Source organism: Heptranchias perlo, chromosome 9 (genome assembly GCF_035084215.1).
Source record: "Heptranchias perlo isolate sHepPer1 chromosome 9, sHepPer1.hap1, whole genome shotgun sequence".
NCBI classification, from domain to species: domain Eukaryota; kingdom Metazoa; phylum Chordata; class Chondrichthyes; order Hexanchiformes; family Hexanchidae; genus Heptranchias; species Heptranchias perlo.
In genome coordinates, this window is record NC_090333.1 from 7988450 (window position 1) to 8060538 (window position 72089).

Consider the following 72089-nt stretch of genomic DNA (forward strand, 5'->3'; position numbering starts at 1 on the left):
GTCCCACAAACAGCAAGTTGCATGAATGAACAGTTAATGTGTTTCTGCTGATGTTGGTTGAGAGAAAAGTGTTGGCCAGGACACCAAGAGAACTCCCTGCTCTTCAATATTGCCAGCGGTCTATTAGATCCACTTTAACATCTCATCCAAAAGACAACCCCTCCAACAATGCAGCACTCTCTCATTATTGCACAAAAGTGCCAGCTGAGATGATGCATGTTTGATAGTCTCAGTCCAAAGCAAAGGGCCCAAATCACAAAACTGTGATGAACTAAACTGCAGCACTAAATAGGCAGTCTCATTTGAGAACACAGGATGGTTGGTGTGGGAAATGGAAAAATGTCACACTGGTGCAGTGTGGGCTGTTTCTCTTTATAGGGAATTATATTCTGATCTCGTCTTGCTGGTCTCATGGTAGAAATGCTTGATTTGACACCAGGTACCTTGAATGGAAAATTTTTTAAACTGTAACTCCAAAGTCCCTTGTAAAATGCATTTATTGAGTTTAAGTTGTCCTTTTGAAGTGTATTGAGCACCAACACTTGGAATGGAGTATTGGGATGTGAGCTCCTTTTCCTCATGTTGTTCAGTTCCTCTCACCTGCACTATTGTCGAGATGGAAGTTCTGAGAGGTTGTTCCTCTTTAGCATATTCTTTTTTTCTGGTGGCTGCGTTTAGATCGACAATGGTGGCCACCTGAGAATCAGTTCACCAGCCGTTCCTTACCCGACAACCTGGGGAAATGATAATGGGCCAAATTTTGCTCTAACAGGGCATCTAACGGTGCTTGCCGTTACTTGGACCTGCCCTTGCACGTTTTTGAGTGGCAAGTTGCTGAAAGTGCGAACTGATAACGGGGCAGTGAGTGAAACAGGGCATTTGGGAGCTGAGTGAACAGGACAAGCAACAGGGTATCTCCTTAACCAATGAGATTGAAGGTAGTGAAATTAACAGCGCAAGGATTGAGAAGGAAGTGTAAATTAGAGTGGGCGAATTCAATGTCAAATCAGGTACAGAAAGAGAAATAAAGAGAGGAAAAGAAAGATTGGATTAAAAGAGGGGAAAAAAAGCGAGTGAAAGGGGAAGAAAAAAAAGTTTTAATTTTAAAATTGCCATTTTTAAAAGCTCCAACAACAATTAAATCCTGAAGGAATGAGACTCCACTCTTGTAATAGTTAATTTTCAGTGCCAGAGATCTTGATTGCCGATAATGAACACATTCACCGTCGTTAAAAAGGTACTTAGACTGGAGTGGAAAAGACGTAACTTTCCATGGCGAGTTCAGTTTGAATCTCCTGCGCAAATACATGAACTTTACGTCGTTCAATGCATTTTAAGGTTGAGCAAGATAGCTGGATGCTGTTTTCGTGAAGCTAACAGCGGAGCAGCCCAACTCGGTCAGCAACTTGTGGATGTTTGAGTTTAACTGCGTATCTGCCCCTCGCCTGAAGTTGCTGTACCATTTACACATAAATAAAACGAGCCCCATTCGCCTCACCGTTATTTTGTCAACAAAATCTGGGCCATTGATTGTGAAAATATATATTTTTAAATGGCAGTTTTCTGCCCTTCATTACTGCAATTGACTGCTTTATTTTGTACTAGGTCTTTGTCTTTGATGTTGGAGGAAAGGATTGGAAGTATTATGACTGGTCTAAGGTCACGACTATTGCAGCCTTTGGACCTTACGATCCTGAGCTTTTGTGTTATGCTCATGCGAATCAAGTTCGAGTTGTCCTGAGAGGTAAGTAATTTTATCACAGAAAAAACAAATGTCCTTCTGTCTTCTAATGCAAGCTGTATTATTGAGAACCACATAAAAGGACATTCAGTGCACAGCCTTGAATTGCGACCTTACAGTGCTGAAATTCCTCTACAGCTCCTGCACAACTCGAGCTAATAATTCCACATTCCATCTATAATATATTAAAATCTTACATCCACACGCACACCTCCTGTCTACAAAACCTTACTTTCTGTAGTCAAGTTTTTCACACTTTTGTTGCAACTTTTTCCATTTATAAATTCCTCTGTCCACATTTATAATGGGAACTGTCTCCGTAAACTTGATGCACTGTAATTACATCCTCCCCACCAGTGGTGGCACTGTAGCACCTCTGTTTTGCATCTTTCAGCTCAAATTGCTATTAAAATAAAAATTACAATTGATCAAAGTATTATATTAAAAATTAGGACAAAATTTATGATTTCACAATGGGGACTGAGTTACATCTGAACACCCTGGTTGAATTATCCCCCACACTCCAATCCTGCTTCGTCTGAATACTACACAAGTCTGGACTCTCTTTGTCCATTGCCATGGGAGATTGACTGGTGATGTATTTTTATTCTACTTTTCACCTCCCAAACTTGCTGGGTTCGTGAGCACTGAGCGGGAGTCTTCTGATCTAGGAGTAGGGGAGGGGGAGAATTCTGAGGAGGGAGATTGTGGGATCCAGCAAGGACTCAGGAGATGGTCAGGGATTGCTGGGATCTGGCAGTATTGGGGAGATCGGGGAATGGAGGGTCTAACATGTCTTGTTGGGGAGGAGGGTGGTCTAATGGAATGTGACCCAAACTGTTATTGACATCTTTGGAAGCATCAGTCCCTCACCCCTCACATGTTCCTGCAAGTTAGGTGCCCGAACCACCGCTTCCCTCATCGTCGCCCTATTCCGATCTTCTGTACTTGCCTTGAGCATTTGAGCAGAAATGCTTGGTTAAGAAAGCCTTAAAAAGCGCAAACAAATCACTGGGGTTCATTTCTAGAGGAAAATAATTCACAGCAGAGAAGTTATGTTAATCTTGTATAGGTCCTTGGTTAGAAAACACTGAGAGGACTGTGCACAGTTCTGGACTCCATACTACAAAAATATACAGAAGTATTGGAGAAAGTGCAAAAAGGATTTACAAGGATGATATCAGAACTGAGAGAGCATGATTATCAGGAAAGACTGAACAGGCTGGGGCTCTTTTCTCTAGAAAAGAGAAGGCTGAGAGGTGATCTGATAAAGGTATTTAAAATTATGAATGGTTTCGATCGGGCACGTGGAGTTCCTCAGGGCAGTGTCCTCGGCCCAACCATCTTCAGCTGCTTCATCAATGACCTTCCCTCCATCATAAGGTCAGAAATGGGGATGTTCACTGATGACTGCACAGTGTTCACTTCCATTCGCAACCCCTCAGATAATGAAGCAGTCCGAGCCTGCATGCAGCAAGACCTGGACAACATCCAGGCTTGGGCTCATAAGTGGCAAGTAACATTCGCGCCAGATAAGTGCCAGGCAATCACCATCTCCAACAAGAGAGAGTCTAACCACCTCCCCTTGACATTCAACGGCATTACCATCGCCGAATCCCCCATCATCAACATCCAGGGGGTCACCATTGACCAGAAACTTAACTGGACCAGCCATCTAAATACTGTGGCTACGAGAGCAGGTCAGAGGCTGGGTATTCTGCGGCGAGTGACTCACCTCCTGATTCCCCAAAGCCTTTCCACCATCTACAAGGCACAAGTCAGGAGTGTGATGGAATACTCTCCACTTGCCTGGATGAGTGCAGCTCCAACAACACTCAAGAAGCTCGACACCATCCAAGATAAAGCAGCCCGCTTGATTGGCACCCCATCCACCACCCTAAACATTCACTCCCTTCACCACAAGCGCACTGTGGCTGCAGTGTGCACCATCCACAGGATGCACTGCAGCAACTCGCCAAGGCTTCTTCGACAGCACCTCCCAAACCCGCGACCTCTACCACCTAGAAGGACAAGGGCAGCAGGCGCATGGGAACAACACCACCTGCACGTTCCCCTCCAAGTCACACACCATCCCGACTTTCAAATATATCGCCGTTCCTTCATTGTCGCTGGGTCAAAATCCTGGAACTCCCTTCCTAACAGCACTGTGGGAGAACCGTCACCACACGGACTGCAGCGGTTCAAGAACGCGGCTCACCACCACCTTCTCGAGGGCAATTAGGGATGGGCAATAAATGCCGGCCTTGCCAGCGACGCCCACATCCCGTGAACGAATAAAAAAAAAAAAAATTGGCAAGATGTAACGAGTGCCACAGGAATCAGTGTCCTAGTACATGAATCACAAAGAGTTAGTATGCAGGTCCAGCAAGTGATAAGGAAGGCAAATGGAATATTGTCATTTATTGCAAGGGGAATGGAATATAAAAGTAGAGATGTTTTGCTACAGTTGTACAGGGCATTGGTGAGACCACATCTAGAATACTGTATGCAGTTGTGGTCTTCTTATTTAAGAAAGGACATAATTGCTTTGGAGGCAGTTCAGAGAAGGTTCACTCGACTGATTCCTCAGATGAGGGGGTTATCTTTTGAGGAAAGGTTGGATAAGTTGGGCCTGCATACACTGGAGTTTAGAAGAACGAGAGGTTATCTTATTGAAACATACAAGATCCTGAAGGGACGAGAAGGGGTAGATGATGAGAGGAGGTTTCCCTTTGTGGGAGATACTAGAACTCGGGGCCACCAGTTTAAAAATAACGGGTCTCCCATTTAAGACGGAGATGAGGAGGAATTTTTTCTCTCATAGGGTCATGAGTCTGTGGAACTCCCTTCCCAGAGAACGGTGGAGGCAGGGTCATTGTATATTTCTAAGGCTGAGTTCGACAGACTCCTGATTAACAAGGGAGTCAAAGGTTGTAGTAGGTAGACAGGTAAGTAGGGTTGAGGTCACAATCAGATCAATCATGACCTTACCAAATAGCAGAGCAGGCTCGAGGGGCTGAATGGCCTACTCCTGCTCTCGTATGTTCATATGTTTGTAATTTTCCGCTTGTGGGCGAGTCGAAAACTAGAGGTAATCCAAAACTATAAGATAGTCACAAATAAATCCAATAGGGAATTCAGGAAAAACTTCTTTCGTCAGTGAGTGGTGAGAATGTGGAACTTGCTACCACATGGAGTGGCTGATGCAAATGGCATGGATGCATTTAAGGGGAAGCTGCAGAAGTATATGAGGGAGAAGGATATGTCCAGGCTTTGGAGACAGGCTGAGGCCTTCAAATAAAAACTTCACTTGTCTTTAATGTCTTCACTTCAAGCAAAGACACTAAAAGACACAAATGAAAATTAGGTGAATAAATATAAACATGTTATTGTGAAATGTCATTTTTTCAATTTGTATTTTATTTTAGAAACTCTTATTTTATAAATTAAATATTGCAGTTACTGAGGAAAAACATGGTCCATGAAAAACAGTTTCAGCTGCAGGTTGAGAAACCTGTTCCACACCATCACTTGGTGGCCGTAGTGTGGAACTGCATCACCACAGGCCACATTATGGGCAAAATCCTATTATAAAGGTGACAGGACGGGAATCACCAGATGTGAACACAATTAAAATAGAAAAACAAAAGACACTGTTGACACAGAACTTTTGAATAAAAAGATGACAGGACACACTGTTTTTAATAACCTATAAATAGATAGGTGGAACTTTTATTCCCTGGCACAGCAGCAGTCTGCCACTGATGCCAGGATTTAGAATGAAGAATGCAGTTTAATGAAAGCTCGACCCAATTGTGTCCAGAGCCCAGCACACACGCTCCATTCTTCCGACTCTGGGCGACTGAGATTTCTCCTCTTCCTCCATCAATGGCAGAACCTTCAGCTGTTACTGCCTTGAACTCCAGATTCTTCTTCTTCAACTTCTTTGTCTTGCTATTTCTCTTCCTATCTTCGAATGCCTCATCAAAACCTACCTGTTTGACTGTGCCTTTGGTCACTTCCCTCAAGTGTCAGCTTGGCTCAGTGGCAGCACTGTGTCTCTCCTCCTGGGTCAGAAGATTTTGGGTTTACTCCAGGACGTGACACATAAGTGCAGTACTGAGGGAATGCTGCATTGCCAGAGGTGCTGTGTTTCAGATGAGACCTTAAACAAAGGCTCCACCTGCCTGTTCAGGTGGATGTAAAAGACCCCATTGGCACAATTCAAAGAACAGGGAGTTCTCCTGGTGTCCTGGACAACATTCATCCCTCAACCTACATTACCAAAACAGATTAACTGGCCATTTATCTAATTTCCTATTTGTGGGACCTTGCTGGGCACAAATTAGCGACCACATCTGCTTACAAGACAACAGTGATTACGCTTCCAAAATAATTTATTGGCTATGAAGCATTTAAGGACATCCTGAGGATGTGAAAGGCACTATGTGAATGCAAATTCTAGCTAAATCTTCCTCTACTACTTCCTACTTGATGTTGGCAGTTCTGTCCTGTAAAGTGTCTTTGGACACAATGTTCTGTGAATGATGCTCTGTAAATGCTCTGTAAATCGACCTCCATCTGAACTTGCAGCACTCCGTTCTCTCAGTTCCAACTTTGACATTGTCATTAAACCTGCTGACAAGGGCGGCTCTATTGTAGTTTGGTGAACAGACCTCTACCTCGCAGAGGCTGAATGGCAACTCTCCAACACCTCCTCCTATCTCCCCCTGGACCATGACCCCACCTCTGAACATCAAGTCATACTTTCCCAGACGATGACTAACCTCATCTCCTCTGGGGATCTTCCCCCCATGGCCTCCAACCTCATAGTCCCCCAACTCTACACAACCCGCTTCTACCTACTCCCCAAGATCCACAAACTGGACTGCCCCGGTAGACCAATTGTTTCAGCCTGTTCTTGCCACATTGAACTTATTTCTTCCTCTTCCAATGTCCTCCGTAACTTTAACAGTTTCCAGTTTCCCGGCCCTATCCATCTCCTTTTCACCCTGGGCGTCCAGTCCCTCTACACCTCCATCCCTCACCACGACGGCCTGCGGGCCCTCCGCTGCTTCCTTGAACGGAGACCCAATCAGTCCCCATCCACCACCACCCTCCTCAGCCTGGCTGAACTTGTTCTTATGTTGAACAACTTCTCCTTTGACTCCACTCACTTCCTCTAAATAAAAGGTGTTGCTATGGGAATTCATACGGGGGCGAGCTATGCCTGCCTTTTTGTCGGATATGTGGAATACTTTTGTTCCAGTCCCACTCAGGACCCCTCCCTCACCTCTTTTTCCGGTACATTGATGACTGTATCGGTGTTGTTTCCTGCTCCCGCCCTGAACTGGAATATTTGATCAACTTTGCTTCCAATTTCCAACCTCCTCCTGCCTTCACATGGTCCATCTCTTTCCCTTCCTCGACTTCTCTATCTCCATTTCTGGGGATAGGCTGTCAACCAACATCTATTATAAGCCCACTGACTCCCACAGCTACCTTGATTACCTCTCACCACACTTCCTGTAAGAACTCTATTCATTCTCCTGGTTTCTCCGTCTCTGTTGCATCTGTTCTGACGATGCCACCTTCCACATCAGTGCTTCCGATAAGTCTTCCTTTTTCCTCAACCGAGGATTCCCCTCCACTGTAGTTAATGGCCCTCGACCATGTCCATCCCATTTCCCGTACTTCTGCCCTCACCCTTTCCCCTCACTCCCAGAACCATGATAGGGTCCCCCTTGTCCTTACCTTGCACCCCTACTAGCCTCCACATTCAATGTATCATCCTCTGCCATTTCCACCACCTCCAGCGCGATCCCACCAACAAAAGCATCTTCAACTCCCCCCTGTTTCAGCATTCTGAAGGGAACATTCCCTCTGCGACACCCTGGTCCCCTCTTCCATCATCCCCAAAACCCACTCCCCTTCGTTCAAAATCCTGAAGAGTTTAGATGAAGTAAATAAGCAGAAAATGTTGCCATTGGCAAAAGGGTCAAGAACCAGAGGACACAGATTTAAGATGATTGGCAAAAGAACCGAAGGCGACATGAGGAAAAGCTTTTTTACGCAGCGAGTAGTTATGATCTGGAACGCTCTGCCTGAAAGGATGGTGGAAGCAGATTCAATCATGGCTTTCAAAAAGGAATTGGATAAATACTTGAACGGAAACTTTTGCAGGGCTACGAGAAAAAAGCAGGGAAATGGGACGAACTGGATTGCTCTTTCAATGAGCCGGCAGAGGCTCGATGGGCTGAATGGCCTCCTTCTGTGCTGTAACCATTCTATGATTCCATGATTGTATAGTGTACTGTATTTGCTGCTCACAATGCAGTCTCCTCTAAACTGGGGAGACCAAACGCATGTTGGGTGACCGCTTTGCTGAACACTTCCGCTCAGTCCGCAAACGTGACCCTGACCTTCCGGTCGCTTTCCTCTTTAATTCTCTGTCCCACTCCCACTCTGACCTCTCTGTCCTCGGCCTCTTACACTGTTCCAATGAAGTTGATAGAATGATAAGGGACAGGAGGAGGCCCTTCAGCCCATCGTGTCTTTACCTGTCCCATTCCCACCCTCCTTGACTTGCACCATCATCCCTTTTGTCATTTGATCTCTCTTGCCCTCCACCCATCACAGACCTTCCCTTTTGTTCTTTTGTCCCCTCCCCTTCCTTCCCCACCCCCCCTTTCTCTGCCTCTGCACTTGCTTAAAAACTGTTCAATCTCGAACTTCTTCCAGTTCTGAGGAAAGGTCATCGACCTGAAACATTAACTCTGTTTCTCTCTCCACAGATGTTGCCTGGATTGCTGAGTATTTTCAGCATTTTCTGTTTTTATTTCTGTATAAATGGACATTGTTTGTTCACCAGGAGTTCCAACATACAAAGACATTATGGACAGAAATCACCAAAGAAAATGGATCAATCACAGAGTCAACTCTGTAAAAAGACAATTTATGGATGGAATCAATTTGGACCTGAAGTTTTCTGCTGAAAATAATTCTGCCATCAAATTGTTGATAACTGACCTGGTTGCCGAAACCACGAAGAAATTCCACATTTTAATACCTGGGTCTCAGGTAAAGGAGCCGTTATTTATTAAATTGGGATAAGCAATTTAGTTTCTACTTAATTGTAAAGACCATTGATATTTTTCTGGATAAGTGAATTGAAATCCTGATTTTTAGCTGCTGTTTATCAGTGCATCATCTTGTTCCAAAGCTGCTTTGACCATTGCTGAGGTTAGAAATTTTAGATTGAATCAGTTTAAATGGATATACAGCAAACTTGATGCTGCACCACTTGTAGCCCAGAATGATACAAGTGACTTGAGGCCCGGCTTCCCGGACCAGCATTGTTCGAACTGTAATTTTCACATCGGTTCTTAGAATGTTACAGCACAGAAGGAGGCCATTCGGCCCATCATGCCTGTGCCAGCTCTTTGAAAGAGCGATCTAATTCGTCCCACTCCCCTGCTCTTTCTCCATTGACCTGCAATTTTTTCCCTTCAATTATTTATCCAATTCCCTTTTGAAAGTTACTATTGAATCTGCTTCCACCGCCCTTTCAGGCAGTGCATTCCAGATCATAACAATTCACTGTGTACGAGGACACCCAAGTCTCTCTGAACACCAACATTTAATAGTTTCTCACCATTTAAAAATATTCTGTTTTTCTATTCTTCCTACCAAAGTGAATAACCTTACATTTCCCCACACTGTACGCCACCTTGGATCACTATTATACTCTCTGGAGTTTAGAAGAGTGAGAGATGATCTCATTGAAACATATAAGATTATGAGGGGGCTTATGAGGTTGTTTCCCATGGCTGGAGAGTCTCAAACAAGGGGCATAGTCGCAGGATAAGGGGTCGGCCATTTCAGACTGAGATGAGTTGGAATTTTTTCATTCAGAGGGTTGTGAATCTTTGGAATTCTCTTCCCCAGAAGGCTGTGGATGCTGAGTTGTTGATTATATTCAAGGCTGAGATAAATAGATTTTTGGACTCTTGGCAGAATCAAGGGATATGGGGATTGGGCTGGAAAGTGGATTTGAGGTCAAAGATCAGCCACAATCTGTTTGAATGGCGGAGCAGGCTCAAGGTGCAATGTGGCCTACTCCTGCTTCTGTTTCTTATGTTCTTCTGTTCTTAGACCTTGTTAACTCAGATTGCAGTGATTTAATTCTTGACCTTAAGCCCTACACTCAAATAGCCTGCCAGCACTCAATGTCTGGCCTCGTGTAAACAAACTTTGGGCACTTTGACTGGGTATTGGAGTGTGGCTGGCCCTTTTGGGACTGCAGTTTGGTCACAACTTAATGCCTTTTGAAGAGGAGGAGAGAAAACTGACAGAAAATTGGAGGAAGAAGGTGAGTGAGCAGTGGGGAATTGAACCTGATTAATATTTGATAACCGAGGATCCTATTAATTCTAACTCACAATTTGCCCCAACTTTATCCTGTTCCTTTTTATACAGTCATGAACACTGTCGAACTCCTAACCTGTTAAATTCACAGCTCCCATGGAGCATGTGCGAGTGCATATAAAAACCATATAACAACTAGTGATATCCAACATAAGGTATGAGATGAAACTAACTTCTTCTTGTTACTCTTTGGCCCTTAGGTCACATTTAACGTGCCTTGGTCTCCAGACTGCATTGATGGCCGATGCTATGACTTTTTGAGAATTGCAAATTCCTGTGACTTTTTATTTGTGATGTCCTATGATATGCAGAGTCAAATGTGGGACATTTGCTTTTCAAAGCCAAATGCTCCCTATTACCAGACTTTATCAGGTATGTACAATAAGACCATCTGGTTCAGGGTCTACCTGCCCGATATCAATGTGAATCTAAGACCCTCATTATTATTTTCCCCATTTAGGTTACTCCGCTTATATCAATCTGGGTATTGATTCCAGAAAGCTCGTGCTGGGAGTTCCATGGTATGGTTATGACTATACTTGCAGGCAGTTGTTTGAGGTAAGGTGTTGTCATTATCTGGCTTTCAGATATCCTAATTATTGAGAATTAACTTTAGTAAACCGTTGTCTTGTTGCTGTGCAAACTATCCCATTGATTCCCTTTTCTGAGGAAATTAATTGTTTGCATTGCACAAGAAATGAGAGTGAAGTCATTTCACCTGAAACTCATCCCTCTGGTACATTATCTGTCCGAACAGGGCATCGAATTATATTTTGGAACAGTCCAGTATTTTTGCCTCTGTTCACTTGCTTGTAGACTATTTCAAAAACTTCTCTTTACATAAAGAAGATTTTTGATATCTGTTCTATGTTTACTTTTCACTAATTTCCACATGCATCCATTGGCTGGGCTTACCTTACCCGTGCTATTCAACATTTTATTCCACTGAGGCCTCCCCTTAATTGCATTCTTCTGAGCTACAAATCTTAAGCTTCTGCTAATCTTTTCTCAAAACTCATTCCTTTACAATTTTTTTTATTTGTTCATGGGATGTGGGCATCACTGGTAAGGCCAGCATTTTTTGCCCATCCTTCACTGCCCTTGAGAAGGTGGTGGTAAGCCACCTTCTTGAACCGCTGCAGTCCGTAGCAAAGATTGTACAACTGAGTGGCTTGCTTGGCCAATTCAGAGGGTGATTAAAAATCAACTATATTGCTGTGGGTCTGGAGTCACATATCGGCCAGAGTGGATGAATTCGTGAACAGATGAAATACAACAATCCCATAGTCTCATGGCCACCATTACTGAAAATAGTTTTTTTAAATTTCAGATTTTATTTAGTTGAAATTAAATTTCCCAGCTGCTGTAGCAGAATTTGAACTCATGATTCCAGATTATTCGTCCAGGTATCTGGTTCATTCGTCCAGTAACATAACAACAATGCTACCATACCCAGTGGGAGACATTGGAATATAGGAACAGGAGTAGTCCATTCTGCCCCTCGAGCCTGTTCCACCAATCGATCATGGCTAATCTGGATCTTAACTCCATTTACCCACCTTGGTTCTGTAACCCTTAATACCCTTACCGAACAAAAATCTCTCAGTCTCAGCTTTGAAATTTTCAATTGACCGAGCCTCAACAGCTTTTTGAGGTCCAGAGTTCCAGATTTCCACCACCCTTTGTGTGAAGAAGTGCTTCCTGACAACACCCCTGAATGGCCAAGCTCTAATTTTAAGGTTATGTCCCCTTGTTCTGGACTCTCCCACCAGAGGAAATAGTTTCTCTCTATCTACCCTATCAACTGCTTTGATCAATTCAAACACATCAATTAGATCACCCCTTAATCTTCGACATTCAGTCTTGTTGCTGTCTATTTCAAGTTACAACCTTGTCCTCATCTATAAATGTACTATTTAATTTATATATTTCTGTGAGAGACCCTCCTCTCTATATTGTAAAGCTTATGTTTCTCTAATTGTCCCTCATAGCCTTTACACTTAGAGACCAGTCATGCTGTTACTGCATTTTTGAAATGACCAAAGTAACTCTATTCACAAGTGTTATTTTTTCATCCTTTCGTACTTTTCAGGGTGGTAGGTGTGTATTGGAAAAGATTGCTTCCCGAGGTGCCCCTTGCAGTGGTGCAGCTGGACGTCAGGTCCCATACAAAGAGATCGTACAGCACGTGCACAAATCAATTACTGGCAGATATTGGGATGATGAGCAGAAAGCCCCATATTATATCTACATGGTAAGACTATCAATCAAAACACAATGGAGAGTTGTGCATTGTCCATTCTTTGCAGAATGCAAACATTGCAGTGTTTCATGATTCAATATTCTCTGTGTACAGGATTCAGCAAAGTTCAGAATGTACAGTTTCTACAGTACAAAATGTGTGTAGTTGGAGAATAGCCAAGAAAATGGGAGTTGACATACAAAGCACCAAACCAATTCCGAGCTGTGGACTTTTCAAATCGATCACTTTACACAACCCATATTGACCCTCCTGTGAAAATCATCATAGTTTAGTTCGTGAAATGTGTGCCCCTGTCTCCCATTTGATGATCAATTTAACACAAAAGATTGACGGTAGCGTGCCCTGTACATAAGAAAACTGCACAGTAGCAAATACCACACACTCTCGACCTACTGCATTCTACCTAGTCACATGTCTAATTGACATTTGCCAAATCTTGCTGAGATACTTGACGCACTGCAGTCAAAGGCTGTGATGCTTGAGCTTTCAGCAGTAACATTTAAATCATGTTTTCCACCTTTCGATTGCAATATTTTGTTACTTTGAGCAATTTGAACAGATTATTTTGAGATGATAGAATGTTCCACATTGAGTTAAATCAGACCTTGGTTTATCCTATTGTTTTAAATTGTTTTCTCTGGAGGCCAATGCTAACTCTGACTTGCAAGTCATCTATCTCTTTCTATTTTCCCCCAAATCATTTTTTTCCCCAATCGAACACCATAATCTTTTGCCTTGTTGCATCTGAATTGACATCTGGGCTGTGCATTGGATTTTTCTAAGTTGCTGTACTGAGGGAGTGCTGCACTGTCAGAGGTGCCATCTTTCAGATGACACGCTAAACTGAGGTCCCATCTGCGCTTTAAATGTGTGTCTTATGTTCATATGTTGCACAGCATCCAGATGAGTTAATTGATTTGAGTGTTAAAAATGATAGATTGGGATTTCCTTGGAGCTGCAGGGGCACAATTTCAAAATTTGCAGATGGCCCAAAACTTGGAAGTGTAATGAACAGTGAGGAGGTTAGTTATAGACTTCAAGAGGACATAGACAGGCTGGTGGAATGGGTGGACACATGGCAGCTGAAATTCAACGCAGAAAAGTGTGAAGTCACACATTTCAGTCGGAAGAAAGGTGAGGCAATGTAAACTATGGGATGCAGGAAAGGAGAGATCTGGGGGTTGATGAGCACAAATCGTTAAAGGTGGCAGGGCAGGTTGAGAAAGCATACAGGATGCTGGGCTTTATAAATAGAGGCATACATTACAAAAGCATGGAGGTTATGATGAATACTTATAAAATGCTGGTTCGGCCACAACTGGAGCATTGTGCCAGTTCTGGGCACCGCACTTTTGGAAGGATGTGAAGACCTTAGAGGGGGTGCAGAAGAGATTTATGTGAATGATTCGAGGGATGAGGGACTTCAGTTACGTGCATAGACTGGAGAAGCTGGGGTTGTTCTCCTTCGAGCAGAGAAGGTTGAGAGGAGATTTGATAGAGGTGTTCAAAATCATGAAGGGTCTGGAGAGAGTGGATAGAGAGAAACTGTTCCCATTGGTGGAGGAGTCAAGAATGAGGACATAGATTTCAGGTGATTGGCAAAAGAACCAAAGGTGATATGAGAAAAAACTTTTTTACAAAGCGAGTGGTCGTGGTCTGGAATGCACTGCCTGAAGATGTGGTGGAGCAGATTCAATAGTGGCTTTCAAAAGTGAATTCGATATAATATCGCCGTTCCTTCATCGTCGCTGGGTCAAAATCCTGGAACTCCCTACCTACAGCACTGTGGGAGAACCTTCACCACACGGACTGCAGCGTTTCAAGAAGGCGGCTCACCACCACCTTCTCAAGGGTAATTAGGGATGGACAATAAAGCTGGCCTTGCCAGCGATGCCTACATCCCATGAACGAATAAAAAAAAACTTTCAAAAGGGAATTCGATAAGTACTTGAAAGGAAAAGCTTTCCAGAGCTAAGGGGCGAGGGCGGGGGAATGGGACTAGCTGGATTGCTCTTGCAGGGAGCTGGCATGGATGTGACGGGCCGTATGGCCTCCTTCCGTGTTGTAACCATTCTATGATACTATGATTCTGCATCTTCAGCAAAGCTAATCCACTGTAATCAGAAATGTGTGCTTGAGTGTGAAGCATTGTTTCCGACATAGACTGTTGGATTTCATATTAAAAATTAAGCTGACAGTTTGGGCAATTTGGCTTGAATCTAAGACGGAGATCCTCTTTTTGATGCTTTCCTGTCAGGACACCTGTATTTAAATGTCAAGCCCATGGAGGAACTTCGGCTCATTTTCAAAGCTTCGTTGTTTGAACAGAGAGTTAGTCCACAATGACAAAACGTTGGAATTTTAAAAACAAAATCTCTACACTACAGGTAGGAAATAAAAAGCCGGTATCAGTAAAAGTTAAAGAATGGCATTTATATTGTGCTTTATCGATTGTCTCTCTGAATCGTCCCAAAGTGCTTCTCACAATAAGTTACTTTGAAGTGCAGTAACATCGTTATATCACTGACTTGAAATTAAGCTGTGGGATGTTAACGGATGAACGCTTAATTCAATCAGTGAACAGTCTCACGATATTTTAATGATGACATTAACCTATTAAATCATTTGTACTCTATCCCACGCTGTCATTTTTAGAACAACATTTTCATTGATTTTTCCAATTTTAGTAATTTAAAGAATTCAAAAAGTTGACATTTATTCAGATTCAATGTTCTGTTATCATAGTGAAGGCTCAGTGGTCAGATTCTTTCTAAAATTAGTTTCTATTTTGATTCCTAATCAGGTGTGATGTGTAAATGTACTCAGACACTTTACAGATTACTTACAGTTCATGTAATGTTACAGTGCTTTTCACAATCCGTTTCAACTAAGGTTTGGAACAATCCACCTCTTTACCTTTCTTTTCCTCAGCCCACCTGAGCTTGTCTTTTCATGCAAGCATTTTAAATCGAGCTGCTGAAGATTTTCAGCACTGTGTCTCAAACTGTGCATTGACCCAAACCCCTCGCTCCTATCTGTGTAACTCTCTTTTGTTTTCTTATGGCAGGTTAACAATACTTATCATCTGGTCTGGTATGACGATCCGCAGAGCATTTCAATTAAGTCTGCGATCATGAAGAAATTGAGACTTCGTGGCATAGGCATGTGGAATGGAAATATGCTGAACTACAGTGATGATCATTTCATAGTAAAGCAAACTGAAGACATGTGGAATGCTCTTTGCCCTTTGTGAGGAAAATGGCAACCTTGAACCATCTAACCTTAACATAATGTAATCATTTCATTTTGCAAATAAACTCAGCGAAAAGTGAGCTAGCTTCCAACATTAGAAATTAAAGATAACGCAGATCGAGGGAACAGATTTAAAATTTTATCTAGCTAACGATTTCCAATTCAATGAGAAACAAATGTACTAATGTGATTTGTACCACAAGATCTGGTCGCTTCAGGCATCTTAAGTTGCTAACAAAGTGCGCCAAACCTGTATTGACTATCATAATGCTTAATGATAGTGCAGGCTAAAACTTCTTGCCACTAAATACTTAATATTCAGGGAACAATTCAGCTTTCCCGTTGGGTAATTATGCAGTTCTGACATGCACATGTGTGCTGTCTGTTTTATGCACATTTTAATTCCTGAATGTTCATTTTTATGATTTTTTTGTCTTGGGTTCTCATTTTTAAGAAAGGAGAGAGAGGGAAACCAGGGAATTATAGACCAGTTAGCCTAACATCTGTTGTGGGGAAAATGCTGGAGTCTATAATTAAGGATAGGGTGACTGAACACCTCGAGAATTTTCAGTTAATCAGAGAGAGCCAGCATGGATTTGTGAAAGGTAGGTCGTGCCTGACAAACCTGATTGAATTTATTGAAGAGGTGACTAAAGTAGTGGACAGGGGAATGTCAATGGATGTTATTTATATGCGCTTACAGTAAGCATTTGATAAGGTCCCACATCAGAGACTGTTAGCGAAGATAGAAGACAATGGAATCGAGGGAAAAGTACGGACTTGGTTCAGAAGTTGGCTGAGCGAAAGGCGACAGAGAGTAGGGATAATGGTAAGGTACTCACATTGGCAGGATGTGACCAGTGGAGTCCCGCAGTGATCTGTCTTGGGGCCTCAATTATTCACAATATTTATCAACGACTTAGATGAAGGCATAGAAAGTCTCATATCTAAGTTTGCCGATGACACAAAGATTGGTGGCATTGTTAGCAGTGTAGATGAAAACATAAAATTACAAAGTGATATTGATAGATTCGGTGAATGGGCAAGACTGTGGCAAATGGAATTCAATGTAGACAAATGTGAGGTCATCCACTTTGGATCAAAAAAGTATAGAACAGGGTACTTTCTAAATGGTAAAAAGTTGAAAACAGTGGATGTCCAAAGGGACTTCGGGGTTCAGGTACATCGATCATTAAAGTGTCATGAACAGGTGCAGAAAATAATCAAGAAGGCAAATGGAATGCTGGCCTTTTTATCGAGAGGACTGGAGTACAAGGGGGCAGAAATTATGCTGCAGCTATACAAAACTCTGGTTAGACCGCACCTGGAGTACTGTGAGCAGTTCTGGGCTCCGCACCTTTGGAAGGACATATTGGCCTTGGAGCGAGTGCAGCGTAGGTTTACTAGAATGACACGCGGACTTCAAGGGTTAAGTTACGAGGCTCTAAGCTCTGGAATTCCCTCCCTAGACCTGTCTGCCTCTCCAACTCTCTCACCTCCTTTAAGGTGCTCCTTAAAACCTACCTCTTTGACCAAGCTATTCGTCACCTGTCCTAATATCTCCTTATGTGGCTCAGTGTCAAATTTTGTTTGATAATCGCTCCTGTGAGTACTTTGGGACTTTTTACTACATTAAAGGCACTATATAAATGCAAGTTGTTGTTGTTATTCATAGACAATGAATCACTTTTGTAGTGCAGTCGCTGTTGTAAAGATGGGAAACGCAGAAGCCAATTTGTGCACAGCAAGCTCCCGCAAACAGCAATGAAATAAATGACCAGATAATCTGGATCATGTTTAGTTGTTGGTTGAGGGATCGACGTTGACCAGGACACATTGAGAACTGGTTATTTATCTCACTTGCTGTTTGTTGGACCTCGGCTGTGCGCAAAATTGGTGGCTGCATTTTGCCTGCATAACAACAGTGACTCCACTTCAAAAAGTTATTCATTGGCTGCAAAGTGCCAAGGGCATGAAAGGTGCTATAGAAATGCAAGTTCTTTCTTGAAGGCATTTAGCTCTATTTTAACACAGGCACTAACCCCTTTTAAAATACGTGGGTGAATATCACAGTTGACTGATGGTCAGAAGAATTCGCTACAAATATGAAGCATTCGTACAATGTTATCAAATTTAATGTACACAAAAGAGAATTGCAGATGAGAGAGGCCACTCGGGCCATCCAGAAAACCCTCAAATCCCGACCCCATTATTGCATCCAGTTGCTACTCAAATGAATCCAAGGATTTTGTCCCAGCTACTGGATCTGGGAATCCATTGCCTCTGTTGATCACTCTTTGAACTCCCTGATACCAGTGCTAATCCCTTTTACTTTGCATCTCATTACGAAGGCTGCAGATATGCTGCAGCTACCAGTCTCTGCCCAGTGCGGTACAGAGTCGGCACCCCAAAGTTATATTGAGTTCAGCCGTAAAGGAGTCCTGTGCATGTCTGGATGGATGCTGGTGCAGAGCTCCACTTTCTGCCAGCTAATGTGTAATGATAGGGAGGGAGTGAATGGGAGCTCCTGCTTCTTCCTAACATTAAAAAAATTCCACAGAAAGTTTGAAAAGTTCTCCGGAGTTTTAAAAAGCTGTTTTGCATCAGGCTGAAATTGTAGAGCAGCCGGTACGAACTTAAGCTGGTGCAGGACGGTCCCCTGGACTGAGGGAGAGGGGACCGGTGGGGGTCTCACTTTACTTGCTTTAAGTACCGTTGGGAGTCAGATTGCTGGCCTGACATCTGAGTTATGCGACTACTACTGTGGATCTTGCTATCACAAGGAGTAGTTGAGGTGAATACCACAGATGCATTTAAGGGGAAGCTGGATAAACACATGAGGGAGAAAGGAATAGAAGGAAATGCTGTTAGGGTTAGTTGAGGAGGGGTGGGAGAAGGCACCTGTGGAGCATGAACAGGGGCATGGACCAGATGGGCCGAATGGCCTGTTTCGGTGCTGTACATTCTATGTATGTAATTCTATGTAATACCTTGTTGATATTCATCTGAAAGTGGTTCACATTTTAGCAAAATGGCATCAGATACTGAATCCATAGTTTACGGGTATATTTTGTATCGAGAATAATGAATGAAATGTTTGTGAAAAACTTCATTGACGGCAGCAGATAAGAGCTCGAATTATTGGCCGCTCAAGACCTTGAGCCACGTGAGTAAGTTCCTCTCGTCCCCCCTCCCCTTCACTCCCTTAGTGACCTCATCAACCATCAAACCAATAAAGAACAGTGCTCAACTCACACTGACACAACAGACTGTCAGGAACTTGACAATTTTTTTTGATATTTGAAAATAGACTTTATTTTATCAAATTTAAAGATACACACAGTTCAATGTAAAAAGACACAATTTCAAGCATTGCAGTTCGAACCAATACAGTGCAGATCGTACACACTATGATCCCATTATTAGAAAACACAGTTTTTTTTTTATTCGTTCATGGGATGCAGGCATCGCTGGCGATGCCGGCATTTATTGCCCATTCCTAATTGCCCTTGAGAAGGTGGTGGTGAGCCGCCTTCTTGAACCGCTGCAGTCCGTGTGGTGACGGTTCTCCCACAGTGCTGTTAAGAAGGGAGTTCCAGGATTTTGACCCAGCGACGATGAAGGAACGGCGATATATTTCCAAGTCGGGATGGTGTGTGACTTGGAGGGGAACGTGCAGGTGGTGTTGTTCCCATGTGCCTGCTGCTCTTGTCCTTCTAGGTGGTAGAGGTCGCGGGTTTGGGGGGTGCTGTCGAAGAAGCCTTGCCGAGTTGCTGCAGTGCATCCTGTGGATGGTAAACACTGCAGCCACTGTGCGCCGGTGGTGAAGGGAGTGAATGTTTAGGGTGGTGGATGGTGTGCCAATCAAGCGGGCTGTTTTATCTTGGATGGTGTCGAGCTTCTTGAGTGTTGTTGGAGCTGCACTCATCCAAGCAAGTGGAGAGTATTCCATCACACTCCTGACTTATGCCTTGTAGATGGTGGAAAGGCTTTGGGGAGTCAGGAGGTGAGTCACTCACCGCAGAATACCCAGCCTCTGACCTGCTCTCGTAGCCACAGTATTTATATGGCTGGCCCAGTTAAGTTTCTGGTCAATGGTGACCCCCAGGATGTTGATGGTGGGGGATTCGGTGATGGTAATGCCGTTGAATGTCAAGGGGAGGTGGTTAGACTCTCTCTTGTTGGAGATGGTCATTGCCTGGCACTTATCTGGCACGAATGTTACTTGCCACTTATGAGCCCAAGCCTGGATGTTGTCCAGGTCTTGCTGCATGCAGGGTCGGACTGCTTCATTATTTGAGGGGTTGCGAATGGAAGTGAAGACTGTGCAATCATCAGCGAACATCCCCATTGCTGACCTTATGATGGAGGGAAGGTCATTGATGAAGCAGCTGAAGATGGTTGGGCCTAGGAAACTGCCTTGAGGAACTCCTGCAGCAATGGCCTGGGGCTGAGATGATTGGCCTCCAACAACCACTACTATCTTCCTTTGTGCTAGGTATGACTCCAGCAAATGGAGATTTTTCCCCCTGATTCCCATTGACTTCAATTTTCCTCGGGCTCCTTGGTGCCACACTCGGTCAAATGCTGCCTCGATGTCAAGGGCAGTCACTCTCACCTCACCTCTGGAATTCAGCTCTTTTGTCCATGTTTGGACCAAGGCTGTAATGAGGTCTGGAGCTGAGTGGTCCTGGCGGAACCCAAACTGAGCATCGGTGAGCAGGTTATTGGTGAGTAAGTGCCGCTTGATGGCACTGTCGACGACACCTTCCATCACTTTGCTGATGATTGAGAGTAGGCTGATGGGGCGGGAATTGGCCGGATTGGATTTGTCCTGCTTTTTGTGGACAGGACATACCTGGGCAATTTTCCACATTGTCGGGTCGATGCCAGTTTTGTCGCTGTACTGGAACAGCTTGGCTAGAGGCGCAGCTCGTTCTGGAGCACAAGTCTTCAGCACGACAGCTGGGATGTTGTCGGGGCCCATAGCCTTTGCTGGATCCAGTGCACTCAGCCGTTTCTTGATATCACGTGGAGTGAATCGAATTGGCCGAAGACTGGCTTCTGTGATGGTGGGGATATCGGGAGGAGGCCGAGATGGATCATCCACTCGGCACTTCTGGCTGAAGATGGTTGCAAACGCTTCAGCCTTGTCTTTTGCACTCATGTGCTGGACTCGACCATCATTGAGGAAGGGGATGTTTGCAGAGCCTCCTCCTCCCGTTAGTTGTTTAATTGTCCACCACCATTCACGACTGGATGTGGCAGGACTGCAGAGCTTTGATCTGATCCGTTGGTTGTGGAATCGCTTCGCTCTGTCTGCAGCATGTCGCTTCCGCTGTTCAGCATGCATGTAGTCTTGAGTGGTTGCTTCACCAGGTTGGCACCTCATTTTTTGGTACGCCTGGTGCTGCTCCTGGCATGCTCTTCTACACTCCTCATTGAACCAGGGTTGATCCCCTGGCTTGTTGGTAATGGTAGAGTGAGGAATATGCCGGGCCATGAGGTTACAGATTGTGCTGGAATACAATTCTGCTGCCAGCAGATTTCATGAGGTCCAGAGTCAATGTTGAGGACTCCCAGGGCCACTCCCTCCTGACTGTGTGTCACTGTACCGCCACCTCTGGTGGGTCTGACCTGCTGGTGGGACAGGACATCCCCAGGGATGGTGATGGAAGAGTCTGGGACGTTGGCTGAAAGGTATGATTCTGTAAGTTTGGCTATGTCAGGCTGTTGCTTGACTGGTCTGTGGGACAGCTCTCCCAATTTTGGCACAAGTCCCCAGATGTTAGTCAGGAGGACCTTGCAGGGTCGACTGGGCTTGGTGTTTTTTTGCCGTTGTCGTGTCCGGTGCCGAGTGGTCCGTCCGGTTTTATTCTTGTCATGACTTTTCGTAGCGAGATTTTACAACTGAGTGGCTTGCTGGGCCATTTCAGAGGGCAATTAAGAATCAACCACATTGCTGTGGGTCTGGAGTCACATGTCGGCCAGACCGGGTAAGGACGGCAGGTTTCCTTCCCGAAAGGACATTAGTGAACCAGATGGGTTTTTAGGACAATCCGGTAGTTTCATGGCCATTATTACTGATACTCGTATTTTAATTCCAGATTTTTATTTAATTAATTAAATTTAATTAATTGAATTTAAATTCACCAGCTGCCGTGGCGGGATTTGAACTAATGATTCTGGATTTTAATCCAGGCCTCCGGATTACTAGTCCAGTAACATAACCACTATGCTACCGTACACATTGTGGTAACAAATTCCACATTCTTACCACTCACTGACTAAAGAAGTTTTTCCTGAATTCCCTATTGGATTTATTTGTGACTATCTTATAGTTTTGGATTACCTCCAGTTTGGCACTCGGCCACAAGCGGAAAATTACGAACATATGAAGATACGAGAGCTGGAGTAGGCCATTCAGCCCCTCGAGCCTGCTCTGCTATTTGGTAAGGTCATGATTGATCTGATTGTGACCTCAACCCCACTTACCTGTCTACCGACCATAACCTTTGACTCCCTTGTTAATCAGGAATCTATCTTCCTCAGCCTTAGAAATATTCAATGACCCTGCCTCCACCGCTCTCTGGCAAGGGAGTTCCACAGACTCACGACCCTCTGAGAGAAAAAATTCCTCCTCACCTCCGTCTTAAATGGGAGACCCATTATTTTTAAACTGGTGGCCACTAGTTCCAGTATCTCCCACAAAGGGAAACCTCCTCTCATCATCTACCCCTTCTAGTCCCCTCAGGACCTTGTATGTTTCAATAAGATAACCTCTCGTTCTTCTAAACTCCAGTGTATACAGGCCCAACTTATCCAACCTTTCCTCAAAAGATAACCCCCTCCTCTGAGGAATCAGTCGAGTGAACCTTCTCTGAACTACCTCCAAGCAATTATTTCCTTGCAGCATATGCTAAAGAGGAACAACCTCTCAGAACTTCCATCTCCACAATAGTGCAGGTGAGAGGAACTGAACAACATGAGGAAACGGAGCTCACATCCCAATACTCCATTCCAAGTGTTGGTGCTCAATACACTTCAAAGGACAACTTAAACTAAATAAACTCTTATTACATGCAACTTTAGAGTTACAGTTTAAAAAAATTTCCATTCAAGGTACCTGGTGTCAAATCAAGCATTTCTACCATGAGACCAGCAAGACTAGATCAGAATATAGTTCCTGAGAAAGAGAAACAGCCCATACTGCACCAGTGTGACATTTTTCCGTTTCCCACACCAACCATCCTGTGTTCTCAAATGAGACTGCCTATTTAGTGCTGCAGTTTAGTTCATCACAGTTTTGTGATTTGGGCCCTTTGAGTTGGACTGAGACTATCAAACATGCATCATCCAAGCTGACACTTTTGTGCAGTAATGAGAGAGTGCTGCATTGTTGGAGGGGTTGTCTTTTGGATGAGATGTTACAGTGGATCTAATAGAACGCTGGCAATATTGAAGATCAGGGAGTTCTCTTGGTGTCCTGGCCAACACTTTTCTCTCAACCAACATCAGCAGAAACACATTAACTGTTCATTCATGCAACTTGCTGTTTGTGGGACCTTGCTCTGCACATATCAGCAGAATTGTATTCCAGCACAATCTGTAACCTCAGAGCCCGGCATATTCCACTCTCTACCATTACCAACAAGCCAGGGGATCAACCCTGGTTCATTGAGGAGTGCAGAAGAGCTTGTCAGGAGCAGCACCAGGCGTACCTAATAATGAGGTGCCAACCGGGTGAAGCTACAACACAGGACGACATGTATGCTAAACAGCAGAAGCAACATGCTATACACAGAGCTAAGTGATTCCACAACAACCAACGGATCAGATCAAAGCTCTGCAGTCTTGCCACATCCAGTCGTGAATGGTGGTGGACAATTAAACAACTAACGGGAGGAGGAGGCTCTGTAAACATCCCCATCCTCAATAATGGCAGAGACCAGCACGTGAGTGCAAAAGACAAGGCATGAAGCGTTTGCAACCATCTTCAGCCAGAAGTGCCGAGTAGATGATCCATCTCGGCCTCCTCCTGATATCCCCACCATCACAGAAGACAGTCTTCAGCTATTTCGATTCACTCAACGTGATATCAAGAAACAGCTGAGTGCATTGGATACATCAAAGTTTATGAACCCCGACAACATTCTGACTGTAGTGCTGAAGACTCGTGCTCCAGGACTAACGACGCCTCCAGCCAAACTGTTCCAGTACAGCTACAACACTGGCAACTAACCAACAATGTGGAAAATTGCTCAGGTATGTCCTGTCCATAAAAAGCAGGACAAATCCAATCCGGCCAATTACTGCCCCATCAGTCTGCTCTCAATCATTAGCAAAGTGATTGAAGGTGTCGTCGACAATGCTCTCAAACGACATTACTCACCAAAACTTGCTCACCGATGCTCAGTTTGGTTCCCGCCAGGACTACTCAGCTCCAGACCTCATCACAGCCTTGGTCCAAACATGGACAAAAGAGCTGAATTCCAGAGGTGAGGTGAGAGTGACAGCCCTTGACATCAAGGCAGCATTTGACCGAGTGTGGCACCAAGGATCCCGAGTAAATTTGAAGTCAATGGGAATCAGGGGGAAAACTATCCAGTGGCTGGAGTCATACCTTGCACAAAGGAAGGTGATAGTGGTTGTTGGAGGCCAATCATCTGAGCCCCAAGACATTGCTGCAGGAGTTCCTCAGGGCAGTGTCCATGGCCCAGCCATCTTCAGCTGCTTCATCAATGACCTACCCTCCATCATAAGGTCAGAAATGGGGATATTCACTGTTGATTGCACAGTGTTCAGTTCCATTCGCAACCCTTCAGATAATGAAGCAGTCCTGGACAACATCCAGGTTTGGGATCATAAGTGGCAAGTAATATTTGTGCCAGATAAGTGCCAGGCAATGACCATCTCCAACAAGAGAGAGTCTAACCACCTCCCCTTGGCATTCAACTGCATTACCATCGCGAAATCCACCACCATCAGCATCCTGGGGGTCAGCATTGACCAGAAACTTAACTGGACCAGCAACATAATTTCTGTGGCTTCAAGAGCAAGTCAGAGGCTGGGTATTCTGTGGCAAGTGACTCACCTCCTGACTCCCCAAAGCCTTTCCACCATCGACCAGGCACGAGTCAGGAGTCTGATGGAATACTCTCCACTTGCCTGGATGAGTGCAGCGCCAACAACACTCAAGAACTCCACACCATCCAGGACAAAATGTTGGTGTTCAGAGGGAATTAGGTGTCCTGGTACACAAAACACAGGAAGTTAACATGCAGGTACAGAAAGCAATTGGTATGTTGGCCTTTCTTGCAAGGGGGATGGAGTCCAAGAGTAAGGAAGTCTTGCTACAATTGTAAGATTCTCAAAATTCACAGATCTCCCAAAACTCAGAGAAAAACCCTAAAGAAAAGGACTTTGGAATTTACCTTTTCCCTGAGTATGGAAAACTTTGACCATTGACTAAAATCCTAAGATGGAAGGATAGGTGAGAGGTCACCAGACGAATCCACAACACACACTGTGGAATGTGGGAGAATGACTGCTTCAGACATGTCTCTGTTTTAATGCAAAACCTACAGCAGGTGGTCAACACTCACTGCCATTGAAAGAGGCTACTGCTCCAGACATGGTGGGGACACATCTTTGTTTTAAAGCAAAACCGATCAACACCTAGGACGTTGGATACAAAAGGAAGCCTTGAGTGACAAGCTCGAAAAATAGGAATTAACAATGACCAATTGGGAGAAGCAATTGCAACATGATGAGGGAGCATCAAAAAGCCATCAAAGATTCTTAAGGACTTTGTCAGAACTGTTTAAACAGGCATGAAGTGTTTTTTTCAAAGTGACGAAGGCCGTTGTAAGAGAGGGATATAGAAGTGGAAAATCGAAACCTCTCTCTCTCTCTCTGGTTCTTGCTGGCGCTTGTGTGCTGCTTGTCTTGTTCTGGCTGTCTCTGGAAGGAAGAGCAGCTTCAGCAAACAACAAGGCGAGGGGGCAACAGGAAAGCAGTTCGACAGGGAAGGTCAGTAGCTCCAGAAGCAGGCTGACACACAAGAAGAAACCAGAGCAACAGCCCCAGTGACCATCAGACACCTCGCGGCAACAAGGGCCTTACGAAACAACCAACCGAATATTGCCACTAACCATTAACTCTGGCCCTTTAGAGTCCAACTTAGCTAGTATAGTGGGATTTGGAGGGGTGAGGTATCATTCTACTATAATTTCCCTCGTGTGTACCGAAGTGTTCCCCATTTTATTAGAGTGTTAAGATTGTTGTGTTGTATTTTCTCTCTTGAATAAAGGTCAAAGTTTCTTGCACCAAAACCAGTTGTCTGCTGCACTTTGTCACAACTAAGTCCAAGGTTGAGAACGCAGGGAGTGGGAGCGATTCGAACTGCTCAGAAGTCAGAGGCGAAGCTGACACACACCACCACCCCCTACAAATTGTACAGGGGCTTATGGAGACCACACCTGGAATACTGTGTGCAGTTTTGGACTCCTTACCTAAGGAAGGATATACTTGACCCCTGGGGACGGTGCAGCGAAGGTTCACTCCATTGATTCCTGGGATGAGAGGGTTGTCCTATGATGAGAGATTGAGTACAATGGGCCTATACTCTCTGGAGTTTAGAGGAATGAGAGATGATCTCATTGAAACATATAAGATACAGAGAGGGCTTGACAAGGTAGATGCTAAGAGGCTGCTTCCCCTGGCTGAAGAGTCAAGAGCTCGAGGGCACAATATCGGGATAAGGGGTCAGCCATTAAGGACTGAGATGAGGAGCAATTTCTTCGCTCCGAGGGTTGTGAATCTTTGGAATTCTCTACCCCAGAGGACTGTGGATGCTCAGTCGTTGAGTACATTCAAGGCTGAGATGGATAGATTTTTGAATCGAGGGGAATCAAGGGATATGGGGATCGGGCCGGAAAGTGGAGTTGAGGTCGAAGATCAGCCATGATCTTATTGAATGGCGGAGCAGGATCGAGGGGCTGCATGGCCTAGTCCTGCTCCTATTTCTTATGTTCTTATGTTCAAATAGCATAGATGCATTTAATGGGAAGCTGGATAAACGCATGGGGGAAAGCGCTAGAAGGATATACTGATAGGGTTAGATGAAGAGGGGTGGGAGGAGGCATCAATCATTTGGGCCGAATGGCCTGTTTTGGTGCTGTCCATTCTATGTGTGTAATTCTATGTAAAACCTTGTTGATATGCAACTGAAAGTGGTTCACATTGTTACAAAATGGCAACAGATACTGAATCCATCGTTTATGGGGAAATTTTGTATCGAGCATAATGAATGAAATGTTTGTGAAAAACTCCAATGACGGCAGCAGAGAAGAGCTTCACTCCCTTAGTGACCTTATCAACCATCAAACCAGTAAAGAACAGTGCTCCACTCACACTGACACAACAGACTTTAAGAAACTTGATAATTTTTTTTCTATTTCAAAATACACTTTATTTCATCATATTTAAAGATACACACAGTTCAACGTAAAAAGACACAATTTCAATCAATATAGTTCGAACCAATACAATGCAGATCGTACACACTATGATCTCATTATTACAATTCAAAACACAGTACATAGCATCGAATACATTTTGTACAATACAAAGTGGGATGGCCTTACTCGGTGGCCTTTCCCCATAGAGCCTTTGCTTGGGCTGCACTTGCTTCAGTGCATCCCGCAGCATCTACTCCTGGACCTTGGAATGTGCCTGTCAGAAACACTCGGTCGTGGACAGCTTCTTCAGCTGGAAGACCAACAGATTTCGGGCCAACCAAAGGGCCTCCTTCACCGAGTTGATAGTTTTCCAGCAGCAGTTGATATCTGTCTCGGTGTGTGTCCCTGGGAACAGGCCATAGAGCACAGCGTCCTGTATTACCCAGCTGTTGGGGATGAATCGGGACAGATACCAACGCATCTCTCTCCATACCTTCTGCGCGAAGGGGCAGTCCATCAGGAGGTTGACGACGGTCTTGTCCCCGCTGCATCCTCGAGGGCAGCTCGCGGTGGCACTGAGATTTCGTGCGTGTTGGAAGGACCGCACTCGGAGGCCCCTTCTCACCACCATCCAGGCTACATCTTGGTGCATGTTGGTCAGTTCTGGTGACAAGGGGTTCTGCCAAATGGTATCGACCATCTGGTCAGGGACTACCCGATCAGATCCACCCTCTCCTTTCCCTGCAGGACTCCCAGAAAGTTCCATGACAACCACCAATAAAGAACAGTGCTCTACTCACACTGACACAACAGACTGTAAGAAGCTCACCAATTATGGTACGGAGGCAGGACACAGGGATTCAACCTTTGTGGGACTCTACTCGTAGGAACACAGGAATGTACAGGAGAGAAAAAGCCGATTTTGGACCATCTGGTCATTTCTAGAGTTTAAAAAGGAGAATACACAGATCCCTCAATTGAATTACCCACCATCTGACCTGCTCTTGTAGCCACGGCATTTATGTGTTATTTGTGACTTTGATTAGAGCAGATTCTGTGCTGTGGCAGGAGTGGAAACCTGATTGAAGGGATTAAACCATGGAGTTGCGTGAAAGGTGAGTTGAGATTTGAGAGGCAACAACACGCTCAAGGAGTTTGGAGATCAAACAGGGGTTGGAGATGGGGTGGTAGTTTGCAAGGACGGAGGGGTCGAGGGTGAGTTTTTGAGAAGGAGGAGTGATGATGTTGGTTTTGATAGGGAGCGGGGTGGGGGCAGTAACCTGAGGAGAGGGAACCATTTCCAATGTCAGCTAGCATGGGGGCCATGAAGGAAAATTGGGTGGTCAGCAGTTTAGGGGTAAATGGAGCAGGAGGTAGGTCTCGTTGACAAGATGGGCTCAGAAAGGGCTTGAGGGAAGACAAAGGAGAAACTAGAAAAAGATCCGGGGTCATATTCAGTTGCTGACAGAATACTTTCAGTAATTGTTTATTCCTATCGACATAAATGATTCACAAACAATTTGTTGCTAAGAAATAAAAACTTGTTGGCCGATTTGAAAGAACATTTCAGAATGTTGAATTTCCTGGACAGTTAGTCCATCTTGTTATGAACACTGTAGTTCAGAATTTTCACATTATTCTAAATTCACAAATGAATATCAAGTTAATGTGTACACTCTGCATTCTCCTTCAAGACAAGGTAGCCGTGTGTCTTTCTGCTTCAGTACACCTGCACAAACAATCACTCTGGGAATCTACTGAGCGACTGAGGTCCACAGAATTCTTATTGAAGATCGTAACGTCAGGCACGGTGAAATCTGTAAATAGAAAAATATGGGATTAATGACAGAACCACGATAGAAAATGGAGATATTTTTAAAAGTGATGATTTTCCCCTCTGCATTTCAATACCATTGTTATGATTGTAACCTCAAAAGTATCTGGACAGATCTGTACATTGAGTGATGTATGGAGGAAAAAACTCAGACTCACAGATTGCAGTGATGTGTCAGCAGGTGATGACTGTCTATTATGCTGTGCTTTTAAAAAAATGTTTGTTCAGAAAACTTTCCACAGTCAAAGTGGACAGTTGTTTACTTTGGCATTGACTTGAAAGAAATGCAAGGAGAGAGGCTCAAAGACATCTGCCATGGCTCTTCCTGAATGCTTTGCGTCTGTCTTCACAAAAGAGGGGGACGATGCAGACATCGTAGTTGAGGAGGAGTGTGAAATATTGGACAGGATAAGCATAGTGAGAGAGGAAATATTAAGGGGTTTAGCATCCTTGAAAGTAGATAAATCACAAGGCCAGCATGAAATGTATCCCAGGCTGTTACGTGAAGCAAGGGAGGAAATAGCGGAGACTCTGACCATCATTTTCCAATCCTGTCTGGTTCCAGGCCTGGTGCTGGAGGATTGGAGGACTGCTAACGTTGTAACATTGTTTAAAACGGGAGAAAGGGATAGACCGAGTAATTACAGGCCAGTCAGCCTAACCTCATTTAGAAAGGCACGGATTAATCGAGGACAGTCAGCATGGATTTGTTCAGGGAAGGTCGTGTCAGACCAACTTGATCGAATTTTTTGAGGAGGTAACAAGGAGGGTCTATGAGGGTAGCATGTTTGATATCGTCTACATGGATTTTATCAAGGCTTTTGACAAGATCTCACATGGCAAACTGGTCAGAAAAGTAAAAGCCCATGGGATCCAAGGGACAGTGGCAAGTTGGATCCAGAATTGGCTTTTTTATTATTCGTTCATGGGATGTGGGCATCGCTGGCAAAGCCAGCATTTATTGCCCATCCCTAATTGCCCTTGAGAAGGTGGTGGTGAGCCACCTTCTTTAACCGCTGCAGTCCGAGGGGTGAAGTTTCTCCCACAGTGGTGTTAGGTCGGGAGTTCCAGGATTTTGACCCAGCGACGATGATGGAACGGCGATATATTTCCAAGCCGAGATGGTGTGTGACTTGGAAGGGAACGTGCAGGTGGTGTTGTTCCCATGTGCCTGCTGCCCTTGTCCTTCTCGGCAGTTGAGATCGCGGGTTTGGGAGGTGCTGTCGAAGAAGCCTTGGTGAGTTGCTGCAGTGCATCGAAGCAAAGGGTAATGGTCGACGGGTGTTTTTATGACTGGAAGGCTGTTTCCAGTGGGGTTCCGTAGGACTCAGCACTAGGACCATTGCTTTTTCTGGTATATATCAATGATTTTGACTGAAATGTAGGGGGTATGATTGAGAAGTTTGCAGATGACACAAACGTTGGCCGTGTGGTTGATGGTGAGGAAGAAAGCTGTAGACTGCAGGAAGATATCAATGGACCAGTCAGGTGGACAAAAAAGTGTCAAATGGCATTCAATCCGGAGAAGTGTGAGGTAATGCATTTGTGGAGGGCAAACAAGGCAAGGGAATACACAATAAATGGGAGGATACTGAGAAGTGTAGAGGAACAGAGGGGCCTTGGAGTGTATGTCTACAGATCCCTGAAGGTAGGTCAGGTAGATAAGGTGGTTAGAATCAGAGAATCACAGCATCATAGAAAGATTATAGCATGGAAGATGCCATTCAGCCCATTGAGTCCGTGCCGGCTCTGCATCAGAACAATCCAGTTCGTCCCTCTCCCACGCCTTATCCCCGTAGCCCTGCAAACATTTTCCTTTCAAGTACTTTTCCAATTCCCTTTCGAAGACCATAATTGAATCTGCCTCCACCACCCCCTCGGGCAGTGCATTCCCGATCCTAACCACTCGCTGTGTGAAAAAGCTTTTCCTCATGTCACCTTTGGTTCTTTTCCAATCACCTTAAATATATGTCCTCTGGTTCTTGACCCTTCTGCCAACCCTATCTACTCTGTCGAGACCCTTCATGATTTTGAATACCTCTATCAAATCTCCTCTCAACCTTCTTTGTTCCAAAGAGAACAACCCCAGCTTCTCCAGTCTATCCACGTAACTAAAGTCCCTCATCCCTGGAATCATTCCAGTAAATCTCTTCTGCACCCTCTCGAAGGCTTTCACATCTTTCCAAAAGTGCGGTGCCCAGAACTGGACACAATACTCCAGCTGTGGCCGAACCAGGGTTTTATAAAGGTTCATCATGACTTCCTTGCTTTTGTACTCCATGCCTCTATTTATAAAGCCCAGGATTCCATATGGTTTTTAACCACTTTCTCAACCTGCCCTGCCACCTTCAAAGATTTGTGTGTATACACCCCCAGATCTCTCTGTTCATGCACCCCTTTTACAAGGGTAACTAGGGAGAGAGTAGGGCCTCTTAAGGATCAACAAGGTCATCTATGTGGGGAACCACAAGAGATGGGTGAGATCCTGAATGAATATTTCACATCGGTATTTACGGTTGAGAAAGGCATGGATGTTAGGGAACTTGGGGAAATAAATAGTGATGTCTTGAGGAGTGTACATATTACAGAGAGGGAGGTGCTGGAAGTCTTAACGCGCATCAAGGTAGATAAATCTCCGGGACCTGATGAAATGTATCCCAGGACGTTATGGGAGGTTAGGGAGGAAATTGCGGGTCCCCTAGCAGAGATATTTGAATCATCCACCGCTACAGGTGAGGTGCCTGAAGATTGGAGGGTAGCAAATGTTGTGCCTTTGTTTAAGAAGGGCGGCAGGGAAAAGCCTGGGAACTACAGACCAGTGAGCCTGACATCTGTAGTGGGTAAGTTGTTAGAGGGTATTCTGAGGGACAGAATCTACAGGCATTTGGAGAGGCAGGGACCAATTAGGAACAGTCAGCATGGTTTTGTGAGAGGAAAATCATGTCTCACGAATTTGATTGAGTTTTTTGAAGGGGTAACCAAGAAGATAGATGAGGGCTGTGCAGTAGACGTGGTCTACATGGACTTCAGCAAAGCATTTGACAAGGTACCGCATGGTAGGTTGTTACATAAGATTATGGCCAGTACCTCCGCAATTTCCACCCTTACTTCCCTCAGCAACGTAGGGTGCATCCCATCCAGACCGGGTGACTTATTTACTTTAACTATAACTAGCCTCTCTGGTACCTCTTCTTCAACAATTTTTAATCCATCTGGTATCTCAACTATGTCTTCCATTACTGAGACCCTGGCAGCATCTTCTTCCTCGGTAAAGGCAGATGCACAGTATTCATTTAGTACCTCAGCCATGCCCTCTACCTCCATGAGTGGTTCTCCTTCATGGTCCTTAATGGCCCCACCCCTCCTCTTACTACCCCTTTACTGTTCACATGCCTATAGAAGACTTTTGCATTCCCATTTATGTTGGCCGCCCATCTATTCTCATATTCTCTCTTTGCCCCTCTTATTTCCTTTCTCACTTTCCCTCTGAACTTTCTATATTCAGCCTGGTTCTCGCTAAGAAGGCAAATGGGATACTTTCCTTTATTGGCCGAGGCATAGAATTTAAGAGCAAGGTGGTTATGCTTGAACTGTATAAAACACTAGTTAGGCCACAGCTGGAGTATTGCATACATTTCTGGTCATCACATTACAGGAAAGATGTAATTGCACTCGAGAGGGTACAGAGGAGATTTATGAGGATGTTGCCAGGACAGGAGAATTTTAGCTAAGAGGAAAAATTAGTTAGGCTGGGGTTGTTTTCTTTGGAACAGAGGAGGCTGAGGGAAGATTTAAATGAGGTGTATAAAATCATGAGGGGCCGAGCGAGAGTGGATAGGAAGGACCTCGTTCCCTCAGCAGAGGGATCAATGACCAGGTGGCATAGATTGAAAGTAATTGGTAGAGGGGAGTTGAAGAAAAATGTTTTCATCCAGAGGGTGGTGAGGGTCTGGAACTCACTGCCTGAAAGGGTGGTAGAGGCAGAAACCCTCATTGCATTTAAAGGGTACTTGGATATGCACTTGAAATGCCACAACCTACAGGGCTATGGACCAGGAACTGGAAAGTGGGATCAGGCGAGATGGCTCTTTATTGGTCGGCACAGACATGATGGGCCGAATGGCCTCCTTCTGTACCGTAAATTTCTATGATTCTATATTAGGGTATTCCACTGTCACATATTAACAAATTCTGAACTATATTTTGTTGCAGCAACTTTCAAAGTCTGCCTGCAGTGAGTTGCACAATAATGAATCAAGGAATATCTTGCGATGATGCCGACTGCAGCATTCCCAGCGACCTGGATATTCCCACCCTCTCCACCTCCCATCACATCAGGGAAGGCCTCCAGCAGATGCTTGGCCGCACTGCCACTGGTAATGCAACCCACCTAGCACTGCTGACCACAGAGGTCACCAGGAGAGGGGTGGTGGTTATCCCTGGGCAGCAGCTGAAGACCTGATGAAGCCTCTTTTGGAGGGTCAGGGCCCCGGTAGTGGGCAACTCTCCCTCTGCCCAGACCCCAAGAATGTACCTTGCTTAGGCCTCAGCAACCTGCCCAACCCTCGTCGACAGAGGGAAATTCGGGAAACCGTGGTGTGATATCCTTTCCTCTTTCTCAGAAGTCGGATTTTCTCAGTATTCTCACATATATATATTGCGCTATTTTCTCAAATAAATACATTTGTAGAAAAGAAATGACTCTATTTGTGCAATTCACCACTCTAAAATGATACGAACATTTATCCTAAAGTAAATAAAAGAAGAAATTCAGGATCTGAAGTCTTTATTGCTTGTTACCTGATAAGTAATGCAGAATAGGCAAGTTAACAGGTTTGCAGGAATGTGAAGAGGTTACTGAAATGTAAATCTGTCACCAATATCCCTTTAGGAGTGGAAAGGCCACTCATCACTTGGACTTGGAACTTGCTGGTTCAGAGGTCTTTCTACACCATTAACTAAGAGTCTTATTCCATTTTGGGTCGGAATTGCTTCAATGCTTTTGTTTGATAGCAAACGTACAAATCCTATTGAAAGAGCTGGAAATGCTCGAGAGCACAGGATAACGGAAACTAGAAGAAAGAAAAGATAAAGGAGAACAGAAAAGAAAAAGAGAAAAGATCGAAAAAGAAAAAAGAGGAAAGCAAAGAAAGGAAAGAACTTGCCTTATCATTCTCAAGAAAAAAAGGGAAAAGAAAAAAAGTGTCCTTTTCTCACCCAGCCCATGATTAACTTGATAAGATGAAGTAATGTTTCCAGCTCTTTCAGCTTTAATGATGCTCACGGGTCCTATTGAGCAGTGTGATATCCCTGACAGCTCTCTGCATTGTCAATTCAGTGCCTGCTCTAAACTGGTTCCTGTGCCCATTGGTACAATTGCCAGCGGGCTCCAGTCTGCTAACATGGAAAGATTAGATCAGTGGACTGATTCGCCGTCCCCCATTCTGACAACTTTGCTTCCTGTTCGACGAAACGATCACTTTACCTCGAGAAATCAGTTAAAGATATTGAAGATCAAGTATGGTCTTACTTACGTATTATTCAATGACAGCACCAATTTTATTGCCTTCTTTGTCTCATCATTTTCATCCATGAGATGGTTAGACCATAATCTCACGCACAGAGTTCGTCAAACAATATTGTGAAAGAAGAAAACTGTGTCAGGAATAAAGAGCAGGACAATTCTTGCTGGGTAATATTACAAAGTAAATAAAGATAAAATGGGACACAGACCTCCCTCCCCCCAACACTGAGTTTCACATGTTGGCAACGGGGAGGGCAAGTGATTAACTAAGGACTACTAAATATATGTGCCAAGATTAGACTTGAGGGGAATTTTTTTAACCGGTACCACAATTGTTTTATATTTACACAAACCCCACTTTCCTGGAGCAACACAACTGAAACACTTACTTTGGAAACATCACATTTTATTTTGTGAAATACGTGTTCCCGTAAAAATTTAAATTGCTTTTCAAGAATAGACAATTGTGAAGCACTCAGGTGGAATAAAATTCAAATGGTTACATTGTCTTGTAATATTACAATTAAATAAAAATACTAGCAGTACACAGGATACTATTATCTGGTCCGTTCACCCCCCCTTAATGGAGGAAAGTTGAAAATTAAAGTTATCTCGGTTCAAAATGATAACCAATCAAAATAAAATCATCAAAATCATTGTCAAGAATTAAGATGTGCATAAAACAGACAACACGCGTGTGCATATCAGAATTGGATTATTACCCAACGGGAAAGCTGACTTGTTTTCTGAATTGTAAATAATTAGCGGCAAGATGTTTTAACCTGCACTATCATTAAGCATTATGAAAGTCAATACAGATTTGATGCATTTTGTAAACAACTTGAGATGCCTGAAGTGACCAGATCTTGTAGTACAAATTGTATTCGTACATTTTCTTTTCATTGAATAGAAATTCGTTAGCTCGACAAAATGTTAAATCTGTTCCCTAGATCTGCGTTATCTTTAATTTCTCATGTTGGAAGCTAGCTCACTTTTTGCTGAGTTTACTTGCAAAATTAAATGATTACATTCTGTTAAGATGAGATGGTTCAACGTCGCCGTTTTCCTCACAAAGGGCAAAGAGCATTCCACATGTCTTCAGTTTGCTTTACTATGAAATGATCATCACTGTAGTTCAGCATATTTCCATTCCACATGCCTATGCCACGGAGTCTCAATTTCTTCATGATCGCTGACTTAATTGAAATGCTCTGTGGATCGTCATACCAGACCTCATGAAATGTATTATTAACCTGCCATAAAAAAATGAAGAGTTACACAGATAGGAGCGAGGGGTTTGGGTCAATGCTCAGTTCGAGACACTATGCTGAAAATCTTCATCAGCAGAAGACAGAATGGACTGAAATGTACGATGAGAAAATGCACAATGACAAATGAGCAAAACAAACTCAAAAATTAGGGACTTACGGCAACGGCCGGCAATTTCCTCAGGGCTTCTCCCACTCCGTCCCCTGACCGTCGGCAGAAACTCCATTTCCGTGCACAAACGCGGTTTTCCGCTGCACGTCCACACAAGTAACGGGAACGGAGCAGGAGCAGCTCCAAGTCTATCTTTTTTAACACCCAAACCAATTAACTCATCTGGATGCTGTGCAACATATGAACATAAGGCACACATTGAAAGCACAGACGGGACCTCAGTTTAACGTGTCATCTGAAGGACGGCACCTCCGACAGTGCAGCACTCCCTCAGTACAGCAACTTAGAAAAATCCACATGAACAGCCCAGATGTCAATTCGGATGCAACAAGTCAAAAGATTATGGTGTTTGATTGGGAAAAAAATGATTTGGGGGAAATAGAAAGAGATAGATGACTTGCAAGTCAGAGTTAGCATGGGCCTCCAGAGAAAATGATTTAAAAAAATAAATCGAATTATCCAAGGTCTGATTTAACTCAATGTGGAACATTCTATCATTTCAAAATAATCTTTTCAAATTGCTCAAAGTAACAAAATATTGCAATCGAAAGGTGGAAAACATGATTTCAATGTTACTGCTGAAAGCTCAAGCATCACAGCGTTTGACTGCAGTGCATCAAGTATCTCAGCAAGACTTGGCCAATGTCAATTAGACATGTGACTAGGTATTTTGTTTTTATTCGTTCATGGGATGTGGGCGTCGCTGGCGAGGCCGGCATTTATTGCCCATCCCTCATTGCCCTTGAGAAGGTGGTGGTGAGCCGCCTTCTTGAACTGCTGCAGTCCGTGTGGTGACGGTTCTCCCACAGTGTTGTTAGGAAGGGAGTTCCAGGATTTTGACCCAGCGACGATGAAGGAACGGCGATATATTTCCAAGTTGGGATGGTATGTGACTTGGAAGGGAACATACAGGTGGTGTTGTTTCCATGTGCCTGCTGCTCTTGTCCTTCGAGATGGTAGAGGTCGCGGGTTTGGGAGGTGCTGTCGAAGAAGCCTTGGCGAGTTGCTGCAGTGCATCCTGTGGATAGTACGCACTGCAGCCACTGTGCGCCGGTGGTGAAGGGAGTGAATGTTTAGGGTGGTGGAACCAATCAAGCGGCTGCTTTATCTTGGATGGTGTCGAGCTTCCTGAGCGTTGTTGGAGCTGCACTCATCCAAGCAAGTGGAGAGTATTCCATCACACTCCTGACTTGTGCCTTGTAGATGGTGGAAAGGCTTTGGAGAGTCAGGAGGTGAGTCACTCGCCACAGAATACCCAGCCTCTGACCTGCTCTCGTAGCCACAGTATTTATATGGCTGGTCCAGTTAAGTTTCTGGTCAATGGTGACCCCCAGGATGTTGATGGTGGGGGATTTGGTGATGGTAATGCCGTTGAATGTCAAGGGGAGGTGGTTGGACCCTCTCTTGTTGGAGATGGGCATTGCCTGTCACTTATCTGGCGCGAATGTTACTTGCCACTTATGAGCCCAAGCCTGGATGTTGTCCAGGTCTTGCTGCGTGCGGGATCAGACTGCTTCATTATTTGAGGGGTTGCGAATGGAACTGAACACTGTGCAATCATCAGCGAACATCCCCATTTCTGACCTTATGATGGAGGGAAGGTCATTGATGAAGACAGGACATACCCAGGGATGGTGATGGAAGAGTCTGGGAAGTTGGTTGAAAGATCTGTGAGTATGGCTGTGTCAGGCTGTCGCTTGACTCGTCTGAGGGACAGCGCTCCCAATTTTGGCACAAGTCCCCAGATGTGAGTGAGGAGGACTTTGCAGGGTCGACTGGGCTTGGTTTGCCGTTGTCGTGTCCGGTGCCTAGTGGTCCGATGCCGGGTGGTCCATCCGGTTTTATTCTTATTATGACTTTTCGTATCTGGATTTTACAACTGAGTGGTTTGCTAGGCCATTTCAGAGGGCAATTAAGAATCAACCACATTGCTGTGGGTCTGGAGTCACATATAGGCCAGACCGGGTAAGGACGGCAGGTTTCCTTCCCTGAAGGACATTAGAATGCAGTAGATCAAGAGTGTGTGGTATTTGCTACTGTGCAGTTTTCTTATGTACAGGGTACGCTCCCGTCAATCTTTTGTGCTAAATTGATCATCAAATGGGAGACAGGGGCACACATTTCACAAACCAAACAATCGCTAATTTTCACAGGAGGGTCAATATGGGTTGTGTAAAGTGATCGATTTGAAAAGACCACAGCTCATCTCATTTTTTGCAACTGGTCATACACAATGTCTTAACAAACGGAACTGGGTTTGGTGCTTTGTCTGTCAACTCCCATTTTCTTGGAATATTGAATCATGAAATACTGCAAGGTTTGCATTCTGCAAAGAATGGACAATGCACAACTCTCCATTGTGTTTTGATTGACAGTCTTACCATGTAGATATAAGACGGGACTTTCTGCTCATCATCCCAATATCTGCCAGTAATTGATTTGTGCACATGCTCTGCGATCTCTTTGTATGGGACCTGACGTCCAGCTGCATTACTGCAAGGGGCACCTCGGAAAGGAATCTTTTCCAATACACACCTACCAGTCTGAAAATACAAAAGGATGAAAATATAGTTACTTTGGTAACTTCAAAAATGCAGTAACAACATGACTGATCTCTAAGTGTAAAGAGGAACAATTGGAGAAAAATAAGTTTTACAATTTGGACAGGAGGGTCTCTCACTGAAATATATAAAATTAAATAGTACATTTATAGACAAGGACAAGGTTGTAATTTCAAATAGACAGCAACAAGACTGAATATAGAAAATTACGGAGTGATGTAATTGACGTGTTTAAGATGATCAAAGCAGTTGATAGGGTGGATAGAGAGAAAGTATTTCCTCTGGTGTGAGAGTCCAGAACAAGGGGACATAACCTGAAAATTAGAGCAAGGCTGTTCAGGGGTGATGTCAGGAAGCACTTCTTCACGAAAAGGGCCGTGGAAATCTGGAATTCTCTCCCCCAAAAAGCTGTTGAGGCTCGGTCAATTGAAAACTTCAAAACTGAAATTGATAGATTTTTGTTCGGGAAGGGTATTAAGGGTTATGGAACCAAGGTGTGTAGATGGAATGAAGATACAGATCAGACATGATCTAATTGAATGGCGGAACAGCTTGAGAGGCTGAATGGCCTCCTCCTGTTCCTATGTTCTTATGATTCCTTGTGTTAAAAGGATGAGCTTTGAGAAAAGATTCGAGAAGCTTAAGATTTACAACCTAGAAGAATGCAGTTAAGGGGAGGCCTCAGTGGAATAAAATGTTAAATAGCACAGATAAGGTAAGCCCAGAGAGCAAGCACTGCAAACAAATAATTTCTCCAGAACAGTGAATCAATGGGATATTTTGCACAGCAACAAGACAATCATAACATCATAGTATCATAGTAAGTACAGCAAGGGAGGAGGTCATTCGGCCCATGATGCCTGTGCTGGCTCGTCACAAGAACTATCCAATCAGTCCCATTCCTCTGCTCTTTCCCCATCGCCCTGTAAATTTTTCCCCTCAAGTATTTATCCAATTCCCTTTTGAAAGTGAATATTAAATCTGCTTCCACCACCCTTTCAGGCAGTGCATTCCAGATCATAACAACTCGCTGCGTAAAAAAAATGTTTCCCCAGATCACCTCTGGCTCTTTTGTAATGGTTTACAATAGTCTATTCTAAATAATTCGGATTACTGAAAGCCAGATAATGACAAAACCTTACCTCAAAAAACTGTGTGCAAGGATAGTCATAACCATACCATGGAACTCCCAGCACGAGCTTTCTGGAATCAATTCCCAGATTGATATAAGCGGAGTAACCTAAATGGGGAAAATAATAATGAGGGTCTTAGATTCACATTGATATCGGGCAGGTAGACCCTGAACCAGATGGTCTTATTGTACATACCTGATAAAGTCTGGTAATAGGGAGCATTTGCCTTTGCAAAGCAATTGTCCCACATTTGACTCTGCATATCATAGGACATCACAAATAAAAAGTCACAGGAATTTGCAATTCTCAAAAAGTCATAGCATCGGCCATCAATGCAGTCTGGAGACCAAGGCACGTTAAATGTGACCTAAGGGCCAAAGAGTAACAAGAAGAAGTTAGTTTCATCTCATACCTTATGTTGGATATCACTAGTAGTTATATGGTTTTTATATGCACTCGCACATGGTCCATGGGAACTGTGAATTTAACAGGTTAGGAGTTCGACAGTGTTCATGACTGTATAAAAAGGAACAGGATAAAGTTGGGGCAAATAGTGAGTTAGAATTAATAGGATCCTCGGTTATCAAATATTAATCAGGTTCAATTCCCCACTGCTCACTCACCTTCTTCCTCCAATTTTCCATCAATTTTCTCTCCTCCTCTCCAAAAGGCATTAAGTTGTGACCAAATTGTAGTCCCAAAAGGGCCAGCCACACTCCAATACCGAGTCAAATTGGCCAAAGTTCTTTTATGTGAGGCCAGACATTGAGTGCTGGCAGGCTATTTTAACATGGGTGGGGGGACTAACCCAATTGGTGGCCATCTGCATGGTCACACTTCCAGTGGGAGGTTTCCAGATAATGATCAGATGGTTCATTTGACCTTCCCCGACCCAGTGGCACTCGGGGTAAATTGTGCCCTCCAACATCCCAGCTGAAATCAGATAACTCAGCACGAACCAGGATTTGCATGGCTCATGTAGTCACTGCCTGAACAAGAAGGCATTCGGGAGCCTAAGGTCAAGAATTATATCACTGTAATCTGAGTTATCAAAGTCCGTTATGTGCAAACTTCTCAGCAGTAAAAGTCTGCTTCAAACTTTACCCAATAAAAATGCAGCGAGTGATTTCTTTTTTTGCCTCCTTAATAGTCCCTTTATTTCAAAGTAACTCATTGGATATGAACTGTGGGACATTTCTGAAGGATGTCAAAGGGCTCTCCATTAAGACAAGTTTTTCTTCCTTTGAAGAAGGGTTTTGATGGAGTAAATAAGGAGAAAATGTTTCCAGTGGCAGGAGGGTTGATAGCCAGAGGACACAGGTTTAAGGAGATTGGCAAAAGAATGAGAGGGGAGATGAGGAGAATTTTTTTTACACAGAGAGTTGTTATGATCTGGAATGCAAAACCAGAAAGGGTGGTGGAAGCAGATTCAACAGTAACTTTCAAAAGGGAATTGGATAAATAATTGAAGGGCAAAAAATTCCAGGGCCGTTGGGAAAGAACAGGGGAGTGGGATTAATTAGTTCGCTCTTTCAAAGAGCCAGAACAGGCACGCTGGGCCAAATGGCCTCCTACTGTGCTGTAACCTTCTGAGAACCTATGTGAAAATTACAGTTCGAACCATCCCATGCATGGAAGCTGGAACTCAAGTCACTTGTATAATTCTGGGCTACAAGTGATGCAGCATCAAGTTTGCTGCATATCCAGCTTAAACTGATTCAATCTCAAATTTCTAACCTCAGCAATTGTCAAAGCAGCTTTGTAACAAGATGATGCACTGATAAACAGCAGCGAAAAATCATGATTTCAATTCACTTATCCAGAAAAATATCAATCTTCCTTCATAATTAAGTAGAAAGTAAATTGCTTATCCCCATCTAATGAAAAAAATGGCTCCTTCACCTGAGACCCAGGTATTTCACGGTGGAACACACCCATGGTTTCGGAAACCAGTTTTGGTATCTCGAAATAGCCGACAGATGGATTTCCAGCAGCAATGTTCACATCCAAATTGATTCCATCCATAAATTGCCTTTTTGCCAACTGCAATTGCTTATCGATCCAATTTGCACGGCGTTGTCTGAATACAATGTTCCATAGTATAAAAACTCCTGGTGAAGGGTGAAGAAACAACTTCCAATTATAGAGCATGTTTCGCACAACATTGTGTCCCAAGACACTTTGCAGGACAGAACTGCCAACATCAAGTCGGAAGTAGTAGAGGAAGATTTAGCTCGAATTTGCATTGACATAGTGCCTGACACATCCTCAGGATGTCCTTAAATGCTTCATTGCCAATTAATTATTTTTGAAGCGTAATCACTGTTGCTTTGCAAGCAGATGTGATAGTTAATTTGTGCCCAGAAAGGCCCCGCAAAGAGGAAATTCGATAAATGGCCAGTTAATCTGTTTTGGTGATGTCGGTTGAGGGATGAATGTTGTCCAGGACACCAGGAGAACTCCCTGTTCTTTGAATTGTGCCAATGGGGTCTTTTACATCCACTTGAACAGACAGGTGGAGCCTTTGTTTCAGGTCTCATCTGAAACACAGCACCTCTGGCAATGCAGCATTCCCTCAGTACTGCACTTATGTGTCAAGTCCTGGAGTAAACCCAAAATCTTCTGACCCAGGAGGAGAGACACAGTGCTACCACTGAGCTAAGCTGACACTTGAGGGAAGTGACCAAAGGCACAGTCAAACAGGTAGGTTTTGATGAGGCTTTCGAAGATAGGAAGAGAAATAGCAAGACAAAGAGGTTGAAGAAGAAGAATCTGGAGTTCAAGACAGTAACAGCTGAAGGTTCTGCCATTGATGGTGGAAGAGGAGAAATCTCAGAGGCCCAGAGTCGGAAGAATGGAGCGTGTGTGCTGGGCTCTGGACACAATTGGGTGGAGCTTTCATTAAACTGCATTCTTCATTCTAAATCCTGGCATCAGTGGCAGACTGCTGCTGTGCCAGGGAATAAAAGTTCCACCTATCTATTTATAGGTTGTTAAAAACAGTGTGTCCTGTCATCTTTCTATTCAAAAGTTCTGTGTCAACAGTGTCTTTTGTTTTTCTATTTTAATTGTGTTCCCATCCAGTGACGCCCGTCCTGTCTCCTTTATAACAGGATTTTGCCCATAATGTGGCCTGTGGTGATGCAGTTCCACACTACGGCCACCAAGTGATGGTGTGGAACAGGTTTCTCAACCTGCAGCTGAAACTGTTTTTCATGGACCATGTTTTTCCTCAGTAACTGCAATATTTAATTTATAAAATAAGAGTTCCTAAAATAAAATACAAATTCAAAAAATGACATTTCACAATAACATGTTTGTATTTGTCCAACTAATTTTCTTTTGTGTCTTTTAGTGTCTTTGCTTCAAGTGAAGACATTAAAGACAAGTGAAGTTTTTATTTGAAGGCCTCAGCCTGTCTCCAAAGCCTGGACATATCCTTCTCCCTCATATACTTCTGCAGCTTCCCCTTAAATGCATCTATGTCATTCGCATCAGCCACTCCATGTGGTAGCAAGTTCCACATTCTTTCCACTCACTGACTAAATAAGTTTTTCCTGAATTCCCTGTTGGATTTATTTGTGACTATCTTATTGATTTGGATTACCTCTAGTTTTGGACTCGCCCACAAATGGAAAAATACGAACATATGAACATACAAGAGCTGGTGTAGGCCATTCAGCCCCTCGAGCCTGCTCTGCTATTTGGTAAGATCATGATTGATCTGATTGTGACCTCAACCCTACTTACCTGTCTACCTACTACAACCTTTGACTCCCTTGTTAATCAGGAATCTATCGTACTCAGCCTTAGAAATATTCAATGACCCTGCCTCCACCGCTCCCTGGCAAGGGAGTTCCACAGACTCACGACCCTCTGAGAGAAAAAATTCCTCCTCATCTCCGTCTTAAATGGGAGACCCATTATTTTTAAACTGGTGGCCACGAGTTCTGGTATCTCCCACAAAGGGAAACATCCTCTCATCATCTACCCCTTCTCGTCCCCTCAGGACCTTGTATGTTTCAATATGATAACCTCTCGTTCTTCTAAACTCCAGTGTATACAGGCCCTACTTGTTCAACCTTTTCTCTCAAGATACCCCCTCTTCTGAGGAATCAGTTGAGTGAACCTTCTCTGAACTGCCTCCAAAGCAATTATGTCCTCTCTTAAATAAGAAGACCAAAACTGCACACAGTATTCCAGATGTGGTCTCACCAATGCCCTGCACAACTGTAGCAAAACATCTCTACTTTAAGATTCCATTCCCCTTGCAATAAATGACAATATTCCATTTGCCTTCCTAATCACTTGCTGTACCTGCATACTAACTTTTTGTGATTCATGTACTAGGACACTGATTCCTGTGGCACTCGTTACATCTTGCCAATTCTTCTCTCCATATGCCCGATCGAACCCATTCATAATTTTAAATACCTCTATCAGATCACGTCCCAGCCTTCTCTTTTCCAGAGAAAAGAGCCCCAGCCTGTTCAGTCTTTCCTGATAGTTATACTCTCTCAGTTCTGATATCATCCTTGTAAACCCTTTTTGCACTTTCTCCAGTACTTCTGTATCTTTTTGTAGTATGGAGACCAGAACTGTGCACAGTACTCTCAGTGTTTTCTAACCAAGGACCTATACAAGATTAACATAACTTCTCTGCTGTGAATTATTTTCCTCTAGAAATGAACCCCAGTGATTTGTTTGCGCTTTTTAAGGCTTTCTTAACCAAGCATTTCTGCTTAAATGCTCAAGGCAAGTACAGAAGATCGGAATAGGGCGACGATGAGGGAAGCGGTGGTTCGGGCACCTAACTTGCAGGAACATGTGAGGGGTGAGGGACTGATGCTTCCAAAGATGTCAATAGCAGTTTGGGTCCCATTCCATTAGAACCCACTCCTCCCCAACAAGACATGTTAGACCCTCCATTCCCTCATCTCCCCAATACTGCCAGATCCCAGCAATCCCTGACCATCTCCTGAGTCCTTGCTGGATCCCACAATCTCCCTCCTCAGAATTCTTCCCCTCCCCTACTCCTAGATCAGATGACTCCCGCTCAGTGCTCACGAACCCAGCAAGTTTGGGAGGTGAAAAGTAGAATAAAAATGCATCACCAGTCAATCTCCCATGGCAATGGACAAAGAGAGTCCAGACTTGTGTAGTATTCAGGCGAAACAGGATTAGAGTGTGGGGGATAATTCAACCAGGGTGTTCAGATGTAACTCAGACCCCATTGTGAAATCATAACTTTTGTCCTAATTTTTAATATAATACTTTGATCAATTATAATTTTTATTTAAATGGCAGTTTGAGCTGAAAGATGCAAAACAGAGGTGCGACAGTGCCACCACTGGTGGGGAGGATGTAATTACAGTGCATCAAGTTTACGGAGACAGTTCCCATTATAAATGTGTAATTTCAAATAAAATTGCTGGACTATAACTTGGTGTTGTAAAATTGTTTACAATTGTCAACCCCAGTCCATCACCGGCATCTCCACATCATTATAAATGTGGACAGAGGAATTTATAAATGGAAAAAGTTGCCACAAAAGTGTGAAAAACTTGAAAATAGAAAGTAAGGTTTTGTAGACAGGAGGTGTGTGTGTGGATGTAAGATTTTAATATATTATAGATGGAATGTGGAATTATTAGCTCGAGTTGTGCAGGAGCTGTAGAGGAATTTCAGCACTGTAAGGTCGCAATTCAAGGCTGTGCACTGAATGTCTTTTTATGTGGTTCTCAATAATACAGCTTGCATTGGAAGACAGAAGGACATTTGTTTTTTCTGTGAAAAAATTACTTACCTCTCAGGACAACTCGAACTTGATTCGCATGAGCATAACACAAAAGCTCAGGATCGTAAGGTCCAAAGGCTGCAATAGTCGTAACCTTAGACCAGTCATAATACTTCCAATCCTTTCCTCCAACATCAAAGACAAAGACCTGGTACAAAATAAAGCAGTCAATTGCAGTAATGAAGGGCAGAAAACTGCCATTTAAAAAATATATATTTTCACAATCAATGGCCCAGATTTTGTTGACAAAATAATGGTGAGGCTAATGGCGCTCGTTTTATTTATGTGTAAATGGTACAGCAACTTCAGGCGAGGGGCAGATACGCAGTTAAACTCAAACATCCACAAGTTGATGACCGAGTTGGGCTGCTCCGCTGTTAGCTTCACGAAAACAGCATCTCGCTATCTTGCTCACCGTTAAAATTCATTGAACGACGTAAAGTTCATGTATTTGCGCAGGAGATTCAAACTAAACTCGCCATGGAAAGTTACGTCTTTTCCATTCCAGTCTAAGTACCTTTTTAACGACGGTGAATGTGTTCATTATCGGCAATCAAGATCTCTGGCACTGAAAATTAACTATTACAAGAGTGGAGTCTCATTCCTTCAGGATTTAATTGCTGTTGGAGATTTAAAAATGGAAATTTAAAATTCAAACTTTTTTTTACTTCCCCTTTCACTCGCTTTTTTCTCTCTCTTTTAATCCAATCTTTCTTTTCCTCTCTTTATTTCTCTTTCTGTACCTGATTTGACATTGAATTCGCCCACTCTAATTTACACTTCCTTCTCAATCCTTGCGCTGTTAATTTCACAATCCTTCAATCTCATTGGTTAAGGAGATACCCTGTTGCTTGTCCTGTTCACTCAGCTCCCAAATGCCCTGTTTCACTCACTGCCCCGTTATCAGTTCGCACTTTCAGCAACTTGCCACTCAAAAACGTGCAAGGGCAGGTCCAAGTAACGGCAAGCACCGTTAGATGACCTGTTAGAGCAAAATTTGGCCCATTATCTTTTCCTCAGGTTACGGGGTAAGGAACGGCTGGTGAACTGATTCTCAGGTTGCCACCAATGTCGATCTAAATGCAGCCACCAGAGAAAAGAATATGCTAAAGAGGAACAACCTCTCAGAACTTCCATCTCCACAATAGTGCAGGTGATAGGAACTGAATAACATGAGGAAAAGGAGCTCACATCCCAATACTCCATTCCAAGTGTTGGTGCTCAATACACTTCAAAAGGACAACTTAAACTAAATAAACTCATATTACAAGCAATTTTAGAGTTACAGTTTAAAAACTTTTCCATTCAAGGTACCTGGTGTCAAATCAAGCATTTCTACCATGAGACCAGCAAGACTAGATCAGAATATAGTTCCCGAGAAAGAGAAACAGCCCATACTGCACCAGTGTGACATTTTTCCATTTCCCACACCAACCATCCTGTGTTCTCAAATGAGACTGCCTATTTAGTGCTGCAGTTTAGTTCATCACAGTTTTGTGATTTGGGCCCTTTGATTTGGACTGAGAATATCAAACATGCATCATCTGAGCTGACACTTTTGTGCAGTAATGAGAGAGTGCTGCATTGTTGGAGGGGTTGTCTTTTGGATGAGATGTTAAAGGGGATCTAATAGACCACTGGCAATATTGAAGAGCAGGGAGTTCTCTTGGTGTCCTGGCCAACACTTTTCTCTCAACCAACATCAGCAGAAACACATTAACTGTTCATTCATGCAACTTGCTGTTTGTGGGACCTTGCTCTGCACATATCAGCAGAATTGTATTCCAGCACAATCTGTAACCTCATAGCCCGGCATATTCCTCTCTCTACCATTACCAACAAGCCAGGGGATCAACCCTGATTCATTGAGGAGTGCAGAAGAGCATGTCAGGAGCAGCACCAGGCGTACCAAAAAATGAGGTGCCAACCAGGTCAAGCTACAACACAGGACGACATGCATGCTAAACAGCGGAAGCAACATGCTATACACAGAGCGAAATGATTCCACAACCAACGGATCAGATCAAAGCTCTGCAGTCTTGCCACACCCAGTCGTGAATGGTGGTGGAAATTAAACAACTAACGGGAGGAGGAGGCTCTGGATAGATGCTCATCCTCAATGATGGCAGAGTCCAGCACGTAAGTGCTAAAGACAAGGCTGATGTGTTTGCAACCATCTTCAGCAAGAAGTGCCAAGTTATGGGCCCCGACAACATCCCGACTGTAGTGCTGATTCGTGCTCCAGGACTAGCAATGCCTCCAGCCAAACTGTTCCAGTGCAGCTACAACACTGGCATCTATCCAACAATGTGGAAAATTGCTCAGGTATGTCCTGTCTACAAAAAGCAGGACAAATCCAATCCGGCCAATTACTGCCCCATCAGTCTACTCTCAATCATTCGCAAAGTGATGGAAGGTGTCATCGACAATGCTTTCAAACGACACTTACTCACCATTAACCTGCTCACCGATGCTCAGTTTGGTTCCCGCCTCCAGACCTCATTACAGCCTTGGTCCAAACATGGACAAAAGAGCTGAATTCCAGAGGTGAGGTGAGAATGACAGCCCTTGAAATCAAGGCAGTATTTGACCGAGTGTGGCACCAAGGAGCCCGAGTAAAATTGAAGTCAATGGGAATCAGGGGGAAAACTCTCCAGTGGCTGGAGTCATACCTAGCACAAAGGAAGATGGTAGTGCTTGTTGGAGGACAATCACCTCAGCCCCAAGACATTGCTGCAGGAGTTCCTCAGGGCAGTGTCCAAGGCCCAACCATCTTCAGCTGCTTCATCAATGATCTTCCCTCCATCATAAGGTCAGAAATGGGGATTTTCACTGAATATTGCACAGTATTCAGTTCCATTCACAACCCCTCAAATAATGAAGCAGTCCGTGCCCGTATGTAACACGACCTGGACAACATCCAGGTTTGGGCTGATAAGTGGCAAGTAACATTCACGCCAAGTGCCAGGCAATGTCCATTTCCAATGTGAGAGAGTCTAACCACCTCCCCTTGACATTCAACGGCATTATCATCAACATCCTGGGGGTCACCATTGACCAGAAACTTAACTGGACCAGCCATATAAATTCTGTGGCTACAAGAGCAAGTCAGAGGCTGGCTATTCTGTGGCGACTGACTCACCTCCTGACTCCCCAAAGCCTTTCCACCATCTACAAGGCACGAGTCAGGAGAGTGTGATGGAATACTCTCCACTTGCCTGGATGAGTGCAGCTCCAACAACACTCAAGAAATCCACACCATCCAGGACAAAGCAGCCCGCTTGATTGCTACCCCATCCACCACCTGAAACATTCAATCCCTTCACCACCGGAGCACAGTGGCTGCAGTGTGTACCATCCATGGGATGCATTGTCGCAACTCACCAAGGCTTCTTCGACAGCGCCACACAAACCCGCAAACTCTACCAACTCGAAGGACAAGGGCAGCAGGCACATCGGAACAACACCATATGCACGTTCCCCTCCAAGTCACACACCATCTCAACTTGGAAATATATCAACGTTCCTTCATCGTCGCTTGTCAAAATCATGGAACTCCTTACCTAACAGCACTGTGGGAGAACCTTCACCACACGGACGGCAGCGGTTCAAGAAGGCGGCTCACCACCACCTTCTCAAGGGCAATTAAGGATGGGCAATAAATGCTGGCATTGCCAGCGACGCCCACATCCCATGAACGAATTTTTAAAAATTGCTGCTGAGTTTGCCGACAACACTTCAAAAAGTAATTCATTTCATGTGAAGTTCTTTGGGACATCCTGAGGACATGAGGTGCGACATAAATTCAAGTTTATTCATTCTTGGAACCAACAGACAGGAAACTTTTATCCCACCCATCTGTCAGAAGAATGTTTTGTTGGTGGGAAGGTGGGAGAAGTGGGATAAAAGCAGAATGAACACATCGAGCCTGCAGGTTATATTGGTGGTGCTCTTGTTGCTGCCACACCGCCCACTTAGTAACATTGCTCTGAAGTAAATACTGACCTCATCAATACAGTCAGCAGTTACAGAGTCATTTTGCAACCAATGTATTTTTTAAAGATCTGTTACGTTGTATTCAATTTAATCGTGGCCAAGGTCCCAGTTTTACAATGAGTGAAAAAGTCAAATGTCATTTTTATGACATGAGATTCCAGGATTTTCAATATTCTGTGGAAACCACAAACTGGTGACCTTAACCATGGTATTAGACAGACACACTGCAGGAGTTAGATCACACATCATTTAAGACTCTGCACATTGCAGAAATATATTTAAAAACACATTTTATGGATGCTGCACTTGTTAAAATATCTTTGCACTGCTCAATACTACGGTTGGTCCTATTTTATACAAACTGCAACTATACCAATATTAACACTTTAACATACGGATTATAATATGAGACACTTTGCATTTCAACAATAATCGGACATTCCCCCCGCCCCTCTACCCCCATCCCAATAGCTCCACCTGTCCCTCACCCCGACCCACACCCCTCAGACTGTTCCGAACACCCACCCACGACCCACGAACACCCACCCCCGGCCCCCAAACACCATCCCCCAGCCCACGAACACCCACCCACGACCCACGAACACCCACCCCCGGCCCCCAAACATCCACCCCCGGACCCGAACACACTCCCCCAGCCCCCGAACACCCACCCCCGGCCCCCGAACACCCACCCCCAAGCCCCGAACACCCACCTCGAACTCATGCTCCACGGTCACGGGTTTGCACAGAGCCCGATCCGAACATGGACAGCCGGTCCCGGAGCCGCAGCAGACCCACAGCACGAGCACGACCAGGGCCTGCGCCAATTCCAAACTCCAGCGCATCCTCTCCGACTGAGCTCTGCCCGATATGAAGATCCACCAGATGCAGCAAGATCATTTATTTACATCCACCCGGATGTGACTGATGATGACACCTCCTGAGTCTCTCTCTCTCTCTCTCTCTCTCTCTGTTGGTGGATGTGGAAATAGTGAAAAGTTGTTACAATCGTCATACTCTGAAATGCAACATTTAAAGGGACGTTCTCTTCTCCCCCTTCCTCCAAATCTTGGCCAACAGCAAACAGAGAAACTAATAAAGGAAAAAGAAAGAACTTGCTTTTGTATAGCGCCTTTCATGACCTCAGAATGTCTCAAAGTGCTTCATCCCTCTCCATGACCACTGTTTGAGGATGAACCAGACCGTTTGCAAACTTGGAGTCCTATTTGACCCTGATATGAGCTTCTGACCACAAATCCTCTCCATCACCAAGACTGCCTACATCCACCTCCATAACGTTGCCTTCTCTGACCCTGCCTCAGCTCATCTGCTGCTGAAATCCTCATCCATGCCTTTGATACCTCAAGACTTGACTATTCCAATGCTCCCCCACCGGCCTCTCATCTTCCACCCACCAAAACCTTGAGCTCATCCAGAACTCTGCTGCCCGTATCCTAACTCACACCAAGTCCCATTCACCAATCACACCTGTGCTCGCTGACCTACATTGGCTCCCAGTCCACCGACACCTCGAATTTAAAATCTATCCCTCAACCAACAACTAAATGTAAACCAGATTATTTGGTCATTAATTTTATTGCTGTTTGCGGGATCTTACTGTGCGCAAATTGGCTGCCGCGTTTCCTACCTTAACAATCATCCTTGTTTCAAATCCCTCCATGGCCTCTCCCCTCCCTATCTCTGTAACTGCCTCCAGCTGTACAACCCTCCGATAGCTCTGCGTTCCTCCAATTCTGGACTCTTGCGCATCCCCGACTTTAATCGCTCCACCACTGGCGGCCGTTCCTTCAGCTGCCTAGGCCTTAAGCTCTGGAATTCCCTCCCGAAGCATGTTTGCCTCTCTACCTCTCTCTCCTCCTTGAAGACAATCCGCCGAGTGACTCACCTCCTGACTCTCCAAAGCCTTTCCACCATCTACAAGGCACGAGTCAGGAGTGTGATGGAATACTCTCCACTTGGCTGGATGAGTGCAGCTCCAACAACACTCAAGAAGCTCGACACCATCCAGGACAAAGCAACCCGTTTGACTGCCACCCCATCCACCACCCTAAACATTCATTCCCTTCATCACTGTGGCTGCAGTATATACCATCGACAGAATGCAACTCACCAAGGCTTCATCGACAGCACCTCCCAAACCCGCGAACTCTACCACCGAGAAGGACAAGGGCATCAGGCAGATGGGAACAACACCACCTGCATGTTCCCCTCCAAGTCACACACCATCCCGACTTGGAAGTATATCACCGTGCCTTCATCGTCGCTGGGTCAAAATCCTGGAACTCCCCACCTAACAGCACTGTGGGAGAACCTTCACCACACGGACTGCAGAGGTTCAAGAAGGCGGCTCACCACCACCTTCTCAAGGGCAATTAGGATGGGCAATAAATGCTGACCTTGCCAGCGACGCCCACATCGAATGAACGAACAAAAAAAACTACCTCATTGAACGAGCTTTTAGTTACCTGTCCTAATATCTCCTTATGTGGCTCAATGTCAAATTTTGTTTGATAATCGTTCATGTGAAGCATCCTGGGACATTTTCCTACATTAAAGGCGCTATATAAATGCAAGTTGTTATTGTTGTTCACAGCCAATGAAGTACTCTTGAAGCGTAATCACTGTTGTAAAGGTAGGAAAAGCGACAGCCAATTTGCACACGGTCAGCTCGCGCAAACAGCAATAAAATAAATGACCAGATAATCTGGTTTTTGTTTCGGTGTTGGTTGAGGGATAGAATTTGACCAGGACTCATTTATAACTGGTTATTTATCTCATTTGCTGTTTGTTGGACCTCGGCGGTGAACAAAATAGGTGGCTGCATTTTGCCTCCAAAAGACAGTGACTCCACTTCAAAATGTTATTCATTGGCTGCAAATTGCCTTGAGATGTCCTGAGGGCATGAAAGGTGCTATATAAATGCAAGTTCTTTCTTGAAGGTATTTAGGTCTATTTTAACTCAGGCACTAACTCCCCTTAAAATAAGTGGGTTAATATCACAGTTGACTGATGCTCAGAGGAATTCAAGACAAATGTGACGCAGTCGTACAATGTTATCAAATTTAATGTACACACAAGATAATTACAGATGAGGGAGGCCACTCGGCCCATCCAGAAAACTCCCAAATCCCCACCCCATTGTTGCATTCAGTTGCTATTAAAATGATTCCTCGGATTTTTGTCCCATTTACTGGATCTGGGAATTCATTCCATCTGTTGATCACTCTTTGAACTCCCTGATATCAGTGGCAAATTTGCCTTTTACTTTACCTTTCATCACTAAGGCTGCAGATATGCTGCAGCTACCAGTCTCTGCCGAGTGCGGTACAGAGTCGCCAGACCAAAGTTATACTGATATCAGCTGTAAAGGAGTCCTGTGCATGTCTGGATGGATGCTGGTGCAGAGCTCCACTTTCTCCCAGTTAATTTTTAATGATAGGGAGGGAGTGAATGGGAGTGTTTGCTTCCTCCTAAAATTAAAAAGATTCCACAGAAAGTTTAAAAAGATCTCGGATGTTTTAAAATGCTGTTTTGCATCAGGTGGAAATGATAGCAGCCGGTACAAACTCAAGCTGGTGCGGAACAGATTCCTGGACTGAGGGAGAGGGGAACGGAGAGGGTCTCACTTTACTGGTACGAACTTAAGCTGGTGCAGGACAGACTCCTGGAGAGGGGAACAGAGGGTCGTTGCTATACTTGATTTTAGTACCGTTGGGAGTCAGATTGCTGCCTTGACATCTGTTACTTCTGTGGAATTTGCTCCTACAAGGAGTAGTTGGGGCAAAGTAAGCTGTGAGGAGGGCACAAAAAGGGATATAGAGAGGTTAAGTGAGTGGTCAAGAAGGTGGCAGATGGATTATAATGTGGAGAAATGTGAGGTTATTCACTTTGGTCGGAAGAATAGAAAAACAGATTATTTTTTAAATGGAGAGAAACTATTAAATGTTGGTGTTCAGAGAGAATTGGGTGTCCTGGTACACAAAACACAGGAAGTTAACATGCAGGTACAACAAGCAATTAGGAAGTCAAATGGTATGTTGGCCTTTATTGCAAGGGGTTTGGAGTCCAAGAGAAAGGAAGTCTTGCTACAATTGTACAGGGGCTTATGGAGACCACACCTGGAATACTGTGTGCAGTTTTGGCCTCCTTACCTAAGGAAGGATATACTTGCCCTGGGGACGGTGCAGCTAAGGTTCCTGTGATGAGAGGGTTGTCCAATGATGAGAGATTGAGTACAATGGGCCGATACTCTCTGGAGTTTAGAGGAATGAGAGATGATCTCATTGAAACATATCAGATTCTGAGAGGGTTTGAAAAGGTAGATGCTAAGAGGCTGCTTCCCCTGGCTGAAGAGTCTAGAGCTTAAGGGCACAATATTGGGGTGAGGGGTCAGCCATTTCGGACTGAGATGAGGAGCAATTTCTTCACTCTGAAGGTTGTGAATCTTTGGATTTCTCCACCCCAGAGGATTGTGGATGCTCAGTCGTTGAGTACATTCAAGGCTGAGATGGATAGATTTTTGGAATCTAGGGGAATCAAGGGATATGGGGATCGGGCGGGAAAGTGGAGTTGAGGTCGAAGATCAGCCATGATCTTATTGAATGGCGGCGCAGGATTGAGGGGCTGTATGGCCTCGTCCTGCAACTATTTCTTCTGTTCTTATGTTCAAATAGCATAGATGCATTTAAGGGGAAGCTAGATATACGCATGGGGGAGAAAGCGCTAGAAGGATATACTGATAGGGTTAGATGAAGAGGGGTAGGAGGAGGCATAGATCATTTGGGCCGAATGGCCTGTTTCTGTGCTGTACATTCTATGTTTGTAATTCTATGTAAAACCTTGTTGATATGCAACTGAAAGTGGTTCACGTTGTTGCAAAATGGCAACAGATACTGAATCCACAGTTTACGGGTATATTTTGTATCGAGCATAATGAATGAAATGTTTGTGAAAAACTCCAATGACGGCAGCAGATAAGAGCTCGAATTATTGGCCGCTCAAGACCTTGAGCCACGTGAGTAAGTCCCTCTCGTCCCCCCTCCCCTTTCACTCCCTTAGTGACCTCATCAACCATCAAACCAATAAAGAACAGTGCTCCACTCACACTGACTCGAAGAAAGTTTCCAATCATTTTTTTAAATTACAAAATGTACTTTATTTCATCAAGTTTAAAGATACACACAGTTCAATGTGAAAATCACAATGTATGGAATCATAGAAAATTACAGCATAGAATGAGGCCGTTCAACCCATCGTGTCTGTGCCGGCCGAAAAAGAGCTATCCAGCCTAATCCCACTTTCCAGCTCTTGGTCTGTAGCCTTGCAGGTTACGGTACTTCAAGTGCATATCCAAGTACTTTTTAAATGCGATGAGGGTTTCTGCCTCTACAACCCTTTCAGGAAGTGAGTTCCAGACCCCCACCACCCTCTGGGTGAAAAGATTTCTCCTCATCTCCCCTCTAATTCTTCTACCAATTACTTTAAATCTATGTCTCCTGGTTATTGACCTCTCTGCTGAGGGAAACAGATCCTTCCTGTACAATCTATCAAGGCCACTCAAAATTTTATACACCTCAAGTAAATCACCCCTCAGCCTCCTCTGTTCCAAAGAAAACAACCCCAGCCTATCCAATCTTTCCTCATAGCTAAAATTCTCAAGTCCAGGCAATATCCTCGTAAAACTCCTCTGTACCCTCTCCAATGCAATCACATCTTTCCTGTAATGTGGTGACCAGAACTGCAAGTTGTGGACTAACCAATGTTTTATGGAGTTCTAGCAGAACCTCCCTGCTCCTATATTCTATGCCTTGGCTAATAAAGGAAAGTATTCCTTATGCCTTTTTAACCACCTTATCTACCTGTCCTGCTACCTTCAGGGATCTGTGGACATGCACTCCAAGGTCCCTCTTTTTCTCTACACTTCTTAGTATCCTACCATTTATTGTGTACTCCCTTTCCTTGCTTGCCCTTCCCCAAATGCATTACCTCACACTTCTCTGGATTGAATTCCATTTGACACTTTTCTGCCCACCTGACCAGTCCATTGATATCTTCCTGCAGTCTATCGCTTTCTTCTTCACTATCAAACACAGCCAATTTTTGTATCATCTGCAAACTTCTTAATCACGTCCCCTACATTTAAGTCTAAATCATTGATATATGCCAGAAAAAGCAAGAGACCTCGTACTGAGCCCTGCTGACCAAGTACTGACCCCACTGGAAACAGCCTTCCAGTCACAAAAACACCCGTTGACCATTACCCTTTACTTCCTGCCACTGATTTTGGATCCAACTTGCCACTTTCCCTTGGATCCCATGGGCTTTTATTTTTCTAACCAGTCTGCCATGTGCGAACTTGTCAAAAGCCTTGCTAAAATCCATGTAGACCACATCAAACACGTTACCCTCATCAAACTCCTTGTTGCCTCCTCAAAAAAATCAATCAAGTTAGTCAGACACGACTTTCCCTTTACAAATCCATGCTGACTGTCCTTGATTAATCCGTGCCTTTCTAAATGACGATTAATACTGTCCCTCAGAATTGTTTCCAGTAATTTGCCCACCACCGAGGTCAGACTGACTGGCTTGTAATGACTCGGTCTATCCTTTTCTCCCTTGTTAAACAACGGTACAACATTAAAAGTCCTCCAATCCTCCGGCACCACACTTGTAGCTTCCTGACATCACCCCTGAACGGCCCAGCTCTAATTTTAAGGTTATGCCCCCTTGTTCTGGACTCTCCCACCAGAGGAATTACTTTCTCTCCATCTACCCTCTCAATTTCATTAATCATTTTATACACATCAATTAGATCACCCCTTAATCTTTTATATTCAGTCTTGTTGCTGTCTATTTGAAGTTACAACCTTGTCTTTATCTATAAATGTACTATTTAATTTATATATTTCAGTGAGAGACCCTCCTCTCTAAATTGTAAAGCTTATGTTTCTTCAGCCTTGACTCTTCGAGATCAGTCATGCTGTGACTGCAATTTTGAAGTTGCCAATGTAACTATATTCACAAGTACGATATTTTCATCCTTTTGTATTTTTCAGGCTGGTCGATGTGCATTGCCAAAGATTCCTTTCAGAGGTGCCCCTTGCAGTGATGCAGCTGGACATCAGGTCCCAGACAAAGAGATCATACAGCAAGTGCACAAATCAATTACTGGCAGATCTTGGGATGATGATCAGAAAGCCCCGTATTATATCTACATGGTAAGACTATCAATCAAAACACAATGGAGAGTTGTGCATTGTCCATTCTTTGTAGAATGCAAACATTGCAGTGTTTCATGATTCAATATTCTCTGTGTACAGGATTCAGCAAAGTTCAGAACATAGAAACATAGAAAATAAGAGCAGGAGTAGGCCATTCGGCCCTTCGAGCCATTCAATATGATCATGGCTGATCCTCTGTCTCAATACCATATTCCCGCTCTCTCCCCATACCCCTTGATGCCTTTTGTGTCTAGAAATCTATCTCGCTCCATCTTAAATATATTCAGTGAATTGGCCTCCACAGCCTTCTGTGGTCGAGAATTCCACAGGTTCACCACCCTCTGAGTGAAGAAATTTCTACTCATCTCAGTCCTAAATGTCCTACCCCGTACCCTGAGACTGTGACCCCTTGTTCTGGAACCCCCAGCCAGGGGAAACATCCTCCCTGCATCCAGTCTGTCTAGCCCTGTTAGAATTTTATATGTTTCAATTCGAGTGAATACGGGCCGAGTCGACCCAATCTCTCCTCGTACGACAGTCCTGCCATTTCAAGAATCAGTCTGGTGAACTTTCGCTGCATTCCCTCTATGGCAAGCATATCCTTTCTTAGGTCAGGAGACCAAAACTGAACACAATACTCCAGGTGTGGTCTCACCAAGGCCCCATATAACTGCAGTCGGTTTGTACGGTGTGTACGGTTTGTATGGTAGAAAATATGTGTAGTTGGAGAATTGCCAAAAAATGGGAGCTGACATACAAAGCACCAAACCCAGATCCGTTTGTTAAAACATTGTGCATGAACATTTGCAGACAAATGAGATGAGCTGTGGATTTTTCAAATAGATCACTTTACACAAACCATATTGACCCTCCTGTGAACCATAAGAAATAGGAGCAGGAGTAGGCCAATCGGCCCCTCGAGCCTGCTCTGCCATTCAATAAGATCATGGCTGATCTGATCCTAACCTCAAATCTAAATTCATGTCCAATTTCCTGCCCGCTCCCCGTAACCCCTAATTCCCTTTACTTCTAGGAAACTGTCTATTTCTGTTTTAAATTTATTTAATGATGTAGCTTCCACAGCTTCCTGGGGCAGCAAATTCCACAGACCTACTACCTGAGTGAAGAAGTTTCTCCTCATCTCAGTTTTGAAAGAGCAGCCCCTTATTCTAAGATTATGCCTCCTAGTTCTAGTTTCACCCATCCCTGGGAACATCCTTACCGCATCCACCCGATCAAGCCCCTTCACAATCTTATATGTTACAATAAGATCGCCTCTCATTCTTCTGAACTCCAATGAGTAGAGTCCCAATCTACTCAACCTCTCCTCATACGTCCGCTTCCTCATCCCCGGGATTAACCGAGTGAACCTTCTTTGTACTGCCTCGAGAGCAAGTATGTCTTTTCTTAAGTATGGAGACCAAAACTGTATGCAGTATTCCAGGTGCGGTCTCACCAATACCTTATATAACTGCAGCAATACCTCCCTGTTTTTATATTCTATCCCCCTAGCAATAAAAGCCAACATTCCGTTGGCCTTCTTGATCACCTGCTGCACCTGCATACTAACTTTTTGATTTTCTTGCACTCGGACCCCCAGATCCCTTTGAAATGCAGCACTTTCCAGTTTCTCGCCATTAAGATAATAACTTGCTCTCTGATTTTTCCTGCCAAAATGCATAACCTCACATTTTCCAATATTGTATTGCATCTACCAAAGCTCCGCCCACTCACCCAGCCTGTCTATATCCCCTTGTAGGTTTTTTATGTCCTCCTCACTCTCCACTTTCCCTCCCATCTTTGTATCATCTGCAAACTTTGATATGTTACACTTGGTCCCCTCCTCCAAATCGTTAATATAGATTGTAAAGAGTTGGGGACCCAGCACCGACCCCTGCGGAACACCACTGGCTACAAGTTGCCAGTCCGAGAATGTACCATTTATCCCAACTCTCTGCTTCCTGTTGGACAACAAATCCTCCACCCATGCCAGAATATTACCCCCAATCCAGTGATTCTTTATGTTGAGCAATAATCTTTTATGTGGCACCTTTTCGAATGCCTTCTGGAAGTCCAAATACACTACGTCCACTGGTTCCCCTTTATCCACCCTGTACGTTATGTCCTCAAAGAACTCAAGCAAATTTGTCAGACATGACGTCCCCTTCGTAAAGCCATGCTGACTTTGTCCAATTAAATTATGCTTATCCAAATGTTCCGCTACTGTATCCTTAATAATAGACTCCAAAATTTTACCCACCACAGATGTTAGGCTAACTGGTCTATAATTTCCAGCCTTCTGCCTACTACCCTTTTTAAATAAGGGTGTTACATTAGCAGTTTTCCAATCTGCCGGGACCTTTGCCGAGTCCAGAGAATTTTGGAAAATTATTACCAAAGCATCCACAATCCCGACTGCCACTTCCCTCAAGACCCTAGGATGTAAGCCATCAGTTCCAGGGGATTTATCCGCCTTGAGTCCCATTAATTTACTGAGTACCAATTCCTTAGTGATTTTAATCGTATTAAGCTCCTCCCCTCCTAGAGCCCCCTGTTTGTCCAGTGTTAGGACAGGAGTAGGCCATTCGGCCCCTCGAGCCTGCTCCCCCATTTAATGGGATCATGGCTGATCTGATTTTTACCTCAACTCCACTTTCCCGCCCTTTCCCCATATCCTTAGACTCCCTTGCTGATCAAAAATTTGTCTAACTCAGCCTTGAATGTATTCAATGACTCAGCCTCCACAGCTTATTGGGGTAAAGAATTCCAAAGATTCACGATCCTCTGGGAGAAGAAATTCCTCCTTGTTTCCATCTTAAACTGGCGACCCCTTATTCTGAGACTATGCCCCCTAGTTTTAGATTCCCCCATGAGGGGTAACATCCTCTCAGCATCTACCCGATCGAGTCCCCTCAGAATCTTGTATGTTTCAATAAGATCTCCTCTCATTCTTCTCAACTCCAATGAGTATAGACCCAACCTGTTCAATCTTTCCTCATAAGGCAACCCTTTCATACCCGGAATCAACCTCGTGAACCTTCTCTGAACTGCCTCCAATGTAAGTATGTCTTTCCTTAAATAAGGGCCCCAGAACTGTACGCAGTACTCCAGCTGTGGTCTCACCAGCACCCTGTACAGTTGTCGCATGACTTCCCTGCTTTTATACTCCATCCCCTAGAAAGAAAGGCCAATATTCCATTTGCCTTCCGGATTACCAGCTGCACCTGTAAGTTGACTTTTTGTGTTTCATTTACAAGGACACCCAGATCCCTCTGTACCGCAGCATTTTGTAGTATTTCTCCATTCAAATAATATTTTGCTTTTTTATTTTTCCTCCCAAAGTGGATGACTTCACATTTTCCCACATTATATTCCATCTGCCAAATCTTTGCTCATTCACTTAACCTGTCAATATCCCTTTGCAGACACTTTGTGTCCTCATCGCAACTTGCTTTTCCACCTATCTTTGTATCGTCAGCAAATTTGGCCACAAGACATTCTGTTCCTTCATCCAAGTCAATGACATATATTGTAAATAGTTGAGGCCCCAGCACTGATCTCTGCAGCACCCCACTAGTTACAGATTGCCATTTTGAAAATGACCCTTTTATCCCGACTCTTTGTTTTCTGTTAGTTAGCCAATCCTCTATCCATGCCAATATATTACCCCCAACACCATGAGCTCTTATCTTGTGCAGTAATCTTTTATGTGACACCTTATCGAATGCCTTTTGGAAATCCATTGGTTCCCCTTTATCCACCCTGCCCGTTACTTCCTCAAAGAACTCAAATAAATTTGTCAGACATGATTTCCCCTTCATAAAACCATGTTGACTCTCCTTGATTGTATTATGAGTTTCTAAATGTCCTGCTGCTACTTCCTTAATAATGGATTCCAGCATTTTCCCAGTGACAGATGTTAGACTAACTGGTCGATAGTTACCTTTGTTCTGTCTCACTCCCTTCTTGAATTGGGGTGTTACGTTTGCGGTTGTTTAGATCATGGAATCATAGAATGGTTGGAGCACAGAAGGAGGCCATTCGGCCCATTGAGCCCGTGCTGGCTCTTTGTAAGAGCAATCCAGTTAGTCCCATTCCTCCACTCTTTTCCTGTAGCCCTGCAAATTTTTTCTCTTCTGGTATTCATCCAATTCCTTTGTGAAAGCCACAATTGAATCTGCTTCTACCACCCTTTCAGGCAGCCCATTCCAGATCATATCTACTCGCTGCGTATAAATGTTTTTCCTTACATTGCAGTTGGTTCTTTTGCCAATCACCTTATATCTGTGTTCTCTCGTTCTCGACCCTTTTACCAATTGGAACAGTTTCTCTTTATTTACTTTACCTAAACCCTTCATGATTTGAACACTTCTATCAAATCTTCTCTCAACCTTCTCTGCTCTAAAGAGAACAACCCCAGCTTCTCCAGTCTATCCACGTAGCTGAAGTCCCTCATCCTTGGAACCATTCTAGTAAATCTTTTCTGCACCCTCTCTATGGCCTTCATATCCTTCCTAAAGTGTGGTGCCCAGAATTGGACACAATACTCCTGTTGTAGCCGAACCATAGTTTGATAATGGTTCACCATAACTTCCTTGCTTTTGTGCTCTATGCCTCTATTTATAAAGCCCAGAATCCCATATGCTTTTTCAACCGTTTTCTCAACCTGTCCTGCCACCTTCAAAGATTTGTGCACATATACCACCAGGTCACTCTGTTCCTGCACCCCCTTTAGAATCGAACCATTTAGCATATCCTCTCCTCGTTCTTCCTGCCAAAATGTATCACTTCCCACTTCTCTGCGTTAAATTTCATCTGCCACGTATCAGCCCATTCCACCAGCCTGTCTATATCCTCTTGAAGTCTATCATTATCCTCCTCACTGTTCACTACAATTCCAAGTTTTGTGTCATCTGCAAATTTTGAAATTGTGCCCTGTATGCGTCTGTCTTCACAAAGGAGGGGGACGATGCAGAGATTGTAGATAAGGAGGAGAAATGTGAAATATTGGATAGGATAAGCATAGTGAGGGTATTAAGGGGTTTAGCATCTTTGAAAGTAAATAAATCACCAGGCCCAAAAGAAATCCTGGATCAAATGATAGAAAATTTACAACACAGAAGGAGGCCATTCGGCCCATCATGTCTGTGCCGGTCAAAAAAGAGCCACCCAGCCTAATCCCACTTTCCAGCACTTGTAGGTTATGTCACTTCAGGTGCATATCCAGGTACTTTTTAAATGAGGTGAGGGTTTCTGCCTCTGCCACCCTTTCAGGCAGTGAGTTCCAGACCCCACCACCCTCTGGGTGAAAAAATTTTTCCTCAGCTCCCCTCAAATCTTTCTACCAATTACCTTAAATCTATGCCCCCTGATTATTGACCTCTCTGCTAGGGGAACTAGGTCCATCCTAGCTACTCTATCTGGGCCCCTCATAATTTTGTACACCTCAATAAATTCACCCCTCAGCCTCATCTGTTCCAATGAAAACAACCCCAGCCTATCCAATCTTTCCTCATAGCTAAAATTCTCCAGTCCTGACAACATACTCGTCAATCTCCTCTGTAGCCTCCCTAGTGCAATCACATCTTTCCTGTAATGTGGTGACCAGAACTGTACGCAGTACTCAAGCTGTGGTCTAACTAGTGTTTTATACAGTTCTAGCATAACCTCCCTGCTCTTATATTCTATGCCTTGGCTAATAAAGGAAAGTATTCCATATGCCTTCTTAACCACCTTATCTACCTGTCCTGCTACCTTCAGGGATCTGTGGACATGCACTCCAAGGTCCCTCACTTCCTCTACACCTCTCAGTATCCTCCCATTTATTGTGTACTCCCTTGCCTTGTTTGTCCTCCCCAAATGCATTACCTCACACTTCTCCAGATTGAATTCCATTTGCCACTTTTCTGCCCACCTGACCAGTCCATTGATATCTTCCTGCAGTCTACAGCTTTCCTCCTCACTATCAACCACATGGCCAATTTTTATATCATCTGCAAAGTTCTTAATAATGGTCGACAAGTGTTTTTGCGACTGGAAGGGTGTTTCCAGTGGGGTTCCGCAGGGCTCAGTACTAGGTCCCTTGCTTTTTATGGCATATATTTATGATTTAGACTTAAATGTAGGGGACATGATTAAGAAGTTAAATTTAAAGGTGGGGATTGTAATTCTGATAAGATCATGTCTTTTTCTTCCCCAGTGAGCTGCCCCATCCCATTCCATCACCCACTCCGTTACTTTTGGCCCCGATATTAACCTGGTGACAGGAAGGGATCGTGGGGCGAGTTACTCAAAATCTCCATTTTAAGCCACCCACTCAACCCTCTCCTGCCGGTCGCCGGGGGTGTGGGTTAAAATCGAGGCCTTTGTCTCTAAACTGGACTTTGACCTGTCCGGCATCTCGCAGCAAAGGTCATCTCTGTCGGAATCAGTCTGGTAAACCTTTGTTGCACTCCCTCCATGGCAAGGACATCCTTCCTCAGATAAGGAGACCAAAACTGCATACAGTACTCCAGATGTGGTCTCACCAAGGCCCTGTATAACTGCAGTAAGACATCCCTGTTCCTGTACTCAAATCCTCTTGCAATGAACGCCAACATACCGTTCGCCTTCCTAACTGCTTGCTGCACCTGAATGCTCGCTTTCAACAACTGGCGTACAAGGACACCCAGGTCTCGTTGCATCTCCCCTTTTCCCAATCTATCACCATTCAGATAATAATCTGTCTTTCTGCTTTTGCAAACAAAGTGGATAACCTCACATTTATCCACGTTATACTGCATCTGCCATGTTCTTGCCCACTCACCCAACTTGTCTAAATCACATTGGAGCCTCTTTGCATCCTCCTCACAGCTCACATTCCACCCCAGCTTTGTGTTGTCTGCAAACTTGGAAATGTTACATTCAGTTCTCTCATGATGTGTCTAAGACAGTTTCTCCAGGGATTGGCAAAAACAAGCAATTTCTGGAGAATGTCAACAAGACAAACTGAAACACCAAGGCCCATTACAGGGCTGGCACATACTGTCGTTACTTAGGAGGCATTCTGAATCCTTGTGATTTCTAACGTTCAGATACATGTGTTTATCTCCTTGACCATCACATGCCTACTTTTTATGTAAATGTAATGACACAAGAAATTTCCTTCCAGCCCTGGTAAAAAAAGGCATGAAGTCTTTGACTGGCCAAACAAATGGCACCTAATGCGACTATACCCTGGCCCCTCACACTATCCCCTGGTCCCTCATACTATACCCTGGCGTCTCACACTATCCCCTGGCGTCTCACACTATACCCTGGTCCCTCACACTATACCCTGGCGTCTCACACTATCCCCTGGCGTCTCACACTATACCCTGGTCCCTCACACTATCCCCTGGTCCCTCACACTATACCCTGGGGTCTCACACCTGATGGGAGAGGGGCAGTACCTGAGGAGAGGGAACCATTTACAATGTCAGCTAGCATGGGGGCCATGTAGGAAAATTGGGTGGTCAGCAGTTTAGGGGTAAATGGAGCAGGAGGTGGGTCTCGTTGACAAGATGGGCTCAGAAAGGGCTTCAGAGAAAACAAGGGAGAAACTAGAAAAAGATCCTGGGTCATATTCAGTTGCTGACAGAATACTTTCAGTAATTGTTTATTCCTATCTACATAAATGATTCACAAACAATTTGTTTTGCACTTGCTGAGAAATAAAAACTTTATTGGCATATTTGAAAGAACATTTCAGAATGTTGAATTTACTGGACAGTTAGTCCATCTTGTTATGAACACTGTAGTTCAGAATTTTCAAATTATTCTAAATTCACAAATGAATATAAAGTTAATGTATACACTCTGTATCCTCCTTAATGACAAGGTAGCCGTATGTCTTTATGCTTCAGTACACCTGCACAAACAGTCACTCTGGGAATCTACTGAGCGACTGAGGTCCACAGAATTCTTATTGAAGATCGTAACGTCAGACACGGTGAAATCTGTAAATAGGAAAATATGGGATTAATGACAGAACTACTATAAAAAACTGTGATTTTTTTTAAAAAGTGATAATATTCCCCTCTACAATTAAATACCACGTTAATCTGTTTCAATGCACTTTTCTATCCAAAAGAATCAGATAAGCAAGGAAAACGATTGATGTTCAACTGTGGAGAATGTGAATTTAAAGGAAGTCCAAAACCAATGGAATAACTGATGAAAGATTGGGAATGGGGAGCTTTAAATGTAATACAAAATGTGGTGCATTTTTTTAAAAATCATGTTAGTACGCATGAGTGCTAAAGTAATATCAGACCGTGAGTCATTTGGTAATCACAGTTCTTATATAATTTTGCTTCTGTATGCCTAAAAATGGGAATACATGGCCGTATCTGGGATTGTGGGGAAATTTTGATCTGTATTCTTGGTCAAATCCCAATCAACTTTGAAACAAGAGAATTTCACTCTATACCACAATAAATAGAATTCCCTAACTGTATAATTTCTTTTGTTCCTGTCACTATAAATGTTGGTTTAATGTAATTTTTTGTTGGTTAAAGTACATACATTAGTACTGTGGACTTACTGTTTGGTACACAGTGGAAATTGACGTTTAAAGAGACTGTTTCAATTGGTGAACATTCTGCCAGGCACCGTTGAACAGGTTCAACTGAGTAGCATTTGGATCCTCCCCTTCTAATTCAATGACCTTTCCTAGTTCCACAAATTCTCACCTAACTTTGCAGTCTGCAATTCAACAAAGTACAGTTTATCGTTGCAGGAAAATTGCAGTTAGGGTGATGGTTTTGTTACAGAACATGATTTAAAATGAGTTCAGATTCTCTTACCATTGTTGTGGGAAAATCACCACTCGGAGTCAGACTTAAAGATTCAACATGCAGTTTATTGGACAAAGTACTTTGGGAGAAGAACTGGACGCTCCGCAGCGTGCGCAACTACCTTCTCAACTTCAAAATGGTTGTCATGCTTTTTTATACCTTTGAAATACAGATTTTCAGCAGCTATTACATCATTAGTCTTTATTAGTGTACACATTAGCCAATTAGGCCCGCACAGCAACCGCAGACCTCCAATCACATTAAAACAACTGTTATCACCTTAAGACAGTATGGTCTTTGTCTATTCAGTCTGGTTCTGTAGTTTTTATCAGCTCGTTGTGAAATGTCTTTTGTATTCCCAGACTGTAAGTCAGTTTTGGAATATACAAACTCAGCACTTTTAACTGTCTTTCCCACAGTCACAGAATCCATTTTGTTTAGTAGTGTCCATTTTGTCAGTAGTCAAGTGTTATGTTTAAGCTTTTAATTAAGGTTAGTCTGGTCTGCACAAAGCGCATTTCGGTGTGGTTTTAGGGTAATGACCGCCGCCATGCACACAATAGTCACTTCATCGTTGCCTTTAACCCAACAGCCCAAATTTTACCCTAACAGATCCCCCTGTTGGTCATGATTATGGTTTAATAATCATTGAGACCAATACCGATAAAGTCCATGCAACATTGGTCCGGCACTTAATACACAGCCTTTCGGGTATTTAACTTCCGTGATGTTCTGTGCGTATGCCTAACCAGTAACTCTCAGGTTACATGTTACAGATAGTGTTGCTCCGCCTTGTTATCGTCCTCCCTGGCATCCTCGGGTGTCTTCAGATGTTCTTGGTCAGTGATCACGCTGGCTCCTGGCATAATCCGAGTCATCATAACTTTGCAACAGACATTAAAACATCCGACCACAAAACAACAAGCAATTATTATTGCAACGAAAATAATTAGTCCATGCAGTAAATAAGACCCCCAGGATCCTCCCAATAACCAATCCAGCCAACCACTTCCTTTCCTGGGGCCTTGTTTAAATTCATTGAGTTGTTCTTTAATATCGTTAACGGCTTGGGTGATGTTATAGGACTCGTCTGTAACGTGTGTTATACAGATATCTCCTATTATAGTGCATACTCCCCCCTGCTGGGCTAATATATAGTCCACAGCATAACGGGTTTGCTGCGAGTACAAACTTAATTCAGCTAGTTCTTTATTTATGGCGCTTAATCCGTTTGCTGTGCTATTTCCCAAGATTGTTAGTCCACAGATTAAATAGTTCCTGTTCTTTGCGCCGATTACTCCTGTTGATCCTCCCAGAGAGAGAGAACCCAATAACCCGTAGCCGATCGAAGACCCCAGTGTGATTGGGCCCCTCCAGTCGGCACAGAACTCCTGGCTGATAGCCCGTGTCACAATTTTTCTGTGGACATGGGCTCTTTGGGGGCATGGGACCGTGAGTGGTCCAATTGTTCCTACTGCAAAGAGGATGGGGAGGGTCGGCGTTGCCGTTGTGAAGGTGCCGTTTAGGAGGAACACAAATCCCTTCCTAGCTCGGTAACATTTAACGTCCCGAGTGCCGGTTCGTACAAATTGCAGATATCGCCAATTGCTTGGATCCCTCGATGTTCCCCCTGTTTTTGTCAGTTGATAAGTATCGAATGGGTAAGACCATGTGTCTGAGCTAACATGCGTCCCATTACACTGACCACAAATGAATTGTCTCCCTGCGGTCACGTTCAGGCATCTTTGTTCTTTACAAACACAAACAAAGTGATCCCCGTTCACTTGACAGTGTTGACGGGCACATTGCATCTGCACACAGGAGGCACTCTCGGGGACCCAGGCGTATGCACACCCCCATCCGTATCCCGAGAAGCAGATCGGATAACTTGTATTGTCTGAGCAAACCCTTCCTTTCACTCCCTGGACCCCCCAACACACAGGATTTGTGGAGTTTATTAGTTCCACACATCTTCCCGGTATTCCCCTCGTATATGGGCCTGCACGTCCCTTACAGGGTGCGTCTGAAGTATCTGTGGTATATAAACTATGGGGGGTCCACCCAGGGGTGGCCACAAACAGGGCCTCAACGGACTGGGCTAATGGGTAACACACGGTTCGATTTCCATGTAAATGTACATGGGTCTTGAAAAATAAATTATCATTCAATCCCGTCAACCTTCCGACTACGAGCACATAAAATGACATGATTATACACATATATTTAGACATGTTAGTTAGGGTTTTCTTATTACTCTATATTAACAAATTCCCAAAGGCTATATCGCCAACCCGAACGCTTCAATTAATCTTGATTGTAGTTATCATCTGTTGTAAAATAAAATGAGAGATTTGTTCAAGGTTTATTCATTGGTTTCGTTATATAACTTTAATTGAGTCCAATGCTTCCATATTCCCTTCCCTCTTATGTCCAGACAGGCACAAGTGTCCCCACTAATTATGATCTCGTAGGGGCCGTTCCATTTTGGGGCAAATCCCGGTTTCTCGAGCAAAACTTTTACCATGACGCGACGTCCCGCCGTTGGGACGTCAGGGAGCATTCCAAGCTCTCTCTGTGCGTCTTTCCTTTCCTGATTATCTCGTACTGCTGTGCGCATTCCTTTTAGTTGGGTACTCAGTTCTAAAACATAACGTTTAATTTTATCTTTTAGTGGGCCTACATCGGCCCCACCTGTTATAATGTTTTCTGGTAATTGCATTGCTCTGCCTGTCATTAGCTCATAAGGGGTCAATCCGGTTGTCCGGTTTGTTGTTGCTCTTAGTCTCATTAATATAATAGGTAATACTTCTGTCCACGTTTTTCCTGATGCTTGCATAGCTTTGGCCAGGGTATTCTTAAGAGTTCGGTTCATACGCTCCACCATTCCGGAACTCTGCGGATGGTAAGGGATGTGGAATTTTTGTTTTATCCCCATTAATTGACACACTGTTTTTATCACCTTTCCGGTGAAGTGTGTTCCCTGATCCGAATCAATCTGTGTGGGCACCCCCCATCTAGGGATTACCTCCTCTGCTAATACTCCAGCCACTGTAGTGGCAGTGCAATTCCTGGTAGGGAATGCTTCCACCCACCTAGTAAACTGATCAATGATAACCAAACAATAAGTTTTATCGTGGGACTGTGGTAGCGGCCCCGTGAAATCTATCTGTAGATGTTCCCATGGTCCCTTCGGTCGGGGTTGGTGTCCCATTTTGATTTTTATGGGTCGACCGGGGTTATATTGCGCACATGTCACACAGCGGTGACAATATCGGGCTATGTCTCTCCCCGTTCCTTTCCACCACCATTCCTTCCCAATATTAGTTGTCATGGTTTCCCTCCCTTGGTGTGAGAGTCCATGGTGTAATTCTAAAAGGGTGTTCTGTATACATTCTGGCGCCACTACCTTGTCATTATGTCTCCAAACGTTATCAGTTCCCTTGCTTGCTCCCTGTGTTTCCCACCTAGTCTTTTCCTCTTCCGAGGTATCCTCATGCAAATCTTGAATATTTATTTGGTGTTCTGTCTGGCCGGTTACTGCCACTGGCAACTCGCTAATTGTTTCTTGTTCTAATGCTAACTGCGCTGCTCTATCTGCGGTTTGATTCCCTTTGTATTTCAGCCAGCGGGGCTGTTTTTTTCTGGTTCCTTTTGATGTGCCTTCACCTTTATTACTGCTGCTTCCCGGGGTTTTTCACTAGCCTTCAGCAGTGCTTGAATTCTTTGTTGATGTTTAATAGGGGTTCCTCCCGTCGTTAAGAATCCTCTCCTACCCCATGCCGTCATATAATCATGTACTACTCCGAACACGTATCTACTATCGGTATATATATTTACCGCCTTTCCCTCAGATAATTCTAGTGCCTCTGTGAGTGCCACTAACTCTGCCACCTGCGCGGATAAGCCTCCATCAATTCTCTCTGCCCGTACTGTTTGCAATTGGTCATTTACTACTGCCCACCCCGTCCGGGGTGACCCTTGCACGTATTTGCGTGAGCCGTCTACGAAAAAGGTTTCTTCAGCCATTGCTAAAGGTACATCCTTTATTTCACTCTCTTCTGTATCCATATCTACGTCTCCACAGTTGTGTGGTTCGCCTATATCCAAAATTCCTTCTGCTGGGTTTTGTCCTGTATCGCGTACTATTCTGACTGATTTACTGGGAGGTAGGAGAACGGCTTCCCATTTGGCCCTTCTCATATTCGAAACAGATCTCAATTTCCTCGTGTTTAGCATTTCCACTAAGGTGTGTTTGGTGTGAAGGATTATATTTCCTGTCATCACTATTGGTTCGCTAACCCTTACTGCCCATGCGGCGCAATCTAAAGCAGCTATACATCTTGGTAGTCCGGTTACTACAGGCCCTTCTGCTGTTGAATAATAACCTATGGGTCTTCGTTTGTTGCCGTGATTTTGCGTTACAACAGCAGAGTAAAACCCCCCTTCATTATTGCAGTATATGTGGAAATCTTTGTTGGAATCTGGTAGTCCCAATCCGGGGGCTGCCATTAGTTCTGCCTTCAACTTACTATAAGCTCCGTCTTGTTCAGTTCCCCATTCTATAGAGTCTAGAGCTGGCTTTCCGCCTTTAATTAACCGTTGTATAGGCTCTGCCAATTTTGCGAATTCTGGGATAAAGCTTCGGCTGTAATTGAATAGCCCTAACACTTTCCTGACTCCTCTTACGGTGACTGGCCGCGGCATTTGCTGCACCACCTTCTTTCGGTCTGAGGGCATTTCTTTAATGCCCTGTGAAATTGAGTGTCCCAGGTACAGGACTTGTGCTTTCCCGATTTGTGCCTTTTTGGGATTGACCTTTAGTCCTGCAACTTTTAGTTCGTTCAACACTAAATATAGCGCTTCCTGATGCCCCTGTTTTGATTCTGAGGCTATTAATATATCATCCACATATTGTGAAATTGTACTGCTCTTTTTTAATTTCACCCTTTTCAAAATGTCACTCATTACTCGATGGAAGATAGCGGGGCTATTGTGGAATCCCTGTGGTAAACGAGTCCATGTATATTGTTTGTCTCCCAGCGTAAATGCGAATTTTTCCTGGGAGTTAGGATCCAGGGGTAGGGACCAGAATCCATTGGCTATGTCTAATACTGTAAAAATTTTATGCTTCGGTGACAATCCGTTTAGGATTGTCGAAGGGCTTGCTACAATTGGATGCAATTTGGGCGTAACTTTATTAAGGGCTGTATAGTCTATCGTAAGTCTATAACTTCCATCGGGTTTACTCACTGGCCAAGTAGGGGAGTTAGTGGTACTCGTAGTTTCCCGTAGGATTCCTTTTTCAACTAATCCCTTTACTATTTCTACTACTGCTGCTTTCGCTTCTGGTTTTATTGGGTACTGTCGGTGGGGCTTGTGTTCCGGTCCGGGCACTTGTATCGGGTCAGTCTTGGTTATTCCGGTATCTAATTTCGTTTTTGCCCATACTTCAGGGACGGCGGTACAGATGGCTCCGAACCCTTCTGTTTCTAGTCGCCAATCCCTAGAGGTAACCGTAGCCACCTTGAGGATCTCGAGGTGACTCGTGAGTCTCCCCATTCCTTTTTTTCTGCCGTCCTGGTTTGGCCAGATTAATTCTCCCTTCCCACAGTCAATCAGAATTTCGTACTCTTTCATTAAATCATTCCCCATTATCGTACCTTCGTTGTTTTTACATACGTAGAATTTCATGGGTATATACAAATTATTTATCTCTACTAAGGTTGTCTCACTTAGGTAAGCGGGTGTTTTATTTCCTCCCACCCCTGTTAAATAAATCATCTTGCTTGTAATGGGTAAGGGGAGGTCAGTGACAGATATGGATGCCCCTGTGTCCACTAGCATTTCACATTGCCTGCCCCCTACCAGTGCAGACACATAGATCCTTCCCTCTTTCTTACCCTTACTAATGGGGGCCGCCGACCGTCAGTCTTGCTGACCTCGGGGGTTCCCTGGCCTCTCCTGTTCCATGAACCCGGGAGGGAGTGGGGGTCTCCCATTCTTGTTCCAGCATATATCTTCTACGTGTCCATATTTATTACAATAAGTACAAAGTTTCCTGAAATTGTTTGACTTTGTGCGGAGCCGGCAATCCTTACTAACGTGCCCGTGTCGGCCACAGTTATAACAAATCAGGCCGGACCTGGTCTCGCTCCCGCTCCCGTATGCAGCTACCTTTTCCTGCTTTATCTTGGGGTAAAATTTCTCTTCTCCACTCCCTTGTGCGCCGCCAGCCCATTCTACCAATTCGTCATAATCTTGGGACAGGATCACTCCCATTTTTAAGATAGCTTGGTGAGCGCTCGAGAGTCCATCCTTGAAAGCCTGGATGAAGGCTCGATCCCCACGGCCCGGGTTTTCCTGACCTGAACATTCCTGATATATTTGGAACAATCGTTCCCCATATTCAGAGGCCCCTTCCGCCCTCTGCTGTTTAGTTGTTGTAATTTTACTCCAATTAGTAGGGGCGTTCCCTAAAACTCTCTGCACTTCTGCTTTAAACAAGAAAAACGGTGCCTGCTGGGCATCCAATTCCGCCGTCAGAGCTACCGCATGTGTCCAACGCCCCCCATTATAGTCCACTGCGGCGAGGGCAGCGGGCC

At 44.1% G+C, this 72089-nt stretch overlaps 1 protein-coding gene across 1 annotated transcript; it reads right to left on the reverse strand.

The window, feature by feature from the left end:
* Nucleotides 1-35570: 35570 nt before the first annotated feature.
* Nucleotides 35571-50275, reverse strand: LOC137324951 (di-N-acetylchitobiase-like). The gene is made up of 7 exons (XM_067989642.1): nucleotides 50144-50275; nucleotides 45444-45582; nucleotides 41540-41748; nucleotides 39833-40004; nucleotides 39647-39744; nucleotides 38325-38486; nucleotides 35571-35756 (listed from the first exon to the last, which is right to left on the reverse strand). The coding sequence occupies exons 1-7, from the start codon at nucleotides 50273-50275 to the stop codon at nucleotides 35571-35573; spliced, it is 1098 nt and encodes a 365-aa protein (XP_067845743.1).
* Nucleotides 50276-72089: the final 21814 nt, after the last annotated feature.

Bases quoted from the DNA above. Each gene is read 5' to 3' on its own strand.
- LOC137324951 (XM_067989642.1), bottom strand. From the start codon at position 50,275: ATGCGCTGGAGTTTGGAATTGGCGCAGGCCCTGGTCGTGCTCGTGCTG. The intron at 45,583-50,143 runs GTGGGTGTTCGG...ATTTTGTACCAG, and splicing joins CCGTGGAGCATGAGTTCGAG to GTCTTTGTCTTTGATGTTGG. The intron at 35,757-38,324 runs GTAAGACTGTCA...TTTTTATGGCAG, and splicing joins TCCCGTCTTATATCTACATG to GTTAATAATACATTTCATGA.